Source organism: Pristiophorus japonicus, chromosome 3, assembly GCF_044704955.1.
Source record: "Pristiophorus japonicus isolate sPriJap1 chromosome 3, sPriJap1.hap1, whole genome shotgun sequence".
Taxonomy (NCBI): domain Eukaryota; kingdom Metazoa; phylum Chordata; class Chondrichthyes; family Pristiophoridae; genus Pristiophorus; species Pristiophorus japonicus.
The window spans coordinates 316,810,298-316,882,386 of NC_091979.1; the positions used below are offsets into that span (position 1 = coordinate 316,810,298).

Genomic DNA, 72,089 nt, shown 5'->3' on the forward strand with positions numbered 1-72,089 from the left:
GATCTGGCCATGGACTCAGCTCCACTTACCCGCCCGCTCCCCATAACCATTAATTCCCTTATTGGTTAAAAATCTATCTATCTGTGATTTGAATACATTCAATAAGGTTCACTAGGCTGAGTCCTAAGATTCCAGAGATGAGGGGGTTACGATTCACTCGGCTGATTCCGGAGATGAGGGGGTTACCTTATGATGATAGATTGAGTAGACTGGGTCTTTACTCGTTGGAGTTCAGAAGGAAGAGGGGTGATCTTATAGAAACATTTAAAATAATGAAAGGGATAGACAAGATAGAGGCAGAGAGGTTGTTTCCACTGGTTGGGGAGACTAGAACTAGGGGGCACAGCCTCAAAATACGGGGGAGCCAATGTAAAACCGAGTTGAGAAGGAATTTCTTCTCCCAGAGGGTTGTGAATCTGTGGCATTCTCTGCCCAGGGAAGCAGTTGAGGCTAGCTCATTGAATGTATTCAAATCACAGATGGATAGATTTTTAACCAATAAGGGAATTAAGGGTTACGGGGAGTGGGCGGATAAGTGGAGCTGAGTCCACGGCCAGATCAGCCATGGGCTTGTTGAATGGCGGAGCAGGCTCGAGGGGCTAGATGGCCTACTCCTGTTCCTAATTCTTATGTTCTTATGATCTTATAAGTGTTATTGGGTTGTCTCTTTGAGATTTATGTTGTGGTGGCATAGGCATTGTTTTGGGAATATTTTTCTGGATTGTGTGTGGGTTTTTTTTCTCCCCAGGTGTCTCTCAGAGCGCTCACGGCCCGACTCTTTAGCTCAGGATTTGTGGAACATTTATGGAAAAGGGCAAGGTACAATCAGCGTAAAAATACTTAATTGTAGGAAGGATAACTTCAGTGAGTTGTAAAGGGATCTGGCCCAGGTGGATTGGAATCAAGAATTGGTAGACAAGACAGTAATTGAACAATCAGAGATCTTAAAGAGGATGGATCAGGTACAGAGTCGACACATCCCTGAGGGAGAAAGGAAGGGCTTCAGCAGGTAGAACTCCCTGGATAACTAAAGAATATTGGGGCGGATGTTCGGGTCCTTTGCACGCGGTTTTTTGCCCTGGAGTGGCAGCAATGAGGTCTTCTGGGCGGATGGTCAGCCTGCAGCGCCTTGTAGGGGTTTTTGGGTCCGGTTTTGTACCGGCGCAGAGCAGCATTGCCCTGAACAGCTGCGCCAGTGTGCAACGCCCCTGGTTGTGACACTAGCGGGAGGTTTGACTCCCGCCTGACCCATACGCTCCTCAGCACGCCCCGCAGTGAACGCCTGGGAAATTGGGCAGTCCAACTATACCGACCGCAGAGAGGTTAGTAATGTCATCCCAAGGCAAGTGGCATTGGGTTATTTTGCGATTTATGTTGTGGTGGCATAGGCAAATGTTTTGAGAATGTTCTTTTTAGGTTTTTTTTCTCCCCGGGCATTTCTCAGTGTGCTCCCGGCCCCGCTCTGTAGCTCGGATTTTTCCAATGCTAGCGCCTCTCTTAGCGCTGTGCCCCACACTCAGAGCCCAACAGCCCAATATTGCTGACTAAGGCGCAAACTGTTCCCGGGCGCTAACGTTACCGCCCCGAAATGAGCAAAGCCGAAAATCCAGCCCATGGAAATTAAAATGAGACAGAAAATGGAGGTTTATGATAATTGTAAGGTCCATAATACAGTAGAAAACCAAACTGGATATAGAAAGTTCAGAGGAGATCTAAATAAGGGAGTAAGAGGGGAAGAGAGTATAAGAATAGATTAGCGGCCAACATAAAAGAGAACATAAAAGTCTTTTATAAAGTATATATAAGAACATAAGAATTAGGAACAGGAGTAGGCCATCTAGCCCCTCGAGCCTGCTCCGCCATTTAACAAGATCATGGCTGATCTGGCCGTGGACTCAGCTCCACTTACCCGCCCGCTCCTCATAACCCTTAATTCCCTTATTGGTTAAAAATCTATCTATCTGTGATTTGAATACATTCAATGAGCTAGCCTCAACTGCTTCCTTGAGCAGAGAATTCCACAGATTCACAACCCTCTGGGAGAAGAAATTCCTTCTCAACTCAGTTTTAAATTGGCTCCCCCGTATTTTGAGGCTGTGCCCCCTAGTTCTAGTCTCCCCGACCAGTGGAAACAACCTCTCTGCCTCTATCTTGTCTATCCCTTTCATTATTTTAAATGTTTCTATAAGATCACCCCTTATCCTTCTGAACTCCAACGAGTAAAGACCCAGTCTACTCAATCTATCTTCATAAGGTACTAAATCATAGGCTTGTTAGCAAAATTAAAGGGACAGTCGCAGCAGGGATACAAAATTGGTCAAGGGACAGAAAGCAGAGAGCATTGGTGATCAATTGTTGTTTGAATTGGAGGGACGTATACAGGGGTGTTCCCCAGGGTATTGGGACCACTGCTGATTGATATATATTAATGACCTGGACTTGGGTGTACAGGGCATCATTTCAAAGTTTTCAGATGGTACGAAACTCGGAAATGTACTAAACAATGAGAAGGATAGAAGCAAACTTCAGAAGGACATAGACAGACTGGTAAAATGGGTAGACAGACCTGACAGATGAAATTTAAAGCAGAGAAGTGTGAAGTAGTAGGATGAATGATGAGACAAAATAGGAACTATATGGTACAATTTTAAAGGGGTGCAGGAACAGAGACACCTGGAGTGTACGTATACAAATCTTTGAAGGTGGCAGAACAAGTTTAGAAGACTGTTAAAAAAGCATACAGGATCCTTGGCTTTATCAATAACAAAATCTTGTATTTATATAGCACCTTTAACATAGCAAAACATCCCAAGGTGCTTCACCGGAATATTATATGACAAAAAATGGACACAGAGCCACATAAGGAGAAATTAGGGCAGGCGACCAAAAGCTTGGACAAAGAGGTAGGTTTTAAGGAGCGTAGTGAGGCAGCGAGGTTTAGGCAGGGAATTCCAGAGCTTGCGGCCTAACACAGAAAGCACAGCCACCAATGGTTGAGCGATTACAATCAGGGATGCTCAAGAGAGTAGAATTAAGAGTGCAGATATCTTAGCGGGGGTATGGGGCTGAAGGAGATTACAGAAATAGGGAGGGGCAAGGCCATGGAGGGATTTGAAAACAAGGATGAGAATTTTGAAATTGAGGCGTTGCTTAACTGGGAGCCAATGTATGTCAGCGACCACACGGGTGATGGGTGAGCGGAACTTGGTGCGAGTTAGGATATGCACAGTTGAGTTTTGGATTACCTCAATTTTACATAGGGTAGACTGTGGAAGGCCAGTCAGGAGTGCATTGGAATAGTCAAGACTAGAGCTAACAAAGGCACAGATGAGGGTTTCAGCAGTGAATGAGCTGAGGCAAGGGTGGAGACACGCGATGTTATGAAAGTGGAAATAGGTGGTCTTAGTTATGCTTCGAATATGTGGTCTGAAGCTCATTTCAGGGTTAAATATGACACCAAGGTTGCGACCGGTGTGGTTCAGCCTCAGACAGAAGTTAGGGAGAGGGATGGAGTCAGCGGCTAGGGAATTACGTTTGTGGCAGAGGAAGAGAGTGCAAAAGCAAGGAAGTTATGCTAACCCATTATAAATAAAGTTATATAGCACCTCTCATGACCACCGGACGTCTCAAAGCGCTTAACAGCCAATGAAGTACTTTTGGACTGTAGTCACTGTTGTAATGTGGGAACCACTGGTTACGCATCAGCTGGAGTAATGTTTCCAATTCAGGGCACCACACATCAGGAAAGATGTCAAGGCCTTAGAGAGGTGCAGAAGAGATCTGCTAGAATGGTACCAGGGATGAGGGACTGCAGTTATGTGGAGAGACTGGAGAAGCTGGGGTTGTTCTCCTTAGAGCAGAGAAGGTTATAAGGAGATTTGATGGAGGTGTTCAAAATCATGAACGATATTGATAGAGTAAATAAGGTGAACCTGTTTCCAATGGCACGAGGGTCAGCAAGCAGAGGACATAGATTTAAGGTTATTGGCAAAAGACCCAGAGGCGAGGGGAGTGACATTTGTTTTTAAACGCAGTGTGATGCTATGACCTGGAATGCACAACCTGAAAGTGTGGTGAAAGCAGATTCAATTGTAACATTCAGAAAAGAATTGGATAAATACTTGAAGGGAAAGAAATTACAGGGCTGTGGGGAAAGAGCAGAATAGTAGAATTAATTGGATAACTCTCCCAAAGAGACGGCACAGATACGATGGGCTGAATGGCCTCCTTCGGTGCTGTATGACCCGAGGATTCTGATGCCTTGTTTAACTCCATCATTACAAAAGGTCAAACTGGAAGTGAAATTCTCAAGATTCAAAGCTACTCGTAGAAATTGCAAAAGGCAGCATTGAGATCTGTTCTTTTAAATCCTCCTGTCATTATTACAGGAAGTGCAGTGATAACCTTCGATATCCTTAACATAAAGGACCAATCTCATTCCTTCCTTTTTCGTGCTTGTATGATTCCTATCTTAGCCTCAAGCGTCTGCACATGACATTTTTCTTACATTAAATGTAACAAGATACAGTGCTGACAAAAACAAATCATAATAAACAATTTAATAACCAAACACAAAAGAAGTTAATAGCAAGTCAATCCACGGAAAACTTCAACCGAGGAACAGGAGGAGGCCATTCAGCCCCTCGAGCCTGTTCTGCCATTCAATGAGATCACGGCTGATCTGTACCTCAACTCCAATTACCCGCCTTTGTTCCATATCCCTTGATACCCTTGCCGAACAAAAATCTATTTATCTCAGTCTGGAAATTTTCAAGTGACCCAGCTTCAACATGAGGTATGAACATTAAAACCGACACTGGCAGATAAATCTGGTACATTTATAGGAGTCACATGTCCACACATGGGCCTTTTTTAAAAAAAAAAGGAGGACCTCTGGAAATGCAGTTAGCAAGTCAATAGGAATGTGTGGAATGTATGAAGGAGATCAGAAAATTAAAACAAAAACTATTATATATATATATAAAAAATACTTTGGCATTGAAAGAATTAACAAAATATTTACCGATATCTACTCAAGTACAAATATTGCCTACTCTAAATTGTTTCCATGTTTTGATGTCTTTTCTACGTGCCAGCAATTTGTGGCTTGTGTGTTTTTTTAATGTAACTGTTGTATGAACTCTTATTTTTATATCTGATCAGGTGATGCAGTCTGAAAAGTTATAGTGGTAGGATCTGACTCTATGACGGTGGTTTGAACGGCAGCTGAATTTCTGCAGCTCCTCATCTGATTGACAGTAATCATCAACACGGAGCTGAATATCATGGACAACCCACTGACCAGGAAGGCTGCGGTATAATTTCCTGTTGTATCCACCAACCAACCTATAAAGAGAAAGAGGATTTTTAAAAAAAAATCAGTGTTGAACTACAGATGCGCTATTGCAAACACTTAAAAAAAAACATACATCCCACAATCACACCTTGTGGGTAAGGCACATCCCTATAAAGTGTTGAGGCAGCAATAATAACACTTAAGCACATTACTGGTACAAACTGAGGCAGAAGCTCATTTGGATGTCCAAGTGGATAGCAACAATAACCTATAATGTACAATACGATTCCCCCTAGTAGTAAAACCAGTAAGTTGGGTCACTCACAAGTCAGTCAGCTGTTAAATCAATTCGCAGCCAACCATGGCTTTTGAGAAGTTCCGGGGGAAGTACACTGAATGACAATATTTAAGGTGCTTCACAGGAGCATTATCAAACAAAATTTGACATTGAGCCACATACCGAGATATTAGGGCAGTGGTCAAAGAGCTAGGTTTTAAGGAGGAAAGAGAAGTAAAGAGGCGGAGAGATTTCGTGAGGGGATTCTCGAACTCAGGGAATTGGCAGATGAAAGCAGGGCTGCCCATGGTGGAGTTTAAAATTGGGCTGCTCGAGGCCAGAATTGGAGAAGCGTAGATATCTCAGACGGTTGTAGGGCTTTACAGAGAGATTACAGATATAAGGAGGGGCGAGGTGGTGGAGGGATTTGAAAACGAGAGAATTTTGAATCGAGGCATTGCTTAACCTGGAGCCAAAGTAGGTCAGCGATGTAGCTCAATCTCCCTCAATCATTTCAGAACAACTGCCATTGTGACAAGATAACTGTGCAGCCAATCATGTCACTACTTGTGTAACCATTAGAAAGGGATAGATAGGTTTAGACAAGACTCAATGGGTAAATGTACTAATTTTGTGCTCTCAGAAAATAGTGCTGCGTAGCGGAAGCACACGGAATGACTGGAACGCCTATCATATATTAGGGCAGATAATAGCAAATGAGCTAATAGCAACATTATCCTTATTTTTTTGGTGACCCCTGAAAACAAATAGGTTCATAGCACAAATAGGGCCATTCGACCCTTCGAGCCTGCACCACCATTCAATACCCCTTTCCCGCTTTCTCTCCATACCCCTTGATCCCTTTAGCTTGGATTGCAAGAGTATAAACATTACAGTTTGATTGACACTAGCTGAAACTTATTAAAATAGTAAAACAAAATAAATCAGTGAACAATTCAAAATCCATTTACAATAAAAACAACTGTAGTAGATTATGTAACACATTACTGACCTGCGATTGGTGGGCCAATAAGATAGGGTATCCCATGAATAAAGTAAACTATTCCCAGAGCAGAGGACAGGAAAGCATTTCCTGCTATATCTGATGTTATTACTGGGATAAGAGCAACATAAGCCCCATCAAAGTATCCATAAAGAACTGCATAGGGAACAAGGAGTGGAAAAGATCTCAGAATGGGAATGAACAGAGAGCAGAGACCATCCAGCCCAATGGTTAAAATGTAACAGTATTTGCGATACTTCTTCAACCACCTGCAGATTTAAAGAGAGAAGGTTGCCATAATAAAAATATTATTCAGTTTGGATAAACTGCCCAATAAATTAAATCCTAATGGCTTGGTCTGTTTTTATTGCACTCGATATGAAGAATTGCAGCAATTTTAATGGCCATCCTTTCCTACTTACAAATGATTACCATTGATCTCAAACTAGTGTCCTGAACTTATATAAAGGTCATTACAAAGATGTGAAGGCAGAGTTGGTTAAAGTGGACTGGGAAAATATAAAGTATCAGACTGTAGAAATGCAGTGGCAAACATTCAAGGAGATTTTTCATAACTCTCAGCAAAGATTTATTCCAGTGAGAAATAAAGATGCTAAGAGAAGGAAGAACCAGCCCTGGCTAACTAAGGGGGGAAAAGGATGGTATCAATTTGAAAACAAAGGCATACAATGTTGCGAAGGACAGTGGGCGGTCAGAGGATTGGGAAATTTTTAGAAACCAGCAAAAGGACAACTAAAAAAATGATAAAGACAGAAATGATAGCATATGAGAGCAAACTAATGAAATATAAAAACAGTCAGTAAAAGCTTCTACAGGTATATAAAAAGGAAATTAGTAGCTAAAGTAAACATTGGTCCCTTAGAGGATGAGACTGGGGAATTAATAATGGGAAACAGGGAAATGTCAGAGACTTAAAACAAATATTTTGTATCAGTCTTCATGGTAGAGGACACTAAAAACATCCCAATAATAGATAATTAAGGAGCTATTGCATGGGGAGAACTTAGAACAATCACTATCACTAGAGATAAAGTAACAGGCAAACTAATGGGACTAAACGTGGACAAGTCCCCTGGACCTGATGGCTTGCATCTGAAGGTCTTAAAAGAAGTGGCTGCAGAGATGGTGGATGCATTGGTTGTAATCTAGCAAAATTCCCTGGATTCTGGAGCGGTCCCAGCGGACTGGAAAACCGCAAATGTAACACCCCTATTTAAGAAAGGGAGACAGAAAGCAGGAAACTATGGGCACAAGTTTCGAGCCGCGTCTAGAACGGCACAGTCCCGACCTGGACGCCCATTTTTCGCGCCACAAAGTGCGCCTAAAAAAACCCTCCAGATTCTCCAGCTCCCTGCAGGTCCTCTGGCCCTCGGCGCAGCGCAGCAGGAGCTGTAGGGGGCGGAGCCAGGTCCCTGTGCTGAAAACAGTGCCGGGACCTCTGCACATGCGCGCAACAGTGGGCGCGCATGTGCAGTAGCTCCAGGCGCCCAAAACTGTGTGGGAGGGGCCCGAAGCACGTAACCCCTAGCCCTGGCCGAATGGCCTCACTGGGGCTGCGTGAATAAGGCTCCTCCCACAGCCAGCTCCTGCTTCCTCCCGACCCGACTTGACTCCCGCTTCCCGCCCCCCGCCTCCAGACTGAACCCGAAACCAACACCGACCCGACTCCCGCTTCCCCCCGCCCCCGGACCCGACCCTCCGGACTGGACCCGACCCGACTCCCGCTCCCCCCCCGCCCCCAGACTGGATCCGACCTGACCTCCCTCCTCCCGACCTGACCTCCCTCTCCCTCCCTCCCCCCGACCCGAACCGAACCAACCTCCCTCCTCCCACCCCCCCGACCCGACCCAATGCCACCTACCTGTAAATCTGATGCTGGGGACGGAGCCTGCCCGAAGTCTCGGGCCCGGCCCATTCAGCCTCCCTCCCCCTTCTCTTTTCCCCCCACCCCCGCCAATCTCCTTCCCCCCCCCATCTCCTTCCCCCCCGCCATCTCCTTCCCCCCCCGGCCATCTCCTTCCCCCCCCGCCATCTCCTTTCCCCCCCGCCATCTCCTCCTTCTCCCCCCTCCTCCTTCTCCCTCCCTCCCCCTTCTCCCCCATCCCTCCCACATCCCTCCCTCTGCTCCCCCCCTCTCTCCCTCTACCCTCCTCCCCTCGCTGTCAGAAACACAGACACTGACAGACAGAGAATGAGAGACACACAGAGACAGACAGAGAGATAGAGACACTGACAGAGACACACTGAGGGGGGCATCCCAGCACGCTGTTGGAGGGCTTCCGGTGCTGCAGTCGGTAAGTAGAAAATGTTTTATTTATTGATTTAAAAAAATAATTATTATTTCTTACTAATTTTTTTTGATTGATTTATTGGTTGATTTATTGATGTATTTATCATTTATTATTGATGATGGCTCTTTATTTGTAAAACTGAAGTGTTTAATGTTTGTAAACTTCCCTTTAAACCCCCCCACCCCACCATTCCCTACGCCTGATTTGTACTCTACGCCTGATTTTCTAAAGTGTAGACAAGGTTTTTTCGAGCATACAAAAATCTTCACTTACTCCATTCTAAGTTAGTTTGGAGTAAGTTTTCACTGACGAAACTTTGAAAACAGGTGTAAGTGGCCGGACACGCCCCCTTTTGAAAAAAAAATTCTGTTCCAAAGTGAAACTGTTCTAACTGACTAAAACTGGAGCAAACTAAATGACGAGAATTCCGATTTCTAAGATACTCCGTTCTACACCAGTTGCTCCTAAAAATCAGGAGCAAATCAAGTGGAAACTTGGGGCCTATAGACCAGTTAGCCTAACATCTGTCATTGGGAAATGCTGGAGTCAATCATTAAGGAAGTTTTTTGAGGATGTAACAAGCAGAGTGGATTGATGTCATGTATTTGGATTTCCAGAAAGCATTCGCTAAGGTACCACACAAAAGGTTACTGAACAAGATAAGAGCTCACGGGGTTGGGGGTAATATATTAGCATGGATAGCGGATTGGCTAACTAACAGAAAGCAGAGAGTCGGGATAAATGGGTCATTTTCAGGTTGGCAAACTGTAAGTAGTGGGGTGCCGCAGGGATCAGTGTTGGGGCCTCAACTATTTACAATTTATATTAATGACTTGGATGAAAAGATCGAGTGTAACGTAGCCAAATTTGCTGATGATATAAAGATAGGTGGGAAAGCAAGTTGTGAGGAAGATGCAAATAATCTACAAAGGGATATAGATAGGCTAAGTGAGTGGGCAAACATTTGGCAGATGGACTATAATGTGGGAAAATGTGAGGTTATCCACTTCGGTAGGAAAAATAGAAAAGCAAAAATTATTATTTAAATAGGGAGCGATTACAAAATGCTGTAGTACAGAGGGATCTGGGGATTTTGTATATGAAATGCAAAAAGTTAGCATGCAGGTACAGCAAGTAATCAGGAAGGCAAATAGAATGCTGGCCTTTATTGCAAGAGGGGATGGAGTATAAAAGTAGGGAAGTCCTGCTCCAACTGTTGGTAAGACCACACCTGGAGTACTGCATACAGTTTTGGTCTCCGTATTTAAGGAAAGATATATTTGCATTGCAGGCAGTTCAGAGAAGGTTCATGAGATTGTTCCTGAGATGAAGGGGTTGACCTATGAAGAAAGGTTGAGCAGGTTGGGCCAATTCTCATTGAAGTTTAGAAGAATGAGAGGTGATCTTATTGAAACATAAGATTCTGAGGGGGCTTGACAGGGTAGTTGCAGAGAGGATGTTTCCCCTCATGGGGGAATCTAGAACTAGGGGGCATCGTTTCAGAATAAGGGGTTGCCCTGCTCCTATTTCTTATGTTCTTATAGAATCTAGATACAATGAACTTGGCTAATACAAATCTCCAAATAACAGCAAACATTTGCCTTCAAATGAACTAAAACACCATTCAAGTGGAGATGACTGAACCACGATAAGTAGAATTATTTTATAATAATCAGGTTCAACTACGCTGATCTCATTCTTGTCTACAGACTCGAGGCTTAAAAAACGTTTACATAAAAACAGAAAATGCTGGAAATACTCAGCTGGTCAGGCATCTGTGGAGTTAATTTTAAGGTTGATGACCTTTCATCAGAACTGGAATAAGTTAGAGATGTGACGGGTTTTAAGAAAGTACAAAGGCAGGGACGGGGGGGTGGGGGAAGAGAACAAAATGGAAGGTCTGCGACCGGGTGGATGGCAGGAGGAATTAAATGACAGAAGGAATCATGGTGCAAGGCAAAAGGGGGTGGTAATGGGACAAAAAAAAATGGGTCTGGAGGAGCTGTAAATGGGAACAACAGAATCATTAGCAACAACTGCCGTCCGAAAACATAGAAGCGGTGGTTATGAATTGAAATTGTTGAACTCAATATGTTGAGTCCGGACAGCTGTAAAATGCCTAATCGAAAGTTGAGGGGCTATTCCTCGAGTTTCGTTAGAACAGTGTAGGAGGCCAAGGACAGAGAGATCCAAATGGAAGTGCGATGGAGAATTAAAACGACAAGCGACCGGAAGCTCAAGGTCATGCTTACGGACTGTGTGGAGGTGTTCCGTAAAGCGATCACCCAATCTACACTTGGTCTCCCCAATGTAGAGGAGACCGCATCGTGAGCAGCGAATACAGTATACTAAAGTACAAGTAAATCGCTATTTCACCTGGAAGGAGTCTTTGGGGCCCTGGATGGTGGGAGGGGAGGAGGTGAAAGGGCAGGTGTTGCATACCGTGGGATCGGGAAGGGGTGTTGGGAGTGATTGGGAAATGGGCCAGAATGTCGCAGAGGGAACAGTCCCTTCGGAATGCTGAAAGGTGAGGGGAAAGGCGTGTTTGGTGGTGTCATCACTCTGAAGGTGGGGGAAATGGCGGAGGATGTTCATTTGAATGTGGAGCTGGTGCGGTGGAAGGCGAGGACAAGGGGAACCCTATCGTGGTTCTGGGATGGAGGGGAAAGGATGAGAACAGAACTGTGGGAAATGGAACAGACAAGGTCGAGAGCCCCGTCAACCATGATGAAGGGGAATCCTCGGTGGAGGAAAAAGGAAAGCACTGGTATGGAAGGTGGCAGCTTTAGAACGGATGCGAAGGAGACAGAGAATCTGGGTAAATGGAATAGAGTCCTTGCAGGAAGCGGGGTATGAGGTAGTGTAATCATGGTAGCTGTGGGAGTCAGTGCGTTATAATAGATATTGGTGGCCAGCCTATCCCCAGAAATGCAGATAGAGACGTCAAGGAAGGGAAGGGGTTGGAGATGGATCATGTGAAGGGGAGGGAGGGGTGGAAGCCAAGTGCCGCACTGCCAGATCACGGCATGGACCCCACCTTCAAAGCGACAATTAAGTTGGCACATTTTATATTGACCCACCCGCCACTTCCCCTTTAATTTGCGCCCCGCGAGCCTCCTGTTCGTTCGTGTCCCCCGAAGCTATCGCTGTCATCGCCCCCGCACAGCTTCAGGAGGGGCGGGCCAATTTTTGTTCTGGTGCGAAAAATCGGCAGCGGAGCGGGGCGCTACCAGTTTACCGCTGCCATTAAACTCCTGGGAAATGTAAATGATCCCAATTTCTCCCCCAAATACTGCCTGACCTGCTGAGCGTTTCCAGCATTTTCTGTTTTTAATTTTAACTTTACTCATAGTTAAACACTACAGCCCCGTCCAGCATTAACAGGTTCATCAATTTTCAATCATCACCCCTCTTCAATCATTTTTATAGGGGGTTCACAAACCATTTTGGACCTCTTTGGGTTGGATAGGTTTAACTGACGGGCTAATGGTGTTGGTGTGAATTCAGAAAGCTGGCAGCCAATACGTTATCCATCTGGACCCATTATTATTGATTTTCGTTGCATTTCCTGGCATCCTTCATCTTTTTAAACTGAGAGGGGCATAAGTATGCCTCATTAAAAACACAAACAAGGCCAAATGGGGACATGTGATTGAAGGAGTGGATGGGTTGGCGATGGATACCATGTTGTGAATCCAGCCAGTTGTGGGTGGGAACTGACAAACCAATTCCTCGATTGTTTAGTTTCTCCATTTCTCAGATGGACTGGGGTCAACAAATCAGATGCTTTTCCTGTTCCCTCCCCATAGCCCAACCTCTTTCTCTTCTCCCAATGCTGATGTTTCTGATTAACTTCTGAGCTCCAAGTGAAAGACATCTTGTACTGAGGAATGGAAGTCTTTTAATCCTGGCATCCAATTACATCACTTGGCATTCCCAGGTGCACAATAAAACCCTCTCTGCTGCAAAAATATGCATCAATTCCTCTAGTGCATTGCACATACTCTCTCGGCCTGGTGCGGTGAATAGTGCCAACATCTGTTAATGTGACCATATCAATCTCTATACCAGCCACTTTTGATGAGCGAGGAAAAATGGCCTTCAGAGATGCTTTTAAGTTTATAAAAACCCAGGCTTTAAAAAGTTCACATCCAGAAAATAAACAGTGGAAACCATAAAGAATGATGAAAGTTTACTAGTAAAAGGTGTTAATTAGTAAAGCAAGGTATCGAAAAGTTAGACTAAGCAGAAAATAAAATTATTAATGGGAAAAAAAAGGCAAAATGGAGGAATGTGGGACAATGGGATAAGCTGAATTATTAAAGTATTTAAAGCACTCTATTAAAGTTTTTACTACATTAGTGGTTCAGTGTTAGTGGTTCAAGATGCGAGCTGAAAATGTACAAAACCTTCAAATTGTATCCTTCCTAGGGAGACAGAAACTCCTCTGGACGGCACAAGTGGTGGGAACTGCATCAGATGACTTCCAATGGAAAATTCTGCAAGTGGCAGGGAGCCAGAAGACAATTTCTACCCAGTCCACTGAAAAGTTACGCTGCCAATTCAGTAATTCGCGCAGGAAATCCTGCCCAGGGTCATTAGTTTCTGGGGCTAAGTGCCCTGGTTCTATGGAGCACTGACAATGATCTCGGAGTTACCAATGCTGCAATTCATCCTTTAGGCTATGGGGCTGAAATTGTCCTCCGACTGGCAGGGGGCGCACTCACCGATATTGAAGATTTTTCTCGGAGAGTAGAGCGAAATTCAGCACTTTGTATATTTTTTTTGTTCCGGGCGGTGAAATTGAGTTGCGGTGGGGCAGAAGTGCATGGGGAGCGGGGCGGACATCGGTACGTGTGATCAGCGCTGCGCTGATGGCGTCAGAGCAACACAGACATCCCGCTGACGCGTAGCAACATCCCTTCAGTTAAAAGAGGGCGGCTGTGAACTCTGCAGCCACATTAGTGACACCCACTGGGCCACCGGGGAAGGTTTCGGCCGGGCCAAGGGGTGCCGGGCTGAACCCGGGGGGGCACCGTTGCCGGGCCGACCTCGGAATCGGCCGACCATTAAAATAAAATGGCAGCCGCGGCAGTGCACCCTCCCCTTTAGGGGCGGACGCGCCACCCAGCCACAGGCAGCTTTCCGCAGGGGAAAGCGGTCGGGGGCACCGAGCGGCAGCCAATCCGTTCCCGCGGGGTAACTTCCCATGGGGCAATTTCCCACGCAGGGCGCAAACGGGGTCGCCACTGGTCAGTAAAGGGTCGACGGGGCAGGAACATCCACTGCCCCCCCCCAAAAAATTAGGGCAACCGAGCGATGAGTGCTTTCCGCACAGTCACTGCCTCTTTTTTAACGGCTCTTTAAAAAAGAGGAAATTTCAGCCCCTATGAGTTTCATCATTCTAGTACAGAATAAAATCAAAAACTTGTGTGTTTTATCCTTACCTTCTGTCCGCTAGCCAGCCAAATGAAATATTCCCAACAATGTCTATGATGCCTAGTATTGACATTAAAAAGGCCGCTTGTTGCTGGCTGACCCCAGAGCTTACCGCGTATGGTACAAGATGCACAAAAGGAGTGTTGCAGCCATAGGCCAAGAACAGCAACGATACACCAAATACAAGGAAGTCTGGCGTCAGGAGGAAGGCGTATTCTTTATACGACGGACAACAGCCACAGGGCTGCTTGTTACCACAGCCTTTTCCGATGAAGTTTGAATCTGCAGAAGGGCAAGGCAGTTGAGGGTCTTCACGTTGTGTTTTATAGCTGCATTCCTCAGAAGGCTTTCTGCTCGCCATACTGCTTACGGTGGAATTGGACAGATCCTCTACAAGAGTGAGGGGCCGGAGCAGGGCACCACAGACGCAAATATTAGCTACAAGGCCTCCAAGGATGAGTAACGCCCCACGCCAAGAGTACTGTTCAATCAGCAGCTGAACCACTGGGGCTAAAACAAAAGTCCCAATTCCACTTCCTGACATGGCCAACCCATAAGCCATAGCTTTTCTTTTACAGAAGTACTTCCCCACAATAGCTATGGCTGGAGAATAAGCTAGAGCATATCCACAACCTGCAACAGAGAACACAATTTTTAAAAATTACGATGTGTACTATTTCATCCAGTTGCTTTCATTTTCAGCTTTCTACTGACAGTAGTCGACAGCACAACTGCTTTTAGTTAGGAATGCAGGCAAATGCACACTCACACACACGCTTCAAAACTACTGCCTCTATCTAAGACGCACCCAACAACTCGAGAAACTTGACGTGTCAATTGCAATAATCTGATGAATAAGCCCAATAGCTTTTGTCCATATTGGGTGGAAATTTCAACTTCAGGAGAGGCGTAAAAAAAATGGTAGCAGATTTTACCTTTGTTACTCAGATAGGTTTAATGAGCTGGGTCTATTTCCTTTACAGCAGCGTAGAATTAGAGGCAATCTGACAGAGGTATATAAAATGATGATGCGTGTAATTCATAGATTATTTCAGTTTCAGATTAAGGACAACCGGGGACACGAGCTTAAACTATGCACAAGTAGGACTAGCCTAGATGTTAGTTGGGTTCTTTTCCCAAAGAGAAGTGAGCCTCTGATTGTGATACCGGCTGGTGTGCTGGGTGCTGACTCTCCATGCCTACAAGAGGGAGCTCGACCAATTCTTTGCAGGGGCAGAGCTTGCATCATATAGACAGTAAGTGGATGTACCAGTTAATGTACACATGGTCAATGTGATCTTCTGTATTGGATTGGATTGTCTGAGATCCTTATTGGCCCTGGGTTTTTTTCCCGATTTCTTTTGCCTCTCCCATGAAAATTCATGGCCGTGTTTGGCGGGGGCAGGGGGGCGTGATGCAGATGGTAGGAAGTGTTGCTTCAGGCATCATGAGTGTGGAGCAGGTTTGATGGACCAGCTGGTCTTTTCCTGCCTGTTATTTTTCTAGGTTAGTATAATGTATGCACCGGTGAGTCTGCTCACAGTTTGTAGAGTGCTGTTGCATTGTGAGTGGCTTAGCCAGTTGATCTCCTGGAGAGGTCTCTTCCATCTATTGGAAGGGAAGGGAATCTCCCTGCATGCTGTGAGACCCTCCAGAAGCATATGGAGGGAGTCATGGGAGAGCCTGGGTTCAGCCGGGCACCTCTGTGCAGTGTTTGTCAGTGATTGCAGCACCTCAAGGCTGTAGAACACTGACAGCACAACTGTCAAAATTAATTTGGGCATGGCCCCTTTAAGGAAACCGGCTGATGACAAGTCATCAAAAGACATCACCAGACCCACTTCCTTCAATTGGCCGGGAAATGCCACCGATGTCGCCCACCAGCAGCGAGGCCGGGTCCCACCGAGGTTGGTAAAATCCAGCCTCTCGTCTCTGATCTTCTGAAAGCTGGTGGACAAAAAAAAAACTCACTTCAGGACACTGCAAAACTTATTTTACTCTTTCTGCCTTGATGCCACAAGTAGTGTCTCAAATCACTGCTCCTGCCCATTGTGCTGGGCCAGGAGGATCTTTCAGCCCTTCAGTACAATGGCATTGTGACAGCATTACTAAATTCAGAGCGAATACAAGGACAAAACTTCCTCAAGATGGTTTCTGCAAGATAGAAAAACAAAACGAGATTTTGCCAAAATTAAAAACCTTAATATGAGACAGGTATATAAAGCTAACTCATGTAATCTTTCCCCATTCCATGTTTCTAAACAGTGCAGACAGCAAAATCACTGGGGGTTGTCACAGTGGCTATTTATGCTACTTAAATTTCTGGACCAGGAAGGACTCAAGTGTCTGGCTAATAATTTCACTTCAACAATTTATCACAAGGGCATATTGCCACTAAATTAACATTATGTGTAACCAGCCAAGTGCATTCATACAAACCTGCTTAAAATACTAATGGGACCGCACGCTATGTACACTCGTGTATTAGATTGGGTAGTTAGGCTCCTATTTGGTGGTCCTTTACACAAGGAACTGTTTTCGGTGGAGGGTTCAGTGCTGTACTTTGCCACAGCCTTGCAATGTGCAGTATGCAGCTACTGTATTCACCTGGAGCGGAACAAAGAGTCCCAGACACAACAACACAAGTAAAGTTGGCAATTTTCCACTTTTATGTTTGCTTTGGAAATGCCCCTTTATTTTACTGGTTCACAAACAAAAAGCTCAAGAGACTTTTAACATTCACTTGGCAGAAATACAACAGTAGAAGGCAATTATCAGATTAAGCTTGTCACAACAGTACATCACCCTGCTGTACCAATACACTGAGCCAAGGAGGGGCGAGGCACATACTTGCCATTCGTGACAGTCTCTCATTGACCAATCTTCCTCTGTACCTCCCTCTCTAATATACTGGCATGTTGCAAATATTATCCAAAAAACTTTGCATCACTATCTTAATTTTACAAAAAAATTGGTAGGATTTCCACCGTAAAGATAAATTAAAATAATTTATTCTCTCACACCAGTGCTACCAATTCCTCACCCAGTTTTCTGCCTCCCCACTCTCAAATTGTACCAGGACCCACAGCTGCACCACATTGAACAGTCAGTTAATAATTGGGCCATTTTTTACACTTACCATCGCGGAACGTGCTCTCGACTGGCCGAGAGCTAAATTTAATTATTATAATTAATGCTAATGAACCAGTAATGAGCGCCAGCAGAATTCCCCAATTTCTTTGCGGGTGATGCTACGATACAGACTCAGCTCATTCATATAAAATGGCTGATGAGGATCAGGCACATTGTCAGCTTTTGACTTCTTAAAAGGTAGATTTGCTGGACTGTGCACAGGAGCATTTTTGGTTAATTTAACTTTTGAGAACTAGATTAGTGACCTTTTTTTGCTGCATTTTTGTTGGTTGTATTTGTTTGACTAACTTTTCACCTAGCAAGATTTTTGATTGCTACAACTCAATCTAGATGATGGAAATTCCTTTGGAGTATCTTTAAAGGTGGCAGGATATATTGAGAAGGCTGTTAAGAAGCAGATGGGTTCATTGGCTCTATAAATAGAGGCATAAAGTACAACAGCAGGAAAGTTATGCTAAATCTTTATTAAATCACTGGTTAGGCCTCAGCTGGGGCCTACTCTGGGCACCACACTTTAGGAAGAATGTCAAGGCCTGGGAGAGGGTGCAGAGGAAATTTACTCAAATAATGATGGACTTTAGTTATGTGGAGCGACTCGGGATTGTTCTCCTTAGATCAGAGAAGGCTAAGGGGGAGATTTAATAGCGGCATTCAAAATTATGAAGAGTTTTGATAAAGTAGATAAGCAGAAACTGTTTCCACTGGTGGGAGAGTCATCAACCAGAGAAATCTGTCCCCAGCAGAGTGGAGACGGAGAACATTTTTAAAGTTGTTATGATCTGGATTGCATTGCCTGAAAGGCTGGTGGAAGCAGATTTAATAGTAATTTTCAAAAGGGAATTAGATACATACTTCAAAAGGAAAAATTTGCAAGGTAATGGTAAAAGAGCAAGGGAGTACGACTAATTGGATAGCTCTTTCAAGGAGCCAGCACAGGCACGATGGGCCGAATGGCCTCCTTCTGTGCTATATGATTCTATGGGCTAGACTTTCGGCAACATTCTGCCCATTTAGTGCTTTGGAAGCCATTACTGCCCATTAATTGCTTCAAGTGGAAACTAGCGCCCACTCACTCCCTTTATACTGCCTGCTGTAATTTCGGCAGCCTATTACCGCCGGCGGTAATTTGGGTGATTTTCCATGCACTTCAATGTGCATTGCCCAAATACCGGCCATATTACCGCCGGGCACCAAATTCGGCAATTCGCACAAATTACCGCCAGCATAATGTACCGCCCTGAAAAAGCTGCACTTACCTGACCTTAACCCGGCGGTATGGATGCCATGTTTTAAAACGGATGAACTTGAAAAATATGCTACTTTAAGTTGGAGGGAGCATTAAAATCATTTATGAGTGGATTTTAAGCGTGTTTGAAATCAATGCTCATAATCTGAGGGTAAAGTAGTCTATCTAGATAAATTTTTTGGTTGTTTAAGGAAAATTTAATAATTTTTGATAGTTTAGAAGACTTTTAAAAGAATGGGGCCTGCAATTTCTCAGCCAATATTGCTAACTATTCACATGCTGCAGAACAGAGCTGGAAGAAGAGCATTATGTGCCCAAAGAGGTGGCAGACTGCTGAGGAGGAGGAGACCTTACACCCAACGCATTTACAGAGATAAGCGATCATACCTGGACCTGTCCAATGAAATGTGCGTTAGAAGGCTGCGCTTCCGAAAGTAGATATGCCAGCTAATTAAGGGAGACCTACAGCCTACCAGCACCATCAGGACCGCACTGCCCGTTGAGGTTAAGGTGACTGTGGCACTTTCATTCTATGCATCAGGCTCCTTTCAGGCCTCAGCTGGCGACATTTGCAGCATCTCTCAGCACGCCACACATTGCTGCATTAGACAGGTGACAGAAGCGCTTTACGCACGCAGGATGGACTTTATAAACTTCCCAATGAGCAGGGAGGCACAGAGTGAGAGTGCTTTGGGGCTCTGGAGAATACCAAACTTCCCCAAGCTCCAGGGTGCAATAGACTGTACGCACATCAACCTGCGAGCACCTTTAGAGGATGCAGAGGTGTTTCGAAACCAAAAGGTATTCCACTCCCTGAACGTGCAGCTCCGTCAACCACAAGCAAATAATCATGGTGGTAAACGCGAATTTTCCAGGAAGCATTCATGATGCGCACATCTTGCATGAGAGCACTGACTCTGACCTCTATAAAAGTCAGCCACAAGGTCAATACTGGATGCTTGGTGCCAATGGATACGGCCTCACCACCTGGCTCTTGACGCCCCTCTGTAAGCCTCAGACAGATCCAGTAACAGCCACATGCAATATTGTCGAAAAGACAATTGGAAGTAGCGCTTTCGATGCCTGGACCACTCTGGAGGCAGCCTACAGTATCATCCTGAGCACGTCGCGGAGCTCATTGTGGTGTGCTGCATGGTGCGCAACTTGGCGATCAGAAAGAGACAGGAATTGCCACAGGGGACTGCAGGACCACCTCAGGACAGAGGGGATGAGGCAGAGGACAAAGCGGAAGAGGAGGAGGTTGAGGAGGAGTCTGCCGATGAGCCCATGACACCTTCCACCCCTGCACCGCAGGAGAAGCCCCGTGGTAGTTACGCAGCAGCAAAACTGTTACGTCAGGAGCTCATAAATGAACGCTTTGCTTGAACGTTGAGAGTTAAGTTTAAACCTTGCCCAGCCATTGTTTGCAACCCTTTTATTGATTGTTAACCTCTCATTTTGTGAAAGTGAGCGAGGCACTGCACAATAATTGTTAAGTTCAATAAAATGCTATCAGTTATGAAAAATGTTTTTTGTGAAATAAATTAATAAATAAATCTTTTTAAAGTAAATTTGTAACAAAATGTAAACAAAGCATCAAGATCGAAAAAATTAAACATTAAACGTTAAACATTAAACCCACAACGCCCCTCCAAACAGTAAACAATGTTTCATTAAAAGTTAACATTTTTTGAACAAACAATGTCTGCCCCACAACCTGCCAATAAATCTACCTGTGACCACCATTCCCACCACCTCTCTCCCCGCACTCCCTCCCCCACTCCATCGCACCCTCAACTGTTTTCTGGCATCACCCCTACCTCTGCCCCTGCCCGAGTTGGGACCTGTGCGTTGTGCAGCAGGGTGCCTCGAGCGATGCTGCTGTGGGCCGGGGGGGGGTGACGGTGGTAGTGCCACGTGTGGGGAATCTGGAGAAGAGGGAGGCTCAGACGTATTGCCATGCTCCTGACGCCCATGTGCTGTCGGCAGTGGTGGAACGACACCGTGGGATTCAGTGTCGTGGACCGATTGCAGCGTCTGCCGCATAGCATCAACAGGATCGGCAGTTCGCCGTATCACCGCAATCAGCACCAGCGTGTCCTCCAATTGGCACGTTGATTACACTGCGACGTTTCCGGCTAGTCCAACAATTGCCTGGAGGAGCTCTCGACCAATGTTAACGCTCCACCTCGACAACACAACCATGCCTTCGAGCGCACCTCTCCCTGCCCAAATCAGCCTCCGCGGATTCGGCACGGGGGCTCAACACTCGGTGTGCATACCGCTTGGTCTGGCCACTTCCTCGGAGCCCAATCCATGACATGTGGGTTCGGCTGAGGAAGAGGTGGCTGCAGGTATTACGGACCCTTCAGTTTTTGCACCCCCTTCTTCTACATCCAACGGTACCATCCTGGGGTGGGGGGGGTCAGAAAGCCGGAGGGTTTCATCATCATCATCATCCTTCTCCTCTCAGGTGTCCTCTCTGGTCAATTCGGCACTGCCTGCTGATGCTCCAGGTCAGCTAGAAAACATAACAGAAGAGGTAAGCTGAAGGGGAAGGGAGGAAGGGACAAGCTGACATTTTAACGCTCACATTGCGCAGACATATGTAGAGGAGCAACATTACTGCATTATATATCACCGAGCGATGCCACATGCAATGAACATGAACAGAATTTACAGAGACTGCATTGCATTGCACTAAGAGTTCATGATGGTCCCAGCATTACATTACATCACTTGGCATCATTTATACAATTATGGTCACATGATTATATTACATGAACACTGCACGGCCCGGAGATTGTGTGTGACTTACGTGGTACCAACACCTTATCTGCACCTACACGCGTGGCCGAGCGATCATGTGCCCGTGAGGGCTGAGGCCCGCTCTTCCAGATCTGTGAGCTCTCCCAGCTCTGGAGGACCTCCTCCGGTGCGCCGATGCTCACCTCTATTGAAAGCGATTTTTTTTCTGAAAAGATGACAATAGCATGGCATAAGGTTCGATAAAGACAAAGACCTCTGGGGAGGCGTGATTGGCAGAGGAGGAGGGTAGGGAAAACCTGCTTTATTCAGAATTGTCCATATCGTGTATGTTCTTCTTTAAATTTCTTGTCCCAGTTTCCTTTAAAATAAATGACGTTCACAAGGACAAGCTTTGTGAGACCGTCAACAGTTCCTTCAGCCAGTAAGTTCTTGATCTTGCCTTCAATCTGTGCTTCTGGTCAGGAGTTGATCCGTTGCCGGGCTTCTGTTGTCCAGCGATACCCTACTCCTGACAAAATGCCCAGAACACGACCTCGTCATCACCAACACCTTGTTCCGCCAGAGGGACAAGTACAAGGCATCGTGGCAACATCCTCGCTCCAAACACTGGCACCTGCTCGACTAAGTCATCGTCCGAGTGCCATGACAGGGGCAAACGACTGCTGGACGAACCACCCTAATCCGTTCCATCATCAACATTAATATGGCCCCAAAGCGACGACGGCAACAGAAGCAATGCCACAGAAAAATCAACACCGGGGCACTCAAAGACCAGCTAAGAGAGCCCTATACAGCCAGCGCCTCACGGACAACTTGGCGAACCTTGATGACCCCGAGACGCAGAGTGCCCACAGGGCTTGGTCTGCCCTCCAGGCCTCCATAACCCCTGCCTGTGAAGAGACGCTCGGTCACTCAACCAGGAAACACCAGGACTGGTATGATGAGAATGACCAGGAGATCCAGAAGCTAATAAAGCCCAAGGACATGGCATTTCTGAACCTAAAGCAACAACCCAACTCGGGAGCAGCAAAGCAGCTTTACAGATGGCTGAAGGCCGAGGTCCACCAAAAAACCCATGACCTAAAGAATAGATGGTGGGTGGAGAATGCACAGGAGATTAGGCAGCTGGCCGACAGCCATGACGTGCGAGGATTCTTCACCGCAGTCAAGTCCACCTACGGCCCAAGCACCCAAGGCCCCACCCCACTGCTGGCCAAGAACGGGGAGACATTTAGCAAGGACACCGAGGCAGTCAGGGCCTGCTGGAAGGAGCACTTCGAAGATCTCCTTAATCGAGACTCTACCTTTGACACGAGTGTCCTCGACTCCATCCCACAGCATGCTACCCGCCACCATCTCAGCAAAAACCCAGCCCTGCACGAGGTAGAAAAGGCCATCCGTCAGCTCAAGAACAACAAGGCAACGGGAGCGGATGGAATCCTCACTGAGGCACTAAAGTATGGCGGAGAGGCACTATTGGCTCGAATGCATGACCTTATCTCTCTCATCTGGAAGGAGAAGTGCATGCATGGAGATCTCAGAGATGCCGTAATCGTGACCATCTTTAAAAAGGGGACAAGTCTGACTGCAGTAACTACAGAGGAATTTCCGTGTTTTTGGTCACTGGGAAAGTCATTGCTGGAATCCTCCTCAACCGTCTTCTCCCTGTGTCTGAGGAAGTCCTCACGGAGACACAGCGCGAATTCCGTCCGCTCCGGGGTTCAACGGTCATGATCTTCACGGTGCAAGAGAAATGCAGGGAACAGCACTAATCCTTACACAAGGCCTTCTTTGATCTCACAAAGGTATTTGACACTGTTAACCGCGAGGGACAATGGAGTGTCCTCCTATTTCGGCTGTCCCCAAAAGTTCGTCACCATCCTCCGCCTGCTCCACAACGACATGCAAGCCATGATCCTGACCAACGGATCCACCACAGACCGAATCCATGTCTGGACCGGGATCAAGCAGGGCTGTGTCATCGCGCCAACCCTCTTCTCGATCTTCCTCGCTGCAATGCTCCATCTCACGCTCAACAAGCTCTCCACTGGAGTGGAACTAAACTATAGAACCAGTGGGAACCTGATCAACCTTCGTCACCTCCAGGCTAGATCCAAGACCGGCCCATCCTCTGTCGTCGAGCTACATTACGTGGACGACATTTGCGTCTGTGCACATTCAGAGGCTGAACTCAAAGCCATCGTCAACATCTTCACTGAGGCTTACGAAAGCATAGGCCTTGCACTAAACATCCATAAGACAAAGATCCTCCACCAACCTGACCCCGCCACACTGCACTGCCCCCCGTCATCAAAATCCACGGCACGGCCCTGGACAACGTGGATCACTTTCCATATCTCAGGAGCCTACTATCAGCAAGGGCAGATATCGACAACGAGGTCCAACACTGCCTCCAGTGCGCCAGCGCAGCCTTCGGTCGCCTGAGGAAGAGTGTGTTCGAGGATCAGGCCCTCAAATCTGGCACCAAGCTTAAGGTCTACAGGGCTGTAGTGATACCTGCCCTCCTGTATGGCTCAGAGATGTGGACCATGTACAGTAGACACCTCAAGTTACTGAAGAAATACCACCAATGATGTCTCCGCATGATCGTGCAAATCCCCTGGGAGGACAGACGCACCAACGTTAGCGTTCTCGACCAGGTCAACATCCCCAGCATCGAAGCACTGACCACACTCAACCAGCTCCGTTGGGCGGGCCACATTGTCCGCATGCCCGACACAAGACTCCCAAAGCAAGCACTCTACTTGGAACTCCTACAAGGCAAGCGAGTCCCAAGTGGGCAGAGGAAAACTTTCAAGGACACCCTCAAAGCCTCCTTGATAAAGTGCAACATCCCCACCGACATCTGGGAATCCCTGGCCAAAGACCGCTCTAAGTGGAGGAAGAGCATCCGGGAGGGTGCTGAGCACCTCGAGTCTCGTCGCCGAGAGCGTGCAGAAAACAAGCGCAGACAGAGGAAGGAGCGTGCGGCAAAGCAGCCTCCCCACCCACCCTTTCCTTCAACCACTGTCTGTCCCACCTGTGACAGAGACTGTAATTCCTGTATCGGACTGTATAGTCACCTGAGAACTCACTTTTAGAGTGGAAGCAAGTCTTCCTCGATTTCACTGGACTGGCTAGGATGATAAGATAATTGCCGATGTACTAGGTCCCATCCTCAATGCCTTTCAACATTGTCCGGTTAATGCACCGTTAGCATGCAAGTGATGCATGATGAGCACATCTTATTAATTACAGGAGAACAATATAACATCATTGATAGTAATGACGTGTAACAGCAAGTTTACCAAGAATAACAAAATCACAATGTGGCAGTTTTACATTTTAAGTAATGAGTCAGTGCATGATTAAAGTTATGAAAGTTATTTAATTTATGAATTACTCTTGCGGCAGAAACAAGGTCGTTTCAGCCCTTGCGGCGCCGGACTGTCCTGCGACGGACCTGGGCAACCGATGACACCGCCTTGGCAGTCTCTGCCCATATTTGCTGATATACGGGCAGGCTGGGTTTTCCACAACCACCCCGGCTCAATTGGTGACAACGTGGCTCCACTTCATGCACCAAGGCAGCTTGGGCATCCAAGGTAAATCCCTTTGCCCTATTCCTCCCTCCTGCCTTTGCCTCGACCATCAACTGATCTTCGATGTCCATTTTTAAAAATTTATTAATATTTTTTAGGACTTTTAATGCATGTTTTCTAACCAATCATTACATTAATTTAACAATGAAAGATTAGCAAATGTATTTAATTTGACAGCACTTGACACCAGAAAGGCCCAACAACAATATTTTAATCTGTACTCTAGTTGGGACTGAAGAATTCCACTCACAATTTCACCTCATGGAGCAAGGCAGGAAGCTATCTCTTTAGCTCATCAACTTTATAAGTATTTTTCTCCCTGTCTCTCTTTGATTTCCCCACCTTCTCCAATCTAAGCTTTATGGCAGTTAACCTGATTTATAGAGTAGTTATAATTCTTACCAGTCAGGACTCCCAGTGATAGATACAGGTACTCCAGGCAAGTAGCAAATGAGCTGAGAATGAGGCCAGCAGAAGCTAACACTCCTCCAACAATCACTGCCACTCTAGTGGAATACCGATTGCTAATAATACTTCCAACAGGTGCTAAAGAGAATGAAAAGACAAACATAATGAAAATGATGCACTTTGGCTGTAGCCCTAGCCTGCTTTTGCACTCTGTATAAATGTAAAAACATTAATAAAACACAGCATAAATCTCTATGCATCATGGGACAAATGCTAAGGCACTTTATTGCGATTAGTGCGATCACACCTTAGGATCCTCACACCAGTGTGACCAAATCCTCACCCAGTGGTACCTAACCCCATCCAAAGCCCTTTCAGCTAGGGCATATCCTACAGCTTTACTCGTTTCTCCAGACCTCAAGGGACAATATGCCCCCATTGCTGACAGATACCATCTTGACGAATCTTCTGGAATTTTTTGAGGATGTAACTAGCAGAGTGGACAAGGGAGAACCAGTGGATGTGGTGTATTTGGACTTTCAAAAGGCTTTTGACTAGGTCCCACACAAGAGATTGGTGTGCAAAATCAAAGTGCATGGTATTGGGGGTAATGTACTGACGTGGATAGAGAACTGGTTGCCAGACAGGAAGCAGAGAGTCGGGATAAACGGGTCCTTTTCAGAATGGCAGGCAGTGACTAGTGGGGTGCCGCAGGGCCACTTCCTTAAGTACTCTGGGATGCAGACTATCAGGCCCTGGTGATTTATCGGCCTTCAGTCCCATCAGTTTCCCAAAGACCATTTCCTGACTAATGAGGATTTCCCTCAGTTCCTCCTTCTCACTAGACCCTCAGTCCCATAGTATTTTCGGGAGGTTATTCGTGTTTTCCTTAGTGAAGACAGAACCAAATCATTTGTTCAATTGGTCTGCCATTTCCTGTTCCCCATTATGAATTCACCTGATTCTGACTGCAAGGAACCTACATTAGTCTTCACTAATCTTTTTCTCTTCACATACCTATTGAAGCTTTTGCAGTCAGTTTTTATGTTCCCTGCAAGCTTACTCTCATACTCTATTTTCCCCCCGCCTAATTAAACCCTTAGTCCTCCTCTGCTGAATTCTAAATTTCTCCCAGTCCTCAGGTTTGCTGCTTTTTCTGGCCAATTTATATGCCTCTTCCTTAGATTCAACACTATCCCTAATTTCCCTTGTTAGCCACGGTTGAGCCACCTTTCCTGTTTTATTTTTACGCCAGACAGGGATGTACAATTGTTGTCATTCATACATGTGATCTTTAAATGTCTGCCATTGCCTATCCACCGTCAGCCCTTTAAGTATCATTCGCCAGTCTATCCTAGCCAATTCATGTCTCATACCATCGAAGTTACCTTTCCTTAAGTTCAGGACCCTAGTCTCTGAATTAACTGTGTCACTCTCCATCTTAATGAAGAATTCTACCTTATTATGGTCACTCTTCCCCAAAGGGCCACGCATGACCAGATTGATAATTAATCCTCTCCCGTTACACAAGACCCAGTCTAGGATGGCCTGCTCTCTACCCATGGATTTTCAGGAATTAAATTCCACAACTTTGGAGTTTTCCCTGAAAACTGTAAACTTTGAGGGAGAGGTCTGGGAGAATTGGAGGGAGTTAGTGGTGCATCACAAATGGGGAAGGGTGGGTGGGGGGGCTTGGGATTTGGTGGCACTAGGGTAGAGATTCCAAAAGCAAGAAAGATTTGCATTAATATAGCACCTTTCACAACCACCGGACGTCTCAAATTGTTTTACAGCCAATGAAGTACTTTTGGAGTGTAGTCACTGTTGTAATGTGGGAAACACAGCAGCCAATCTGCGCACAGCAAGCTCCCACAAACAGCAATAAGATAATGACCAGGTAATGTTTCTGTTATGTTGATTGAAGGATAAATATTGGCCAGGACATCGGGGCTAACTCCCCTGCTCTTCTTCGAAATAGTACCATGGGATCTTTTACGCCCACCTGAGAGTGCAGACGGTGTTTCGAGTTAACATCTCATTTGAAAGACGGCACCTCTGACAGTGCCGTACCCCGTCAGGACTGCAATGGAGTGTCAGCCTAGATTTGTGCTGGAGTGGGACTTAAACCCTCAACCTTCTGACTCAGAGGCGAGTGTGCCACCCACTGAGCCACAGCTGACACTATCCCAGGGTGTAATAACACGGAGGCAGGAAGTGACTGCACTGAGGGCGGGGGGGGTCTCAGGGTCTGATCAAATCTGTGGAGCAGTTGTCTTGGAGCCTTCCAAAGTCTGGAAACAGCTGGAATATACAGTTTGAGTGCAATTGACATTGAAAAACATCTTTAAGCTGGCAGTGGGCCGTAAGGGGCCAGGAACAGGTTGGCATGACAGGACTCGGTTGGATTATGGGCTGGAGGCAGGTCTGAGAAATAAGGTATATGGTTCGTGGTGGGCTGAAGCAGAACAGTGTACTGGAAGTGATGCACCGCAGTTTGTGGAGGGGCAGACACTTGAGCCCTATGCCCCAAGAAAGGTTAAGCCTCGGGGGAAAAAAAACATAACTCTATTGCCAATAAAAGCTGGGCAATTTTATAGGTCTGTCTGTTGTGTTCTACCCTAGGGCAGCTCTTCACTCAAGTCTCACACACAAGATTCTTGGGCCAGTAGAGTAGCTGAGGTGGCTTCCTGTTGCCTTCCTCACAGTTTTTATCTTCAAAGTACCTTTTCCTAGGTGGGCTAAAGAGCCCCACTTGCCATTTACAATGGAGGGGGCTACCCACACCAATCAGACACAAGTACCCCTGCTAAACATCAATACAGGTGCTCTCGTCTGCTCGCTGGGACTGTCTGTAGTGGGGCTGAACCCAACCCTTCTGACTCAGAGGTGCGAATACTACCTCTGAGCCAGTGCTCACTCCATCCAGACGAGCGTCACCTGCTGGATGTCAATCCAGTATTGAGGCCATATTCCAGCCTCCACTCGCCAGGGCTGTCTGGAGTGGGGCTCAAACCCTTTGTAGAAAACTTTAACATGTACCGGTAATGAGTCCTCTTGACCCATGTGCTCGGTCTGCACTAAAAACTTAGCAGGTGATAATAAATGTGAAACTGTATCTGAAAATACATTTTAAAGTTTATTCTGCAGGTTTTCCAAACCATTTGGGAAAACTCAAATCCTCTTACAACATGATAAGCATCTCCTCCTTTTACACTGAGCCACCGTGATACTCAGGCTGTGCCATTCCATTGGCTGTAGTATCCGGGTTAGTTGGCAAGTCCTTTTGACTGACAGAGCAATAGGAAGAATATGAATCCAGAACCAAGGCTCTGGGCAGAGCCACAAACAAAGTGTTGAACCAGTACAATTTCTAGCAAATGAAGAAAAGCCTCTTTTTAAAAAAAAAGGTAGAATTTGCGAGGTGCCACGCCACCAATTTTGGCTGAGATTTCCTTGTAGCTGCTCCCCCTCCACCAGCAATAACTTTGCTGGAAGTGCAGCAGTCTCTGGCGAGCTTCTCGTGTAGTTACGGTGATCGAGCAAGGGGTGGTGGGTGAGCCTGAGGAAAGTCCCAGCCTTCAAATTTTTGTTGACCATAGAGAGAGTGCGCTCATAGGATGTTACTGTAGCAAGAGTAAAACCTGTGTCAATTAGTACAGCACTTGAAACTACTGGCCAGTTTCACAACCAGACTTCATTGACCGAGGCATTCTCCCCACTGTCCTGGCCAATATTTATCCCTCAATCAACATAACAAAAACAGATTAGCTGGTCATTATCACATTGCTGTTTGTGGGAGCTTGCTGTGCACAAAAGTACTTTATTGACTGTAAAGCGCTTTGAGACGTCCGGTGGTCATGAAAGGCTCCATATAAATTATTTTTTGTCCCCCGCCTGCCCCCCCATTGCTTTCGTCAATCAGTTGCGGTGAACCAGATTCTTCCATTTATAATTCTTGCGCAAGTGCTGGTGTATCCTGGTCTTTCAGCTCTGCAGCCAAGAGCCACCTGTTGTTGCCATCAGTGAACACTCTCATTTGCTTTCTCCTGCCATCCCAGAGTTGCACTTGCTTTGGTGCTGGATTCCATTTCTTCGCGCACATTTGAAACAGTGATGACCTCCTTTAAAAAACCATGGCACAATCTGGAATTTTCCTCATGGTCTTCCTCGCCCTCATTATATCACGTTGCAGAATCAAAGAGAGCATCTAATCTTGGGGTTGAAGTTCTTGGTAGTTCAAGTCAAGAGGGTGAAAATGACAAATGCATGGAGGGTAGCCAAGTGATTAAACCCTCCGAACCGCTCACTCGCAATCGGTATGATCGTGTTGTGCATTGGGAATTATTTTGGATTTCAAGCAATTTTCAAACTAAATATTGACAGCACAGATTTTTTAAATTGGCAGATACATTTTTGTGAATGGACCAGTCAGGCTTTAGTCAGATGGAAGGCCTTCCTTCTCAGCTTCTTAGCATCCTCCCTTGAAGCAAAATAGGGCTGGAAGGAAGGGGGCTAGTCCACTATTCACTCATTCAGTGCTGAATAACATCACTTGCTGCCAACTTTTCTGTCTCCACAAGAAACAGATGGGCCAAAATTACCCTGTTCTGCGCCTCCGGGGGCACGAGCAGGGCACAAAGGGGGGTGGGGGGGGTGGGGTGAAGGCATTACAGGCTCCCATGAAATTGTGCGGGAGTTAGCGGAGGCGTGAACACAGTAGTGTCGCCGCCCCCCTCTCCCCCACCCCTCCAGGCTGCCGCGCCTTCGCCGATGATGACATTGCCGTGCGCGGCGGCCCTTTTGCTGCCCCACGCCGGAAATTGCCTAGTTCCCGTGAGACTGTCGTGGGCAATGCCCACGCCAGGTCGCGGGTCACCACCCAGGCTGACCTTCGCTCCTGCGATGGAAGTTAAAGGTGAGGTACGCTGCGCCGAACGCCACCATTTGTTTTCTTCGGCTAACTCCCCGGTTGGCCTGTGCTCCAGCAATGTCGCATGGTCCAGGCCACGATCGTGCAGCCTGGCACTCTCGTTTGGATGCCGGGCTGCGGCCACAGCACCACACAGCCCCGGTGGCCCAGTGGAGGCCATCAATGTTTGCAGCGGCCCTCCCCTTTAACGGAGGGGTGTTGAAGCGCGTGAGCACTATGCGGAGAAGCCACATAGTGCTGCTGATCCCGCTCCGCGTAGCGCCTCAACAGGAAGTGGAGCATGCGGCATTGCACTCCACTTCCTGTGACAGGCAGTTACCCAAATTTCGCGGCCGGGGCAGGACGTCCTGCAGGAAGTCCCGCCCAATTCGGTTACCATCCCCAAATGGGGTGTAACCCAATTTGCCCCCAGAGTCTGCTTTCTGTGCGGAAAATAGAATGGGGAGGTAATTGGTGCAAATTGAAAAAGTGCTGAAATAAAAACCACAAATAAAACAATGTTCATATAAACTCGTACTGAGATTGTACCTCATTAAATAAAGGAACTGGTCAGTCACCAGAACTCCATATCAATGGTCAGTATTGGAAATAACTTTTGGGCATTAAAAGCGTATCAGATACCAGCAATAGATTGTAGGCAATTTCTTTCCCATGACTGAAAAGAAAAGCTCTTTCGCTCATCATAATACATGTTGTAATTTAATAGTTTTTTAGCATCAATTTTGGGAGCTATTGAAATATCACATGCACACACTTCTGGGAACAAATGATAAGAATCTGATAACAGATGCTTAGTGGGTGGAGATTGGCATTATTGATAAGCTCGGGTGCCAGATCTTGCTGGTTTTAACTTTAGAAAAGAGTTTGGCACTTCAATCTCTGAAGTGTCCACGCAGTGGAATTAAAACTCATCAAGGAGCAGAACAAAGGGAGTTCCCTTTCTTTACAAAAACAAAGACTCGCCTCCCCGCCTTCCCCCCCACCCCACTTCTTTATTTTCTGTTTGTTTCCCTCTGTTTTCCGCGGCAGCTAGTAATCATTCTGCCATTCACACCCTAATTAGACTCACCGTTTGTTTCCTAACCTGTGCTATTGAATTGTAAAACAGGCTCATCATTCCCTTTGTCTCTCAAATTTCTTTTGCCTTCCATCCTAACACAGATATTCCCTTCTGTTCTTCCCCCCCCCCCCCCCACTCTCCCGTTCAGGGCCCCAGCACTTCCTTAAGAATCTGTTACATTTCAAACTTTCGCCAGTTCTGACGAAGGGTCACTGACCCGAAACATTAACTCTGTTTCTCTCCACAGATGCTGCCTGACCCGCTGAGATTTCCAGCATTTTCTGTTTTTATATTATATAAAAGGGAGATCTATGACAGGAATTAAAAGATTTCAGAATTGAAGCCTGACCTGTCACAGGAACAGGAGTAGGCCATTGAGCCCCTCGAGCCTGTTCCACAATTCAATTAGATCAAGGCTGAACCTTGACTGAACCCCATATACCCGCCTTTGGCCCATATCCCTCAACATCTTTGGTTAACAAAAAATTATCAATCTCCAATTAACAACTGATCTAGCATCAATTGTCGGTTGTGGAAGAGAGTTCCAAACTTTTATCACCCTTTGTGTGTAGAAGATTTTCCTAATTTCACTCCTGAAAGGACTGGCTCGAATTTTCAGACTATGCCCCCTTGTCCTCGACTCCCCAACCAGCAGAAATAGTTTCTCTCGATCTACCCTATCTGTTCCCCTTAATATCCTGAAAACTTCGATCTGATCACCCCTTAATCTTCTAAATTCTGGGGAATACAACGATAATTTGTGTAATCTCTCCTCATAACTTAACCCTTGAAATCCAGGCATAATTCTGGTAAACCTATGCTGCACTTCCCCCAAGACTAATGGGGCAGAAATCCCCACCTCCCCGGGTCCGTCCGGAGTGTGTACAGACCGGGGAAGGCATCGCAAAAGCCAGTTTTCAGCGCAAAATGCGCATGCGCTGAAAACGGGCTTTTCCGATCTGTCCAGCTGGAGCTCGACAGGCCCTCTGTATCTCATTCGCACGGGTGAGATTGCGATATTTACCCAAATCTTGCCCAGTGGATGTCCTGAAAACTCTAGCTCCTGGTAAAAGCAGGCGCATAGCCCTCTGTTACAGGCGTAAGAGTTTTAAAATACACAAAAACATTTTAAAATAAAATTATAAAAACACATTTTATTGTTAAAAACCCTCCCCACTACGGTAAGTTTTTTTTTAAATCGGAAAAAGATTTTTTTTTATATAATATATAAATAACTAATTTAAATTAATAAAAATATGTGGTGTATTTTTTTTAATTCGTGTTTTGGGTGTTTGGGGAGGGTTTCTCATTCATAATAATGGGAACTCCAACTTATGGAGTTATGAATGAGAACATACTTTACCTGATTGGCTGCCCAGAGCCATGTGACTCCAGCTCCAGCCCTGCGCACGTCCTGACGTGCACGCGCTGCGACGCGCAGTCAGTGCTGGCCTCAGGACCCAGAACTCGCGTGGGCGCAGTAGCTTCAGGGAAGTGCGCATCTTTTCCCCTCGATCGCCCGCGGGAAGCAGCCGACCGGGATTTCTGGGTCAATATATCCTTCCTAAGGTGTGGTGCCTAAGAACTGCTCACAGTCCTCCAGGTGTGGTCTAACCAGGGATTTGTACAGCTGCAGCATAACTTCTACCCATTTGTATTCTAGCCCTCTAGATATAAAAGCCAGCGTACCATTAACCTTTTTGATTATTTTCTGTACCTGTTCATGACATTTTAATGATCTATGTACCTGAACTCCCAAGTCTCTTTGGACCTCCACTGTTTTTAAGCTTTTCACCATTTAGAAAGTGCCCTGTTTGAGACATGTTCAAAATGATGTGGAACAAAGACAGAGCTAACTGCCTTTTTCCAGGACCAAATCCGTGACTTCCCATCTAACGGTTTTCTCTCTCCTTCTCTCCTGTTCCCTTCAAGATCCCAACCTCCTGCTCTTGAAACCAACTTAGGCCCTTGGAAAATGCTACTAGTCTCCAAGCAATCACAGATCAAGTCATTTCCTGAAAGAAAGGGTTTGCTGCTGGCTGCTCTGCATGGTTACTCTCATGTATCCTACATGCTTACTGCTTGTACTATCACAAGGGGTGCCACCAGAGGGCACCGCAGTGGGAGACTTGTAGGTTACCTGTACAGGTGTGCCTGGCCTAGTATAAAAGGCAGGCCACCAGGTATGATCCTCCCTCTGGAGCTACATTAAATGGACTAAGGTCACTACAGTTCAAGCACAACACATTGTCTCATGGAGTCATTATCAGAGCATCCAAAGACATAACAATTGGCGACGAGATTTCAGACCTCCACGCGAAACTGGCTAACCTTGCTACGTTGCAGCAGTTCGCCGATGGTGATGATTGGGACGCCTTTGTGGAGAGGCTCCACCATTTCTTCACAGCAAACGACCTGGCAGATAACAATACGGCCACACTGGCTGATAAGCGCAGAGCTATCCTGCTAACCAGTTGTGGGCCCACTGTCTATGGCCTCGTCAGGGACTTGCTGGCACCAGCGAAGACAACGACCAAGACATACGAGGAGCTTGTAACGCTGATCCAAGAACAACTCAAGCCCAAAGAGAGCATCCTCACAGCCAGACACTGGTTTTATACCCACCGATGGCCCGAGGGCCAGGAGATCACAAAATATGCTGCAGACCTCAGGAGGCTGGTGGCACCGTGTGATTTCGGCGACCACCTCACCGAAGCGCTGCGGGACATCTTTGTCATCGGAATCGGCCATGTGGGCCTTCTGCATAAACTACTATCTGTGGATACCACAGTCACACTGCAGAATGTCATCTCCGTGAGCTAAGCATTCATGACCTCGACCTGCAGCTCTAGGAGGATGACTCATCCTCAGGGCTCAACCCAGCAAGTACTGTGCACAGAGTGGCGCCTTTTAAAGGCTGGACTGTAGAACGTGAACCTTCTCAGGGATGAGAGAACAGGCCCCCGAGTCCCTTAACTCAGAGTCCGCCGAGGGGGGCTAATCGAGTAGCTCCATGCTGGCGTTGCGGAGGGAATCACAGGGCTCACCCGTGCCGTGTGTAAAGGCTGCAGCACAAAGGACCACCTCCAGCGAATGTGTAACAGAAATATGACTCACTGTGTCGATGAAGATTCTGCAGGTGGCCATGAATCCAGCGCGGATTATGAAGCGATACTGAGAGAGGCAGCTCAGCCCCACGATGAGGTATATAGCATGTTTACCTGCACCACCAATTGTTCCCCATTGAGGATGGAAGTCGAGGTAAATGGCGTTCCAGTCTTCATGGAAGTGGACACGGGGGCGAGCCAGTCAGTAATGAATCAAGAAGCCTTTGAGAGGCTATGGGACAATCAGGCTGAACGACCCAAGTTGGTCCCAGTTCAGGCAAAGTTGCGCACCTACACCTATGAACTTATCCCAGTTGTTGGTAGTGCGGATGTAAAGATACTTCATGATGGCGCGGTGCACAAGTTACCCCTGTGGATTGTTGCAGGTGATGGACCAACGCTACTCGCAAGAAGGTTCATGGAGAAGATCTATTGGAGCTGGGAAGATTTCATCCCGCCAGCGATCGACGTCCCCCGCACTCAGAGGCAAAGCAAGCCCCCACCTGAGGTTGGATCCGGCACCAGAGAGCAGACCAGCACAGCACCCGAGGCACAGACCGCTCAGCACGACTGCGTGGAGATGATCCAGCTGGGACGACCCGAGCGCACTATCCAGGCTCAAGTGGCAGGACTCTGGAGGAAGAAAATCGGATCCAAAGGCGATTTCCCAGCCTCTGTGACAGAACCCAGGGAGAAGAGGATCACAGCAGTCGACATCGTGGATGGAAGAAAGATGGCGCCCAAACCACGAGATGAGGCGCTGAAGAAAAAGATGGCGGTGGCCAGACCACGAGGTGCAGCACTGATGGAGCAACACATGGCACCAAGCGAAGAAGAGGATTGGGGTAAAGATAGCAAGGCTCTCTTAAAGGAGGCCTGCAACTCAACACACTTAAAGGGACAGTTCCACACACTCAATCAATGTAATAGCAACTGTGAGTTAGATGTAAAATGTGTAATTGATGATCAGAGTTGTGTACATGCAATAAGCAAGGAAAAGTCGTGCAATTGCGATCGGAGCTACAGGTTATTCACAATAAGTAATGAAACGTTGTGCGATGTAGGATTTCAACTGCATACAGCCAGTGCAGTGGGCAAACACCCATCGGGAGCACACAGGCATAGCAAGCTACCTAACGCTGTAGCCTGCATCTCTGGGACCAGAGCGATGCAAACAGTGATGTGACCACAAACAGCTAATACATACAAGCTGCAGAGCAAGTGATCTCAGGAAGGCAACGGCACTGGTATCGACACCATGCCCCTGATCGGCTCCACCTCTCAGGCACCCGATGGCACCAACTGCCACGAGCCTGAAAGAGCAAACTGCGTTAAGGCGCAGCCCCCAGACCCTATCGCCACCAAGGCTACACCTGGGAACGAAGGGCCACCCACAACGGTTCTCCCAAATGGGACTGGGACCAGCCAGGATCCCAAACTAAACAACGCCCAGGTAAGTGAGTCAGCAGTTCCCTGTGCACTGCCAGACGACTGCCCCTCAGGGAGCAGCAGCGACTCAGGGCACAAGGAGAGGACAGGGAGGTCACAGGCATCTGTGAACCTGCCCGACACTAGGAGCAATGGCAAAAGCCCCGAGAGCAGGCAACTTGAGCCAACCGGGTTCCCACTGCCAGCACTGGGCACCATGCCACCACCAGACTACCTGGACACCATCCTGGCACTAGTCTGTCCTCACGCACTGGTGCTGACACCAGCACTGACTCCAAGTATATACCTCACCATTCAACTGTACTTACCTCACCATGGTAGCATGAATGCAACACGGTAAATGCAAATGTTTTTTGGACTTGAATGTATATGAAGGTAATGAGCCAACGGCACAATCTATCTGTGGGGGTCGGGGGGGGGGAACTGAGAATGGAGTGGTCATGCACACACAAACAGAAACCACCAGCACCTCTACTGCCAACGAAATGCCACCTACTCACCCAAGATGGAAACGACCCTCCAAGGGTCAACCAGATAGAGCTAAGCCCAGAGCACAGTCAATGCAGAGGCGATTTGCACTAAGGGCTGGGGGGAGAGTGATGTCATGAATCCTACATGGTTACTGCTTGTACTATTACAAGGTGGGCCACCTGAGGGCACTGCAGTGGGAGACTTGTAGGTTACCTGTACAGGTGTGCCAGGCCTAGTATAAAAGGCAGGCCACCAGGTGTGATCCTCACTCTGGAGTTACATTAAATGGACTAAGGTCACTACAGTTCAAGCACAACACAATGTCTCATGGAGTCATTATTAGAGCATCTGAAGGCATAATAGTCACAAGTTCAGCTTGGCATCCAAATAGCAACCTCATTGCTGATTAGAAGGATAAGGGCAGTGCCATCTGATCACAAATCTGGGTTACCATTGTTTAAAGTTTGTGGAGAATCTTAAAACGGCAAGATGAAAATGTGCGCTTTGTTTTGCTGCCTCATCCACTCCAACTGTAATGCAGCTTTGTGCTAAAACACAGCTGATAATTTCCAGATCCTTTCCAACCATATCGTGCCCACCCCCCCACCCCACTTCTCCCGGCCCACCTGCAGAGACCAGGTGGGAAGAAGCTGTCAAAATGTAGCAGGGGCCTTACCCACCCGTTTCCTGCCCTGATCTGGCCGTCTGTAATTTTAAATTGAAGGCAGCAAGGACACTGCTACAAGCCGACAGGGTCCTCTTTTAAATATACAGGTCTGCTATTTTAACCTGAGGCTCAAGCAGGGGAGCAGTAATGGACTCCCCATCAGCCCAAACCTGCCGGCAACAGTAGACAGGGCCAGAGGAGGCACAACAACGTAAATTTAAATATCTTAATTTGTCCCTTATGGGCAAGGAGGAGTAAGAGCACTGCTCTGAGCCCCATAAAGCAGCCCTGGGTCTTCTCCGTCCTGGGCTTGTCCCTCTCTCCCCAGGACTGCCATGCCCCTGCTGAGCCTCACTGATCTACTTACCTGGTGCCAGGGACCATTCCCTCGGTCCCCGGCAATGGCCTCCTACCACCCAATTTTAACTTCCCGGCCACTTCGGTTAAGAGGTTGGCAAGTTAAATCAGCTAAGCATCCTTACTGCCACAGCACTTACCTTGCCTCATTCCCTGCCCGCCCGCCCCTCTGCCCCCACCCCCCAGGAGGTCAAATCGAAGCCAGGGTGTCTGTGGGTCTAGGTTTCCTTTGCTTGCAGTGATACACAGAGTCCCTGCAGTTCGTGCAAGTTCAGCTATCGTCAAAAGGTTACCACCCATTTTTCTCCCCACTCCCGAGACCCCCAGGCAGGAAAAAGGAAAATCTGTAAATTCTTCTGATGATTACAGCAGTGCAATGGGTGGTCAGGAGACTGACGTCAAATTTGGGAGGTTTCTCGAGTCTATGGAAGGATTTGTCGGTCTAATTCAGAATCAAAACTGCCTGCAATTTCTCAGCCCTTTGCACCGACCGGCTCGATTGGTAACTAGAAAGAACTGCCAAGGAAACGTCCCAAGATTACTTGGAATTAATGTTACATTTATACCCAGGCTTTATTCAAAGTACAGTCACTTTACTCCCATCCTGTTACTGAGTGACTCTGGCGAGGAATAATTAACAGACAGCAAGTGTGCCTACAGATCACTAGAATATAATATTTCATTACAAATTCCAAACAGCATTTTAATTTGTATCACAATTACTCACATCAGCACATTTGTGAATGGTTAAACGGCAAGTAAGTCAGCTAATTAATTACAAGCCTCTGATCCGATGGCGACGTTGCCATGGCAGCAGAGCATAGAACCTGGCACTTCCCACCGACTTAGTGAGCAAGTCAAATTTGTTTGGTTTTGTTCTGTTGCGAGGGTTGGCACAACTCTTCCTGCGGCATTACTTATCTGCGATAGTCCAGCATCATTATCATAGGTCACCATTATAGAAACATAGAAACATAGAAAATAGGTGCAGGAGTAGGCCATTCGGCCCTTCTAACCTGCACCGCCATTCAATGAGTTCATGGCTGAACATGCAACTTCAGTACCCCATTCCTGCTTTCTCACCATACCCCTTGATTCCCCGAGTAGTAAGGACTTCATCTAACTATGGAGCTCTCATTGCAATAAAGATGTTTCAATGGTTTCAGCAGAAGCTCTATTCTAGCCAACATACTACATAGGCACAGCAACAGACCATTCGCCCGACCAATCCACGCCTGCTTTTATGTTCCTCCCCCTAAATGCATCGATATTATTTGCTTCAACCACTCCCTGTGGTGGCGAGTTCCACATTCTCAGCACTCTTTGGGTAAAGAGGTTTCTTTTGAATTCCCTATTGGATTTCTTGGTGACTATGTGATATTGATGGCCTCTAGTTATTCTCTCTGTATCCACTCTATAAAAATCTTTCATAATTTTAAAGATCTCTATTAGGTCACCCCTCAGCCTTCTTTTTTCAAGAGAAACGAGACCCTGCCTGTTCATCCTTTCCTGATATGTATACTCTCACCCTTGTAAATCTTCTCTGCACCCTCTCCAGTGCCTCTATATCCCTTTTATAATATCGCGACCAGAACTGCATGTAGTGCTCTAAGTGTAGTCTAACCAACGTTCAATACAGCTTTAGCGTAACTTTCCTATTTTTGATTTCTATCCCTCCAGAAATAAACCCTAGTGCTTGTTTTTTTTTTATGGCCTTGCTAACCTGTGTCGCAACTTTTAGTGATTGGTCTATTTGTACTCCGAGATCCCTTTGTTCCTCTACCCCACCTAGACTCACACCTTCCAAGTAATAAGTGGCCTCTCTATTCTTCCTACCAAAATAGAATACCTCACATTTATCTGTGTTCAACTTCATTTGCCATTCTACAAATGTATTAATGAAGAGCGGAAAGCTCAAAAGTAGGAACTAATTGATCAGTTCCCAATAAAAGGAGCTTTTTATTATCTCCTTTCCTCTGAGCTATGCTTTGTTCTTCTGTTTCCCAAAATCCTGGTTGCCCCTAACACCGCTCCAAGTCAAACGTGAGCAGAATGTTAGAGAAAAGAAATCATTGCTGTTATATACACACAAACACAAAAAACATCACGATGTACAGAATGTTATCAGGAAGCAGGGAGACGGGAGACATTATTTATCGATATTGGCAAGTGATGAGCTCGAGCAGAAGGCTTAAGAACAAATAAGTTGAGACATTTTCTTGTCATAGAATCATAAAGCCTATGCACAATTCTAACAGTAATCATGTTGCCGATGATTATGATCGAAGCTCATGACTTCAGTGAGACAGAACAAATAGCTGCAATTAAGCCACTGCCGCTCGGAACACGTGTTTGAACCGAAGGGCTATGTGCAGCAAAATGTGCCTTAACTCCATGTGACGCAGACTTTCCTAGTTGTACTCCAAACACTCACCGAACACCATTGTAGTGCAGTCGACAGTGGAGTGTATCCATGCCGTCATTGCGTAATCCTGAGCAAAATAATTCTGGAACTCCACAAAAAATATGGAGAAGCACCTAGAAATCCAAAACAACGTTACGTTAGCAGCTATGTGAACTAAAACCAGAAATTGGTCAAAATATACAACAAGTGCATCAACATCTGGAAAATGGAAAGATAAATGAATACCTTGGGTAAGACAGTAACGGGTTTCCCTAGGCCTACGTCTGCATGTATTGGATGCTCTTGCATAGAATTTAAGGTATAGAAACAAGCCACTTGGCCGAACTGGTCCAAGCTCCGCACGCGTCTCCTCCCACCATTCAGCACATCTTTCCATTCCTTTCTCCTTCATGTACTTATCTAGCTTCCCCTTAAATGCATCTATGCTGGTTGCCTCAACTATTCCTTGTGGTAGCGAGTTCAACATTATAACCCCTCTCTGGGTAAGGAAGTTTCTACCAAATTCCCTATTGGATTTGTTGGTGACTATCTTATATTTATGGCCCCTAGTTTTAGACTCCCCCACAAGACCTCTATTAGGTCACTCCTCAGCCTTCTCTTTTAATCTGTTCATCCCTTCCTCATCCTTGTTAAAAAATGGTTTGCACCTTCTCCAGAGCCTCCATATCTTTTTTGTAACATGAAGACAAGAACTGGGCACACATTCCAAGTGTGGTTTAACCAAAGTTCTAATGAAGTTTAACCTAACTTCACCTTTTCAGTTTTATTTCTCTAAGAATTGAACCCCAGTGATTTGTTTGCATTTGTATGGCCTTGTTAACCTGCAGAGCTACTTTTGGTGAGTTATGACTCTGTACCCCCAGATCCCATTGCTCCTCTACCCCATTTCGACACTTATTATCCAAGGGGTATATGGCCTCCTTATTCCTTGGGGCCGAGATTCAGGATCTGTATAAAGCCCGTTACCGCCATTTAGCGGCGGCCATGCGGTGGAATGGAGTGGCTGCCACGTTCCAGTCCATTGGTCCAAATTCAGCTCGGGGATTTTTTTGGCTGTCCCCATTTCCACCCCGCTGCTGCCGACTGCCACAAGAGCGTCATCCCGCACCTCCATTTCAATCAGCCCCAAATTTGCTGAAAAAAATCCACGAGCCACTGAACGGTGCCCCCCCCCCGCTTCAGATCCGAGCCTTTACCCTCTTTATACTTCTTTCTCCCGTTTTTCTCTCTTTCCGATGGTCAATATCCAACGTGTTGTAAAATTGCTGTGATGTGGCTTGGGACATTTTACTACATTACAGGCGCTATATAAATAAAAGTTATTATTAAAATTACACCCAGATTCGGGAACTGGGAAATCCTCACCCACCCCCACCCAGGTCAGAACTGGAAAAGGAACCCTGATGGTTGTTGTCTTCGTCAGCCACATGAACAGGAGCCACACAGCGTGTGTGATGTTGGGAGGAGGTTCGAAACTGCGTTCCCACCCTTCACCATTTTTACATGCCTGAATTCAGGCACGGGAAGGCCACCCGTCCCAGAGGAACGGGGCCTAATGTAAATGGCAGTGTCATATCCTGATCCAGGCCACAGGAGGCCCATGCACGTGGTCTTTTTCAAAAATGTTAAAGGTTCCTTGTAGGCCAAGATGGCAGAACTACTCATCCTGATACCACAAGGATATCAGGGACATTCCCTACACCCGGCATCACCCTTTCCCCTGATCGTGGACTTGAGATTTAGAACCGAGATGAAGAGAGACTTCTTCACCCAGAGAGTTGTGAACCTGTGGAATTTTCTGCCACAGAAAGTTGTTGAGGCCAATTCACTAACTATATTCAAAAAGGAGTTAGATGTAGTCCTTACCACTCGAGGGATCAAGGGGTATGGTGAGAAAGCAGGAATGGGGTACTGGAGTTGCATGTTCAGCCATGAACTCATTGAATGGCGGTGCAGGCTCGAAGGGCCGAATGGCGTATTCCTGCACCTATTTTCGATGTTTCTATGTCCCCCACTCAATCTGTACTTACTTTGCCGATGCCCGTTTCTGTGGCCTGACCCCACACCAATTCTGTCTCCCACCCGCTGGAGATTGAGTCATTCCTGTCATCTTCAGACGTGATTCAGAGCCGGGGCATGCAAATGAGGCCAGGGGAATTAAAATTTACTGGGCCTCATGTTGCGGGAGAGGTGGCTGATGGTTCATGAACCACTTCGGACCCCACACCTCCAAAATCCTACCCAGATTTAAATTTGGCCTTTTTGTCTTACTAATAATGTTTCACAACCTGAATGAGTTGATCTTTGTCGATCAACTAGCATTTTTCACCCTTTACGGGTTTTATGAACCCCTAAAAATAATGGCTATTAAACTTATTAAGTGCCTCTTTATAAACTTATTTAGTAAATGTGGCTCCCGCCCACGGCCTGTTTTTGATCCTCTCAGTTTTGTTCAATCCTATAGAGAAACTGAATGAATGAGTCCGCACATCTGACACGAGACTCCCAAAGCAAGCGCTCTACTCGGAACTCCTACATGGCAAGCGAGCCCCGGGTGGGCAGAGGAAACGTTTCAAGGACACGCTCAAAATCCTTGATAAAGTGCAACATTCCCACCGACACTTAGGCCAGGAATTCCCAAATGGAGGAAGAGCATCTGGGAGGGCGCTGAGCACCTCGAGTCTTGGCGTCGAGTGCATGCAGAAAACAAGCGCAGGCAGCGGAAGGAGCGTGCGGCAAACCAGACTCCCCACCCACCCTTTCCTCCACTGATTGTCTGTCCCACCTGTGACACAGACCGTAATTCCCATATTGGGCTGGACAGTCACCTGAGAACTCACTTTAGAGTGGAAGCAAGTCATCCTCGATTCTGAGCCTATAATGATGTTGAGAGACTCTCTCATTTTCAGTTTTCTGGTTCTGCCAAAGGTTCCCCAGCCAGAAAGTCTGCCCATCTTTTCTCCTCACAAATGCCGATTATTTCCAGCATTCTTTTCGTTTCAGATTTCACAGCATTCAATTTTTTTTTAATTTCACAATTCACATGTTGCTGCTTTTAACAGAAGTTGCAAGATTTGCTCTTTTGAGTTTCATAGAAACATAGAAAATAGGTGCAGGAGTGGGCCATTCGGCCCTTCGAGCCTGCACCACCATTCAATGAGTTCATGGCTGAACATGCAACTTCAGTACCCCATTCTGCTTCCTCGCCATACCCCTTGATCCCCAGAGTAGTAAGGGCTGCATCAAACTCCTTTTTGAATATATTTAGTGAATTGGCCTCAACAACTTTCTGTGGTAGAGAATTCCACAGGTTCACCACTCTCTGGGTGAAGAAGTTTCTCCTCATGGGAAATTAATTGAGCTGAATAATAATGACGGAGAAAAGAAATTAATTTTTAAAAGGTGCAGAAGCATAAATCAATGCTGAAACTGACTGATGGCTGTGTGGGCGGGGGAGGGGCAGGGTGTACATAAACATGTTGGTTTGCTTCTTTGCAGGTCTTTTAAGGACATTTTCAACTTGCAGCTGTGAAATTTGTCTAGCAACACCCACGCAAATTGTACAAGAAAAGGAAAATAGGCCAACTATAATTCGCTGGGCCAGAACTTGCTGGAATGGGGCATCTCGTGACGTGTATCAGCAGTTATACTTTTTCTTGCACCCTTCAGCTAGAAAAGGTATTGCATCATAAGTTGTTGGAAGTGCGAGCTAAAAGGGCAACAGGGCATCTGGGACCTCGGTTAATGGCGGGATCACCAGTGTATCAGCCTTCAGCTGCCTGGGCCCTAAAAGCTCTGGAACTCCCTCCCTAAACCTCTCCACCTCTCTATCTCTCCTTGAGGACGCTCGTTAAAACCTACCTCTTTAAACAAGCTTTTGATCATCTGCTTTCATTTCTTCCGTGGCTCAGTGTCAAATTTATCTGTTTGTCTGTAACACTGTTGTGAAGCGCCTTGGGACGTGTTACTACGTTAAAGGCATTATATATATATATAAAAACATTAACCACCAATTAAACAGGCATTTTTATAATCTCCAAAAACAATTCACTACATGCAGGAATGGGACAACACGGTTTAAATTGTGCAATTTATGAGCCAGATATATCCGCTCCACAAAGAACGCCTACTTCCACCTCCGCCATTGCCTCACCTGGAAACCTGATCCATGTTTTTGTTGTCTCTAGACTTAACTATTCCATCATCATCATAGGCAGTCCCTCGGAATCGAGGAAGACTTGCTTCCACTCCTAAAGTGAGTTCTTTGGTGGCTGAACAGTCCAACACGAGAGCCACAGACCCTGTCGCTATTCCAATGCTCTCTTAGCCAACCGCCCATCTTCCACCCTCTAAAGTTGAGCTCATCCAAAACTCTGCTGCCCTTATCCTAACTCGCACCAAGTCCCGTTCACCCATCAACCCCTGTGCTCACAATCTTATTAAATGGCGAAGCAGGCTCGAGGGGCCGGATGGCCTACTCCTGCTCCTATTTCTTATGTTCTTATGTTCACTGACCTACGTTGGATCCCTATCTGGCACCGCTTCAATTTGAAAAATGTCATCTTAGTTTTCAAATGATTCCATGGCCTCATCCCTCCCTATCTCTGTAGCCTCCTCCAGCCCTACAACCTTCCAAGATCTCTGCGCTCCTCTAATTCTAGCCTCTTGTGCGTCCCTGATTTGAGTGCTTCAACATTGGTAACCATGTCTTCAGCTGCCTCGGCCCTAAGCTCTGGAATTTCCTCCCTAAACATCTCTACCGCTCCTTCTTTAAGATGCTCCACAGATTTACAATCCTCTTGAGGGACGAAATTCCTCCTCATCTCAGTTTTAAATGGGTGGTCTCTTATTCTAAGATTATGCCCTCTAGTTCTAGTCTCCTCGATCAGTGGAAACATCCTCTCTGCATCCACTTTGTCAAGCCCCCTCATAATCTTATACGTTTCGATAAGATCACCTCTCATCCTTCTAAATTCCAATGAGTAGAGGCCCAACCTCCTCAACGTTTCCACATAAGTCAACCCTCTCATCTCCGGAATCAACCTAGTGAACCTTCTCTCTGAACTGTCTCCAAAGCAAGTATATCCTTTCGTAAATATGGAAACCAAAACAGTACGCAGTATTCCAGGTGCGGCCTCACCGATGCTACAATTATACAGTGTAAGACTTCCCTGCTTTTATACTCCATCCACTTTGCAATAAAGGCCAAGATTCCATTGGCCTTTCTGATCACTTGCTGTACCTAAATACTAACTTCTGTGTTTCATGCACAAGTACCCCCAGATCCTGCTGAAATGCAAAACTTTGCAATTTTCTCCATTTAAATAACAACTTGCTCTTTGATTTTTTTCTGCCAAAGTGCATGACCTCACACTTTCCAACATTATACTCCATCTGCCAATTTTTTGCCCACTCACTTAACCTGTCTATGTCTTTTTGCATAATTTTTTCTGTCCTCCTCACACATTCCCTTTCCTCCCATCTTTGTATTGTCAGCAAACTTGACTACGTTACACTCGTTCCTTTCTTCCAAGTCGTTAATATAGATTGTAAATAGTTGGGGTCCCAGCACTGATCCCTGTGGCAGCCCACTGGTTATTGATTGCCAACCCAAGAATGAACTATTTATCCCAATTCTCTCTTTTCTATTAGTTAGCCAATCCTCCATCCATGCTAATATATTACCCCCAATCCCGTGAACTTTTATCTTGTGCAGTAACCTTTTATGTGGCACCTTGTCAAATGCCTTCTGGAAGTCCAAATACACCACATTCACTGGATCCTCTTTATCCACCCTGTTCATTAGATTCTCAAAGAATTCCAGCAAATTTGTCAACATGACTTCCCGTTCATAAATCCATGCTGACTCTGCCTGACCGAATTATGTTTTTCTAAATGTCCTGCTACTGCTTCTTTAATAATGGACTCCAACATTTTCCCAACTACAGATGTGAGGCTAACTGGTCTACAGTTTCCTGCTTTTTGTCTGCCTCCTTTTTTAAATAGGGGCATTGCATTTGCAGTTTTCCAATCTGCTGGGACCTCTCCAGAATCCAGGGAATTTTGGTAAATTACAACCAATATCCCTGCCGCTTCTTCTCTTAAGACCCTAGGATGCAAGCCATCAGGTCCAGGGGATTTATTCGCCTTTAGTCCCATTATCTTACTGAGTACCACCTTCTTAGTGATTGTGATTGTGTTAAGTTCCTCCCCCCTATAGCCCTTGACTATTCACTGTTGGGATATTTTTCGTGTCCTCTACCGTAAAGACTGATACAAAATATTTGTTCAGAGTTTCTGCCATCTCCATGTTCCCCATTACTAATTCCCCCGTCTCGTCCTCTAAGGGACCAACATTTACTTTGGCCACTCTTTTCCTTTTTATATATCTATAGAAACTCTTGCTATCTGTTTTTATATTTCGTGCTCGTTTACTTTCATAGTCTATCTTCCCTTTCTTAATCATTTTTTGTCATTCTTTGCTGGCTTTTAAAAGCTTCCCAATCTTCTGTCCTCCCACTAGTTTTGGCCACATTGTGGCCCCAAGTTTCCACATGATTTGCTCCTGATTTTTAGGAGCAACTGGTGGAGAACGGAGTATCTTAGAAATCAGAATTCTCCACATTTAAGTTTTCTGCAGTTCTAGTCAGGTAGAACAGTTTCACTTTTGAACAGAATTTTTTTTTCAAAAGGGGGCGTGTCTGGCCACTGACGCCTGATTTGAAAGTTTCCACAGTAAAAACGTACTCCAAAGTAACTTAGAATGGAGCAAGTGAAGATTTTAGTACGCTTGAAGAAACCTTGTCTACACATTAAAAAATCAGGCGCAGGTTACAAATTAGGCGTCGGGAACGAGGTGGGGGGGGGGGGGGGAGAAGGGAAGTCATTACATTCTACAATCAATCCTTAGTTATACTTATACAAATATTATACAAATAATTCCAACATAAATAAAAATTTACAAGCAAAGAAAAGATTAAATAAACCATGTTCCTACCTGTGTGAAAGTGCTTCAGGCAGGCCTTTCAGGCAGGGAGAAGGCTGCAGGAAGCCTCACAAGTTGAGGCAGCCGTTCCCGACGGCAGGCGGGGGGAGGCAGTGAGGGCCCGACCGACGGCAGGCGGGGGGGAGGCAGTGAGGGGGGAGGCAGTGAGGGGGAGGCAGGGAGAAGGCTGCAGGAAGCCTCAGTGCTGATCATGGAAGGGCAATGTGGTTTTATTAAAAAATGTTAAAAATTGAACAGCTACAAAGAACTACAAAAATGGCCGAGTGCCAATGTTTCCTTCACACTGCGAGTGCGCGAACGCTCCAACGCGCACGCGCAGGGTTGCCGGCACAAAAAAAACTCATTTAAATGGTACCCGCCCCCTCCGACTTACAAAATCGGCGCGAGTGGTAGGCTCCGCCCCCTGGGCACCGCGCCAAGCCAACATCGAGCTGCAAAGTGCTCGAGAATAGCGCGTTTTTTTCAGGCGCCATTTTCAGCGCGTAAAACGGGCGCCCAGCTCGGAGGGGCGCCTCTTTTGCTGCGTGCGGAAACTTGGGGCCCACGTGTGGTGGCCCGGTATCGACTCTGACTTAGAGTCCTGTGTACGGCAATGCAGTGTGTGTGCTCAGTTGAGCAACACGCCCAGAGAGGCACCACTAAGTTTGTTGTTCTGGCCCTCCAGACCATGGTCAAGAATCCATCTCGACTATGCGGGCCTGTTTCTCAGTAAAATGTTCCTGGTAGTGGTGGATGCTTTTTCAAAATAGATTGAATGTGAAATAATGTCAAGAAGCACCGCCACCGCCACCATTGAAAGCCTGAGGGCCATGTTTGCCACTCACAGCCTGCCTGACATACTGGTCAGTGACAACTGGCCATGTTTCACCAGAGCCGCATTTAAAGAATTCATGACCCACAATGGGATCAAACATGTCACTTCGGCCCCGGTTAATCCAGCCTCCAATGGGCAGGCAGAGCGGGCAGTACAAACCATCAAACAGAGTCTTAAACGAGTCACAGAAGGCTCACTCCAAACCCGCCTGTCCCGAGTACTGCTCAGCTACCGCACGAGACTGAGCTACTCATGAAAAGGACACTTAAAGCCAGACTCTCGCTGGTTCACCCCAACCTGCATGATCAGGTAGAGAGCAGGCGGCAGCAACAAAATGTAACCGATGGTCGCGCCACTGTGTCACGGGAAATTGATCTGAATGACCCAGTTTATGTGCTAAACTATAGACATGGTCCCAAGTGGATCGCGGGCATGGTGATAGCTAAAGAAGGGAGTAGGGTGTTTGTAGTCAAACTAGACAATGGACAAATTTGCAGAAAGCACCTGGACCAAACGAGGCTGCGGTTCACAGACTGCCCTGAACAACCCACAGCAGACACCACCTCTTTCGAGCCCAAAACTCACATCCAAAGGATCAACGACACCACGCTGGACCAGGAAATCGAACCCATCACGCCCAACAGCCCAGCAAGGCCAGGCTCACCCAGTAGCCCTGCAGGGCCAACAACACACCAGCCCAGCGGGGGCACAGCCAACACACCAGAACAGACATTTGTACCGAGGCGGTCCACCAGGGAAATAAAGGTTCCTGACCGCCTCACCTTGTAAATAGTTTTCACTTTGACTTTGGGGGGGAGTGATGTTGTGTATCTGTAAAGCATTCACTCCCATGTTCCGCCACCAGTGAGTGCATCCCCTGAAGTCCCAAGGGATCCCAGCATCGCTTGGGAGCACTGTATATAAGCCGATCCCTAAGGCCTGTTCCTCACTCTGGAGTGTCTTAATAAAGATTGAGGTCACTGTTACTTTAACCTCCCTGTGTGCAGCCTCATCTGTGTTTGGAACACAATAAAAGAGGTATGAGTAAGTATGAGGCCGAAGACCTGTGACTGCATATGGGAGTTAAAAGGCCTTGCTGGTGTCCTCAGGCTGAGTCGGGAGCTAAAAGGTGAGAGACGCTTGGATGGGCAGGGTATATCTGGGAAGGCTATAGAGAGCTTTGAGGGTCTCTGCAGCAATGAGGAGCATGACCTGGCACACATAGAGAAGGTATGGGCAGTGTGAAACAGTGAGGCTCACATCAAGGCATTGCAAAGATAATGTAACGGCTACTCACCCTGACGACCCTAGTCAGGTCATTGAATTTTTGCGACATTGAATCGCATTCCTCAGCACCATGTCACGGGCAGGAAAGTGCAAAGTGATACACTTTAGTACAAGGAGAGGCAATATAAACTAAAGGGTACAATTCTAAAGGGGGTGCCTGAACAGAGAGACCTGGGGGTATGTGTCCACAAATCGTTGAAGGTAGCAGGGCAGGTTGAGAAAGCGATTAAAAAAGCATACGTGATCCTGGGCTTCATAAATAGAGGCTTGGGCTCAATTTTCCCCAAAGCTGTTTTTTGGCGTACTTGAAGAGTTATGCCCCTTTTTTTGGGGCTCAAATATGCCAAAACAAAAATCATCCAACTTTCCCTGTCCGAATTGTTCAGTTTGGCGCTGCCTAGCCTGTCCTTGAGCTTTGGGGGTGGAGTCTATCTGTGCCAAAAAGCTGGTGTTGCCAGGGTAACGAGGGACACACTGCGGGCTGAGGCTGGAAAATGAAACGTACAACACATTCTGGCCGCTCACAGCAACCTGCACAAGCACCTCGCACGTTGCCGCAGTATTCCAGCATTAAATTATTAAAGTGTTTATGGCAAATGTCTATCAACCCTCCCCCGCTACCTCTCCCGGTACCCGGTGCCACTCCTAACCCTGGCCGAAGGGACTCCCTCCTCCCGGTGCCGGTTACCGCTGTTAGCCCTGGCCGTAGGACCTCCCCCTCCCGGTGCCGGTTACCGCTGTTAGCCCTGGCCGTAGGACCTCCTCCTCCCGGTGTCGGTTACCGCTGTTAGCCCTGGCCGAAGGGACTCCTCCTCCCGGTGCCGGTTACCGCTGTTAGCCCTGGCCGTAAGACCTCCCCCTCCCGGTGTCGGTTACCGCTGTTAGCCCTGGCCGTAAGACCTCCCCCTCCCGGTGCCGGTTACCGCTGTTAGCCCTGGCCGTAAGGACTCCCTCCTCCCGGTGTCGGTTACCGCTGTTAGCCCTGGCCGTAGGACCTTCCCCTCCCGGTGCCGGTTACCGCTGTTAGCCCTGGCCGTAGGACCTCCCCCTCCCGGTGCCGGTTACCGCTGTTAGCCCTGGCCGTAAGGACTCCCTCCTCCCGGTGTCGGTTACCGCTGTTAGCCCTGGCCGTAGGACCTTCCCCTCCCGGTGCTGGTTACCGCTGTTAGCCCTGGCCGTAGGACCTCCCCCTCCCGGTGCCGGTTACCGCTGTTAGCCCTGGCCGTAGGGCCTCGCCCTCCCGGTGCCGGTTACCGCTGTTAGCCCTGGCCGTAGGACCTTCCCCTCCCGGTGTCGGTTACCGCTGTTAGCCCTGGCCGTAGGACCTCCCCCTCCCGGTGCCGGTTTCCGCTGTTAGCCCTGGCCGTAGGACCTCCCCCTCCCGGTGCCGGTTACCGCTGTTAGCCCTGGCCGTAGGACCTCCCCCTCCCGGTGCTGGTTACCGCTGTTAGCCCTGGCCGTAGGACCTCCCCCTCCCGGTGCCGGTTACTGCTGTTAGCCCTGGCCGTAGGGCCTCGCCCTCCCGGTGCCGGTTACCGCTGTTAGCCCTGGCCGTAGGACCTCCCCCTCCCGGTGCCGGTTACCGCTGTTAGCCCTGGCCGTAGGACCTCCTCCTCCCGGTGCCGGTTACCGCTGTTAGCCCTGGCCGTAGGACCTCCCCCTCCCGGTGCCGGTTACCGCTGTTAACCCTGGCCGTAGGACCTCCCCCTCCCGGTGCCGGTTACCGCTGTTAGCCCTGGCCGTAGGACCTCCCCCTCCCGGTGCCGGTTACCGCTGTTAGCCCTGGCCGTAGGGCCTTCCCCTCCCGGTGCCGGTTACCGCTGTTAGCCCTGGCCGTAGGACCTCCCCCTCCCGGTGCCGGTTACCGCTGTTAGCCCTGGCCGTAGGGACTCCTCCTCCCGGTGCCGGTTACCGCTGTTAGCCCTGGCCGTAGGGCCTTCCCCTCCCGGTGCCGGTTACCGCTCCTAACTCTGGCCAGAAGGCCTCCCTCCCCTGCCGATACCAGTTGCTGCCCCTAACCATACCGAAAGGCCTCCCCTCTCCCCTCACTCCTCTCTCCCTCTCTGCTGCTGCTGTCCGGGCCGTGGAACTATATCTACACCACTGATTCTCTCACCTGCACCAATTTTGTTAACTGCCCAGAGGTTTTTCCAGAGTGGTCACATACGCCGTCCTCAGAAAAATTGGAGTAAATCGGAGCTAGCCAAACTTTCTGAAACGGCCAGAATTGCTGTGGGTGGCAGGTTACATCACCAATGAGGTAAAAAAAATCGTAGCCTAAAAATATCCTACCTCAGTGAATTCCGCTCATGCAGAAACTTTGGGAAAATTTGGAGATTTTAATTTGCTCCAAAAAAAAGATGTAGGCCAAAAAAATGGCGCAGATAATTGGGGAAAATTGAGCCCATAGAGCATAAAAGCAAGGAAGCTATGATGAACCTTTATAAAACACTGGTTGGCCTCAACTGGAGTATTGTCCAATTCTGGGCACCACACTTTAGGAAGGATGTGAAGGCTTTAGAGAGGGTGCAGAAAAGATTTACAAGAATGATTCCAGGGATGAATGACTTCAGTTACGTGGATTGACTGGAGATGCTGGGGCTATTCTCCTAAGAGCAGAGAAGGTTGAGAGAAGATTTGATCGAGGTGTTCAAAATCATGAGGGATCGAGACAGAGTAGATCGAGAGAAACTGTTCCCATTGGCAGAAGGGTCTGGAACTAGAAGTCACAGATTTAAGGCGATTGGCAGAAGGCCCAAAGGCGACATGAGGAAAAACTGAGTGGCTATGATCTGGAACGCTCGGCCTGAAAGGGTGCTGGGGGTGGATTCAATCGTAGCTCTCAAAAGGGAATTGGATAGGTTCCTGAAGTAAAACAATTGCAGTGCTACGGGGAAAGGGCGGGGAAGTGGGACTAGCTGAAGTGCTCTTGCAGAGAGCCGGCACGGGCTCAATGGGCCGAATGGCCTCCTCTTGTGCTGTAACCATTCTATGCTTCTATGATTTTATGCTTTTAAGGCCCCCCTCCCGTGTTATTAAAATTCCACGGACTCTCTGTAACACAACAGCAGTATTTTTTCTGTATAAAAAAGTTCTACAATTAAACATATATTATTATTATTTCTTTCTATTAACTTAATGTGAAACTTTTGCTGGTGCTGATCAACGATTCTGTCAAGAAGTGAAGGTATCTTCGACAAACATAACCATATCCAATCCTCAATGTTCATCCTGGCTCAGTACATACTCGGCGAGAGGAGGAGGCAGTTTTGGCGGGCCCGGTGATTGTCCTTCTTCTCTTACCCGCTGGTGCAGGGCCCAGTTGCTCAAGGTGACATGCGGCTGTTAGTCCATCAGCTGTGTGCCAGAGTGAGGCGGGGGTGAGGGGAACGGGCAACGGATCGAGGCTCGGGTAGGTGTGAGGGCACCGGATCGAGGCTCGGGTAGGTGTGAGGGCCCCGGATCGAGGCTCGGGTAGGTGTGAGGGCCCCGGATCGAGGCTCGGGTAGGTGTGAGGGCCCCGGATCGAGGCTCGGGTAGGTGTGAGGGCACCGGATCGAGGCTTGGGTAGGTGTGAGGGCACCGGATCGAGGCTTGGGTAGGTGTGAGGGCCCCGGATCGAGGCTCGGGTAGGTGTGAGGGCCCCGGATCGAGGCTCGGGTAGGTGTGAGGGCCCCGGATCGAGGCTCGGGTAGGTGTGAGGGCCCCGGATCGAGGCTCGGGTAGGTGTGAGGGCCCCGGATCGAGGCTCGGGTAGGTGTGAGGGCCCCGGATCGAGGCTCGGGTAGGTGTGAGGGCCCCGGATCGAGGCTCGGGTAGGTGTGAGGGCCCCGGATCGAGGCTCGGGTAGGTGTGAGGGCCCCGGATCGAGGCTCGGGTAGGTGTGAGGGCCCCGGATCGAGGCTCGGGTAGGTGTGAGGGCCCCGGATCGAGGCTCGGGTAGGTGTGAGGGCCCCGGATCGATTGGTGTGAGGGCCCCGGTTCGAGGCTCGGGTAGGTGTGAGGGCCCCGGATCGAGGCTCGGGTAGGTGTGAGGGCCCCGGATCGAGGCTTGGGTAGGTGTGAGGGCCCCGGATCGAGGCTCGGGTAGGTGTGAGGGCCCCGGTTCGAGGCTGGGATGAGGGGCGTGGGCACCGTATCGAGGCTGGGGCGAGGGTTGTGAGCACACCGTATCGAGGTTGGGGTGAGGGACGTGGGCCCCGGATCGAGGTTGGGATGAGGGGCGTGGGCACCATATCTAGGAGGGGTGAGGGATGTGAGCACCAGGTCGAGGCTGGGATGAGGGGCTTGGGCCCCGGATCAAGTTTGGGATGAGGGGCGTGGGCCCTGTATCGAGGTTGGGGTGAGGGTGTAGTGCCGGGTTACAGCTGCGAACCCCCTTGTGTCTGTGTGAGCGACGATGCTGAGTTACTGGCCTTTGGCCAAATCGAATGGCCGTGGATTTAAAAGTTAATTAGAGAGAGAGAGACGCGTAGGTGGATTGCACAAGGCCCACATTTTACACATTCTCGGGTTTGTCCACTTGAAAGCTTCTCATGGACCCCTAGTGGGCCACGGACTCCTGGTTGAGAACCCCTGATCTAGATTACATAACAACTTCCTGGGGGTGATTTTAAACCCTCCCACTTGGTGGAAACTGGGTAAGTAAAGAACATAGGAACATGGGGCTAGAAATCTGTGTCCTGAGCACTACTCCGTAGTGACATTAAATGGCACTAAAACGCCAGTGGCCAATATTTCGCCAGCTGCTGGCAGGGTCCGTGACGGTGGCTGTTTTGGTCCTGACCTTTGCGCTGCCGGTTACTGGCAGAGCCATGCCGGACAAAATGGCAGCGTTGTGATGTCAATCGACGTACAACGCCAACTTAACGTCACAACCGTGAAAATCACCCCGAGCACTGAATTCAGCAAGCAGGCTGACAGTGGTGATGTCGGCACCTCTTAAAGGGACACACACATCTTTCAGGTAAGTTTGTATTTAAACTTTTGGACTGGGAATTTTTGGATTTTATTGAAGCCCTTGCCTGTCTTACTGATGTCATGCAGTGCTACCCCAGTGGCTGCAGCATGGCTGGTGGAAGGCTGCTGACTTTCAGTGGGGGACACTGCAAATGGCCTTGCTGGTCGACCTTGAGGAGCTGGTGGCTGGGTGTGTCAAATCAATCTTCTTGCTTTTCGTCACTCTCCTCTCCCTCGTCTTGGTCAACCACTGGATGGAAAGGTGCATTTCTTGGGTGTGTGAAATGAGGAAAGCACAAGGGTGGAGTTGTGGGGACGGGAGGGCAGGAAAGCAAGAGGTGCATGCCAGAAGGAGGATTCTGTATGAGGATACCAGCATCTTGTATCCCTTCAGCCCCACCGCTGGCCAAGAGCTCAGCCATGCCCCTGCCAAGAATGGTCTGCACCAGCTCCTCCAAGGGGATGAGGGACGGCTAGGAATGGGAGATGTGCCTCGTGATTGGTACAAATTACTGGTAGGTGAGTGATTGGGGGTCGTGCATTGAGCAGTGTGTGAGGTGAGTGGTGCAGTTGGTAGGGGAGGGCTTTTGAAGATACATTCATTGATCTTGACCAGCGGTCTGAGGCCATGAAGCTTCTTTGAGCACCGGAGTCAGATGGTGGGGGTGACACTGCTGGCAGTGATGGCTTCGGTGATGTTCTCCCACATCATTCTTTCTGGAGGGCCTCCTGGCCCCTGTGGGTAGAGGACCTCTCTTGCAGTGTTGACCCCCATGCACAAAGCTGGAGTGCTGCGTACTGACCCTGAGTGCCCCTTCCCTGGCTTACTGAGCCACTTGTGTTAGTGCTGAAGCACTTTTACCATTTTTTGACGTTAGGAAGGGCATTCAGCTTTAAGAGCTGAATATTCACATTTTAGACTTCTTATTAATGTTAATTTTTTTTTGAAAGGAAGATAGGGCTGAAAACAGTATTGTTTCATTGGATTTTAATTTGTATTACTTCTGAGTGCAAGGCCCCTTTAATTCACGGGCCTTTTCATTGCCCACAGTTCCATCCCGAGCTCCACAGCGTTGCTTCCAGATGCTGTGTGAAGCTCGAATGCCGTACCTGGACAGGAACTTCGGGTTGGATGCCTCCACTAACCTCACCAGGGTGGCGTTGCATGGAAGGTAAGTGCTGCACCACCAATCTCCAGCTTCCCAGACGAATTTTGTCCTGTTAGCGTTGCGGCCATTTTCAACGGTCGTTAACTGCAGTTGCCGGTGACACCAATAACTTTCCTGGCGAACACGAATTTCTCCCCCAAAGGATCATAGGAACAGGAGTCAGCCATTATCTGTAGAAACGGTTGAGTTTCCCATTCCCCTCGCCACTCACCCACCCAAAATCCATCTGGAGTTAAAATTGGGGCCAATGTAATGTGTACTATTGTTTTAAAAATGGTCCCTGTAATTCATAAACAACTATGATGTCTCTGTCTCAGTGGTTCAATTAACTCTAATTCCCTAAAACCCACATTATTTTATTTATTTCCACATATAGCAAAGGTCTAAGGATATGGAAACAAATCCTATTTGGTTAGTGCACCAGTGGTGTTAATATTCTTGAATGAAGCACAGGAACTTAGAATAATTACAAGAAGATTATTGTTTGAAAATTATACACACTTGAGTAAATTGCTACTTTGAAAGAAAGTGCCCGCAGGATATAATATGTGAAGCGAGTACCCTACCAAATCTGCTCATAGATCTGAGAGTATTAATGCATCCTTCAAATGTTTTAGCTAGGAAATAGTCAGCGTTGCCAAGATAGAAAGGCGTAATTCAGAGAGAGCACTTAGATATTCTTCATTGCCACAATCAAACTCCAAGGCCTTTTCAAAGCACTCAATAGCTTTGTACTTCTCCCCATCCAACTGGTGCAGTAACCCAAGAACACCAAAGGCCTTGCTGTCTCTGGGATTCCTATGAAGTCGTCTTTCTGCTATCTTCTCCAAGTTTTTATAACACCTTGTCTGTTGTATTGAGTCGTATCTGACTTTCACTCCTTCCAGAAAACGGCTGATGGCATTTGATTCAGATCTTTTCTGGTACAGTTCAAATAAACCAGCCTCTAAACATATTGCCTGTTTATTTTCCGGACGAGTATCTTCCAATTTCATTAGATTGCTGTAGATCAACTCTGCTTTGAGATATTCTTCATTTAATGAACAGATTCCTGCAAAATCCAGTTGTAGTTGAATAGATGTTACTGGGCGGGACTGAAATGCCTTTTCAAAATGGTACTTGCATTTATTGATTAAGTCAGCTTTCTGTTGAAAAGCAGGATTGCGAGGGTCTTTGCTGCCTGGATATTTGATCAGTTGAAATATTCTATTTCTGTAACACTGACCTATTTGGTGGTGTAAGAAGATAGAGTTTGGGCTAATTTCTAAAGCTGTCTTCAACAGCTCCACAGCTTTTTCCACATCTCCATTAATTCTGTAAAGTTTTGCTGCATAACGAGTTACATATGGAAGATCAGGGGACTTCTGCAATGCTTGTTCAACTAATTTCAGTGCTTCCTCCTTTTGATTGAACTCTTGTAGTTTTAGAGCCAACAGCACCATGGCTACAGAGTCATCTGGATCAAGTTCCAGCACACGTCGCAACTGCTTCACTGATTGGCTGCGGTCACCACTCTCTGGGGTACCAGAAATCCCTTCCAGACGGAACAGAACAGTCGCATAGCCAACGTTCCATTCAGTGTCATCAGGATCATCCTCCAGAGCCTTCTCAAAACATTCCTTTGCCTCTTCATAGTATTGACTAGAAGTCAACAGTGACCAACCCTTCTCCCCGTATACTTCAGGTATCAGTGCTGTATACCGAGAGCCATCAGTAAATTGTTTACAGATCATCTCCAGCTTGTCGAGGTGGGACTGGGCCTCTGTCAGTTGGCCCATGTGATAATATACCCAGGCATAGTTTCCATAGGTGATGATGCATCTTCTTTCAAATTCATGTTCATGGTCCTCCCTCAGAATCTTTTCAGCTTCCTCTAAGTTTTGAATTGCCTCTTCACAGTTGCCTTGCAGACAGTATACAAAAGCGAGGTGGTTGTAAGACCTGGCCTGATATTTCACACCCGCCTGTATTGAATCTTGCAATCTATACTTCATGTCGTCCAAGTCAATGTTTTCTTTCTGTGGGCCCCACGTGAAGTGACATTGAAGCCAATCGAGACTCACTTTCAACAAATCCTTCTGTGTGTTGCTGCAAGAGAACAAAATAATAATCCATTTTATCTGCAACTCTAACTTATCCTTTTTGCATTTTGATGCTTGTGATTAATTCTACCATTCACCTTTGATTAGCACGAGATGACACAGCAGGGATAGTTAGCAATGGTACATTATTAATTATGGCATTTAATTTATATTCCAGTAGTGGATTGTGGTGCTGACTCTCAATACTGCAGTTACAGGTGAATTGCAATCAGTATCACTTGTGTAGTGTAACTTGTCCATATTATAGTTTCACAATGAATCTGAGAACTTCTGTCATTTGCATCATTCTTTCAAAGAGCTGGCACAGGCACAATGGGCCAAGCGTCCTCCGTCTGTGCTGTATCCTTCCATGGTTCTATGATTTTGTGAATGAGCCAGCGACTGAGATTGAAAATTCTGAACTGTGGGAATGAGTTCTTTTTAAAATCACTGCTGAAGAGGCCAGAAAATCCACTGAAAATGGGATGCACAAGAATCAATCATGAGAGCGAGTGGCACTGAAATTCTGGTCCGAGGTTTCTTTCGAACGAACGTCTCCGACCGGAGAGTTTTTACAAAATTACCTGGGGGTCCCGGAGACGCCTCGGATTCCGGTGGGGAGGCCTTCTCTTCCCGCGCTGCGAAGCGCGCTCCCGTCCTCCAGGTTCCCACGCAGAAGATGCAGTCATGTGTGACTGCACAGCCAATCAGGTACCGTATTCCACAGCATTCTCATTAATAGCAATGGGAGCTCCGTATCTACCAGTTCTCATCGCTATTAATGAGAAAAAAAAAACAAACACACTAAACACCACATTAAAAAATAAAAAACACACCTCACATAAATAAAATTAATTGAAATCAAAGTTAATAAATGTTTTAGAAAAAAAAATATTTTTCCGATTATTTAAAAAGTTTTGTAATTAGGTTTAAAAATAAACTTACCTTAGTGGGCAGGGTTTTTCACATAAAAATTTGTTTTTAAATTTGATTTTGATACGTTTTTATTTTGTTTTAAAACTCTTACGCTGGTAAAAGTAGGCTATGCACCTGCTTTTACCAGGCACAAGAGCTTTCAGGACATTAGCTGGGCAAGATATGGGTAAATACTGCAATTTTGCCGATGCGAATGTCCTGGCTGTGGGGATATGGATAATCTGTCAAGCCAGAGCTTGACAGATCGGAAAAGCCGGTTTTCGCTGCATGTGCGCTGCGCGACGAAAACCGGCTTTTGCGATGCCTTCCTGGGTCAGTAGAGACTCCACACGGAGCCGGGGAGGCCGGAATTTGTGCCCCAATGTGAGGGCACTTGGACAAGTGTAAGCTGATCAAAAAGAGTCAGCAGGATTTGTGAAGGATAGTTCATGTCTGACTAAGCTAGCCTAATATTTTGAGGAGGTCTCTAGCATGGTGGAGCGTTTATGTATGCTGTCTATATGGACTTCCAGAAGGCATTTGATAAGGTTCCACACAAGAGATTATTAGCAAAAATGAGAGCACATGGAATTGGTCGTACCGTTATGACATGGGTTGGTAATTGGTTGGGAGTTAGGAAACCGATAGTAGGGAGAAAGTGAATCATCTCTGATTGGTGGGATGTGACAAGTGGTGTTCTCCAGACATCTGCTCAGGGACCTCACCATATACATCAGTGACTTGGATGAAGGAATAGTGAGTTGTATATCCAGATTTGAAGATGCCATAAGTTAGGAGACACAGTAAGTTGGGTGAGAGGAGCAGGAGTTTATAAAGGGGCATAGAGAGATAAGATAATGATCATTCCCAAGGTGCTTGGAGCATTATAAAACTAAACTTGACAGAGCCGCATAATGAGATGATAGAACGTGTGACCAAAATGTTGGTCAAAGAGCTAGTCTCTAAGGGGCATCTCAAAGGAGGAAAAGGAGGTTGAGAATCAGAGAGGTTGAGGGAGGGAATTCCAGAACTTAAAGCCCAGGCAGCTGAAGGAACAGCCGGCAATGGTGAGGCGAATGAAATGAGAGATACACATGAGGCCAGAGATGGAGGAAATTATCATTAACGTAGAAAACAATTTCCTGTTATCCAAACAAGAAGGATAACAGCCTAAAGAGGGCTAGAAAAATGACCAAGAGATAGGTGTATTGCCGAAATAAGAAGGAATACAACCTAAAAGGGGGAGGCAGTGGTGGTACCCAGGATGTTTAGGAAAACTGGCCAGTGAGATAAAATGAAGATCAAGGGGGCTCTCTGGGATATGGGGCAAAAGGGTCCCGTGTATAAATGCTAGCAGGATTGATGAAAAATAAAATCGACACTTCCAGTCGGAGTAACCAGATTAGAGAGGCAAGCAGTATTGTTACTACTGCTGGATGTTAGAGGGGTCCAATGGCTTGGAAACAGTATACGGAATCTGGTGGAGGGGTAAATGTACCCAGACAGAAAATGGCATGCATTAAGTTGCTGAAAATACATCGGATAAGCAGTATTTGGTGTGAATGTCTGTCTTTAAGTGGAAGAGTTCGCATGGAAGCTTTCTTGACTGTTGAATTCACGAAGGACAGCTTGTTTATCAAAAGATAAAAGATGCAACCTTGAAAGCTACAGCTGCTAAAGGAAACCATTGAACATCTAAATGGAAAAAAAGTGTTTGCAATTGTCTTATGTAGTTTAAATTAACAAATTCACGGAGACATAAACCCTCTGTGTAAAATGTTTGTTTTATATAAAAACTAATTTGAAGAAAGGAGATTTAAATGGAAAATGATGCAACTTACTGGATACTAGTTTATATTGGCTGTGAAAAAGATATTGGTTTAATTGGAGGGTAATTAACCAATGAAAGTCGAACTTTCATAATGGCCACAGTGAAATCTCGGCTTTGTTTCAAAGTGTGAATATGGGAAAAGAGATAAAAAGACACTCTGTGTTGATAATGATTTTAAATTATGAGAAAGTTTCACTGCAATAAAGGAGATTTAAATTTTGGGTTTGAAAACCTTTTCAAAATGGACGGTGCTTATTGAGGAAAAAGTCCCGAACAATCTAAACAAGCAAGAGAGGGTTTTGGAGATAACGAGGAGAAAAGATCTAAGCTATGCGATCTCAGCAAAGGAAGGAAAAAAACTGGGAATTAGAAAATATGTTGCTACAGATTTTTTTTAAAGATGGAACCAGCACGGAAGTTTGAGCTTTTGTGCCGAGAGAAATAAAACACAAGATTTGCTGAGTGAACGGGACCTTAAAAAACAAAATGCTGGAATGTATATAGCTTGTGTGAAAATGTAAAAAGTGTGGAAGTTTCCCTGATTGTTTGGACGATGATTTACAGAGCTAAGAAAAATAAACCACAGTTACCAGTACTTTATTTTAAATTGGATTTCAGTAAACAAAATAACTATTAAAAATGTCTGGTCTCGTTTTAAATCAATTAAAAAATCTTTGGTAAGTATTTGAATTGGAAGTTTAGAAACAATTGGAGTTTAATCTAAAATGCTGCCTTTTCTGATGAGAATGTTTTATTTAAAGCTAATGACAGCTTTACTAATGATTTCTGCTGTTTTAACGGATTCATAATTTCTAAGCAAGTTTTGAAGGCACAAAGACTTGGGGAAAACAATTCAGATATCGGTAAAGGTTTAAATGATTATCCGAAGTCACGTAATGACGTCAAGCCTTCTTACAAACCTGTAAAGGAGTTAACCCTTTCCATTGACAGCTGTTTTATACTGGACATTATTAAATTGGGTTTCTTAATAAAATAAATTAAAAAGCAAGGATGGCAGCCAGAAGACTCACCTGACAGACAGAGGAAATGATGGGATAGTCAGAATAAGAATAAAACGGAGAAAGCCTATGTAATAATACTCGCCTGCGACAGAGGGCCGATAAAAGAACTAGATTCTCAAACGAAACAAATTCCAGAGCTAGAAGCTGATAAATAAGCTGGAAGAGATAAAAGACAGGACCGGATGGATAGTGCAGTGCACAGCCATAGCAAAAAATGCAAAAATTCCTTCAGCACGTAATGTTTAAAGACGGACTAGGAGAAGCCCATCAAAAGATCATTAATTTGGGATTTAGAGTGCGGGATGAAATGTTGGAGTGAGCAGAACACGTAGAGGAGTTAAAGTCGGAACAAAGGGAGAAGATAGCAAAAATAGCAGCAGAGACGAAGGGGGAGGAGACACACCCCCGGGCAGCTCCCCTGATATGTTTTAGCTGCAATAAGGGAGGAGGCACAGGAAGGCGAGGCCTCCAACAGGCAAAGAAGGGAGCACCCTTTTGCAGTATGTGGATGATATCCTTATTGCCTCCAGCACAGAACAACAGCACGAACTAGCTTTAACTACAGTGCTAGGAGCTCGACAGAGTGCGGGATTAAAAATAAATCCTAGGAAGGTGCAGGTAGGAAGGAGCGAAGTAACAGATCTAGGATATATAATATCACAAGGGAAGAGACAGATGCCTGAGGACAGAAAGGAAACAATTCGATCAAGGCCCAGGCCAGGAACTGTGAAAGGGCTCAGGCAGGCACTAGGGCTATTCAACTACTGCAGAAAAAACAAATTCTCACAAGTGCTCCAGCCCTGGGATTAGCCGACCCGAATCGGAACTTTCACATCTATCTCACCACAGTAAAGATCATTACATGGGGGCAGGCATAGTTCAGTGCCATAGTAATATCGGGACAGGTACCCAGCATACCTTAGTACAATTGCTTAACACAGGAAGGCTAAAACCGGTATCCGACGCGCGAAGGGCTAGGTGGGAAGCAATGCTCTTACCCCCCCAACAGGACGGTAACAATAAAAGACAACTGTAAGAACCCTGCAGGGTGGATCATTACGCAGGGAGAGGAGCATCAGTGTAGCCCGACAGGAGAAGACAAGGGAAGTAGTCAGGCTTGAGGAGGTAGACATGGATCTATACGTAGATGGGTCTCGGCGCTATATCAACGGGACACTACTGACGGTAAGGGCAGTGGTAGATAGCAGCGGACAGGTTAGAAGGGAAGGACGGTTCGAAGTGGCTTATCAGCTCAAGTGGCTGAATTGGTGAATCTCACCAAGGCTCTGAGGCAGGCTAAGGGAAAAGGAGTAAACATCTATACAGACAGTCGGTGTGCTTTTGGAGTAGTGCATGATTATAAACACTCATCAACATCAACAGAGAAACGCATGGGCATACGAGGCAGCCAAGTGGGTGGCAGAGACAGGTACACTGGCCGGTGAAGCTCAGGTCACAGCATCGGGCCTGAGGAAGTAAACATGCTTTAGGTACAGGGAGAAGCCACTCCACAGGAAAAGGAGGGGTGGAAGCAGAGAGGGGCCCAACAAGGGACGGACAGGATATGGAGGAAAGATGGGAATGTAGTGGCCCCGGAATGCATCCAGGGGAGCCTATTAAATTGATACCACGGGTATGTCCATACAGGTAGAACCAACACGATAAGCTCGATGTCCAGATGCTGGTGGTGGAAGGGAATGGGTAGAGATATGGAGCACCACTGTAGAAGGTGCCTGACACATGCAAAATATAACTTGGGGGAAAAGTAAAGGTCAGAATGGGACATCAACCCCGACCGAAAGGACCCTGGGAAAACTTACAGATAGATTTTACTGGACCATTACCCAGCAACAAGGAGAAGACATACTGCCGAGTTATAATAGACCAGTTTACAAAGTGGTAAAGTGGGTAAGAGTATTGTTTCCCACCTAGCCCTTCGCGCGTCAGATACCGGTTTTAGCCTTCCTGTGTTACGTGTCCCGATATTACGATGCCAGTTTATTAATAGAAATAGACCAGTTTACAAAGCTTTTGCCACTAGAAATTGTTCAGCAGAAACCGTGGCCAGGATCCTAGCAGAAGAAATGCCACTTCAGCTGGACTCAGATCAAGGTACCCACTTCACAGGGAAGGTGATGAAACAGGCCTGCGCTTTACTAGGGATGAGGCAACGGTTCCATAGAACCTTAAAAGCAGCCCTAGTTAAAGCAATCGAGGAAACTGGAAAAGGTTGGGTAGAGATGTTACTAAAATACTGATGAAGCTCAGGGTAATCCCTAGTTGGATGACAGGACTGACACCCTTTGAACTAATGAGACTGCCAGAAGTCTTGGTTACAAGAAGCAAGGACGAAGGGCCTTATAAAGACAGGGGACAGAGGTTTGTGATGCAACTCTGTAAGCAGTTACATGACTTAAAAGCACAGGCTAGAGATCAGCAAGTAATCAAGGACTTTGAGAATGACTAAAGAACAGAAGGTCCAAATACCCCAAAGGGACCAATCAGGTGATGGTGAGGATGGTAAGGGACATGTGCGCCTGCGTAGTTATAAGGGGTATCGGCAAGTGGAAACACTGGACCCAGTTCAAAAAGCATGCTCACTAACTAACCAGTGACGACCGGGAAATACTGTGCAGCTTATCGAATGCTTTCTGGAAATCCAAATACACCACATCCACTGATTCTCCCTTATCTCCCCTGCTCGTTACATCCTCAAAGAAATCCAGCAAATTTGTCAAACATGATTTCTCTTTCATTAAACCATGCTGACTCTGCTTGTCTAAATTATGCTTTTCAAAATGTCCTGTTACTGCTTCCTTCATAATGGAATCGAGCATTTTCCCAATTACAGATTTTAGGCTAACTGGTCTGTAGTTTCCTGCTTTCTGTCTCCCTGCTTTTTTAAATAGGGGCATTATATTTGTGGTTTTCCAATCCACTGGACCTCCCCACAATCCAGGAAATTTTGGTAGGTCACAACCAATGTATCCACTATCTCTGCAGCTTCTTTTAAAACCCTGGGATGCAGGCTATCAGGTCCAGGGGACTTGTCCACCTTTAATCCCATTATTTTTCTGAGTACTTCTTCTTTAGTGACAGTGATTGTTTTAAGTTCCTCCCTCCCTATAGCCCCTTGATTATCTATTATTGGGATGTTTTTAGTGTCTTCTACTGTGAAGACTGACACAAAATATTTGTTCAAAGTCTCTGCCATTTCCTTGTTCCCCGTTATTAATTCTCATCCTCGAAAGGACCAACATTTACTTTAGCCACTCTCTTCATTTTTATACACCTGGAGAAACTCTTACTATTTGTTCTTATATTTCTTGTTAGTTTACTTTCATAATCTGTCTTCCCTCTCTTTATTATTGTTTTAGTCGTTCTTTGCTATGTAAATAAGCAATGGCAAACATTTAAAGATATAGTTCATAATTCTTAATGAACATGCATTCCCTTGAGGAATAAAAAGAACTCAGGAAAAATGATCTAACCATGTCTAACTTGAGAAATTAAGGATATTATTGGATTAAAAGAAGAAGCTTACACTGTTGCCAAAAAGCATAGTAATGCTGAGGATTGGGAGGGTTTTAGAAATCACCAAAGGGTGCTGAGAACATTGATAAAGAGGGAGAAATTAGAGAGTGCGAGTAAACTAGCAAGAAATGTACAAACAGATTGCAAGAGCTTCTACAAGTATGTAAAAAGGAAGAGATTAACAAAAGTAAACCTGGATCTCTTGGAGGCAGAGACAGGAGAAATAAGGAAATGGTGGGGAGGTTAAACAAATATTTTGTAGCTGTCTTCACAGTAGAGGTCACAAAAAAGATTCCGGAAATAGTGAGCAACCAAGAGTCCAATGTGATTGGGGAACTTAAAGTAATTAATATTAGTAAAGAGAATGTACTGGAGACATTAAGAGAACTAAAAGCCAACCAATCCCCTGGACCTGATGCCTGCACCCTAGGGTTGGAAAAGAGGTGGCTGCAGAGAGAGTGGATGAATTGGTTTTGATCTTCCAGGAGTTCCGAGATTCTAGAATGGCTTCTGTGGATTGCAAGGTAGGAAATATAACCCTGCTATTCAAGAAAGGAGGGAGAAAGCCTGACAAAATAGTAGGAAAATATTTGAAGCTATTATTCTGGATGTGGTAACAGGGCATTTAGAAACTCATAATATGATTAGGCAGAGTCAGTACGGTTTTATGAAAAGGAACTCGTGTTTGACAAATCTATCAGAGATTTTTGACGGTGTAACTAGCAGGGTAGATAAGGGGAAACCAGCGGATGCAGTATATTTGTATTTTAAGAAGGCATTCGATAAGGTGCCGCACAAGATGTTGTTACACCAGGTTAAGGCTCATAGGATTGGGGGCAATATATTAGCATGGATTGAGGATTGACTAACGGAGAGAAAACAGACAGTAGGACTAAACGGATCAATTGCGGCTTGGCAGGTTGTAACTAGAGGGTTGCCGCAAAGATCAGTACTTGGGCCTCAGCTATTTACAATCTATATCAATGACTGAGAAGAGGGGACCGAGTGTAAGGTATCCAAGTTTGCTGACAATATAAAGCTCGGTGGGAAAGTGAGCTGTAAGAAGGATTCAAAGAAACTGCAAAGGTTTATTGAGAGGTTTAGTGAATGGGCAGGAAGGTGGCAGATGGAGTATAATGTGGGGAAATGTGAGATTGTCCACTTTGGTAGGAAGAATAGCAAAGCAAAATATTTTTTAAATATTGAGAAGTTAGTAAATGTTGGTCTGCAGAGGGATTTGGGGGTCCTTGTACACGAATCACAAAGTTATTATGCAAGTACAGCAAGCAATTAGGAAAGCAAATGGTATGTTCGCCTTTATGGCAGACGGTTGGAGTGTAAGTAAGCCTTCCTACAATTAAATCGGGCTTTGGTGAGACCACACCTGGAGTACTGCGCACAGTATTGGTCTCCTCACCGAAGGGAGGATATAAAAGCAAAATACTGCAGATGCTGGAAATCTGAAATAAAAACAGAAAATGCTGGAAATACTCAGCAGGTCAGGCAGCACCTGTGGAGAGAGAAACAGAGTTAATGTTTCAGGTCAATGACCCTTCGTCAGAACTGGAAAAAGTTAAAGTTTAACAGGGTTTAAGCAAGTGCAGAGGCAGGGAAAGGGGGAGCGGAGGAAAGGCAAAGGTGATAGTCTAAAGGAGATGTAAATTGAAATAGCAGAATAATTAACTGTTTCTAACAACTGCTGTTGGAAAAAATGGGGGCAAAGGTTATGATGTGAACTTGTTAAACACAATGTTAAGTTCGGAAGGCTGTAATGTGCCTCAATGAAAGGTGAGCGGCTGGATTTTAGGCTTTTATGTCTTTGGGGCAATAATGTCGGCGGGGCGGGAATGTTAGTGACCGGGAATAGTTTGTGCCTCAGTCGGTAAGTTTAGGTAGCTGGGCCCTGCGTCAGTGGGTGCAGCTCTAAGGGAGATACTAGGATGGGAAACTCCCGAGCTAAAGAGCTCGCCTGAGAGCGCTACGAAAGACAACGGGTGGGGTGAAAAAAACCCGACAAAAACATTCCCAAAACATTGGCCACACCACCACAACACAAATCGCTGAAAAATGTAAATTTAAAACAACCACACTTACCTTAGGGGTCCATTACTCACCTCTTCGCCGACTAGATGTTTGGTCCGCCCTGATTTCCCAGGTGGTCATTGCGAGGCGCCCGTCCGGATGGACAGGTCGGGTTGGAGGTTAAACTTGCGCCAGTGTCGCAACCAGCGGCGTTACACACTGACGCAGCTCTTCCTCGTGGTGCTGCTCCACGCCACCACAAAACCACACCCGAGGATCGCTGCGGGACACTGGAGGCTGACCGCCTGCCCACAAGACCTCATCGCCACCATTGCCGTCGCTCTGGGGTGAAAAATGGAGCATAGAAGACCCGAAAATCCAGCCCTGAGTGCTGTTCCTCGAACTTCCGTTGAACTACATTGGAACAGTGCAGGAGGCCGAAGACAGAGAGGTCAGAGTGGGACGGGAATTAAACTGGCAAGCGACTGGAAGCTCAGGGTCACACTTGCAGACTGAATGGATGAATTCATGAAAGCAGTTTCCCAATCTGCGTTTGGTCTCCCCAATGTAAAGGAGACCACATCATGAGCTGTGAATACATTACACTAATTTGCAAGAAGTACAAGTGAATCACTGTTTCACCTGGAAGTTGTGCTGGATGGTGGGAAGAGAAGAGGTGAAAGGGCAGGTGTTACATCTCTTGCATTTGCATGGGAAGGTGCGGTGGGAAGGGGAACGGGTGTTGAGCTGATTGAAAAGTGGATCAAGGCCCCTTCAGAGGGCAAGGTGTGTTTGGTGGTGGAATCGCGCTGAATGTGGTGGGAATTGCACAGGATGATCTGTTGAATGTGGAGGCTGGTGGGGTGGAAGATGAAGTCACGGGACCACTCTATTGGTTCTGGTAGGGAGGGGAAGGAGTGAGAACAGAAGTGTGGGAAATGGTACAGTCGAGGGCCTTATCAACCATGCTGGAGGGGAATCATCGGCTGAGGAAAAGGGAAGACCTATCAGAAGCACTGGTGTGGAAAGTGACATCGTCAGAACAGATGTGACTCAGACAGAGAAACTGGGAGAATGGAATAGAGTCCTTACAGGAAGCGTGGTGGAGGACGTGTAATCAAGGTAAATATGGGAGTCAGCGGGCTGATAGTAGATATAAATCAAGCATGTTGTTTCTCCTAAAAAGGATGAATTATTCCCCTTGAATCTGCCTCTCATACAGCTTTTCACTGAGAGATTGAACCAGTTTCAAATGAATAGCTTCAGGTGGTCTCTTTTGGCCTTCAGCAAAAAAAACCAAGAAGCCGGAAATGAGTCTGAATGTTTTCATTGTACTAACATTGAACACACTTGAAACAATAAGGGTGCAGCAGTTATAATGGGTGACTTTAATATGCACAGAGATTGGGCTTACCAAACTGGAAGCAATACGGTGGAGGATGATTTCCTGGAGTACATAAGGGATGGTTTTCTAGACCAATATATCGAGGAACCAACTAGGGGGGAGGCCATCTTAGACTGGGTGTTGTGTAATGAGAGAGGATTAATTAGCAATCTCGTTGTGCGAGGCCCCTTGAGGAAGAGTGACCATAATATGGCGGAATTCTGCATTAGGATGGAGAATGAAACAGTTAATTCAGAGACCATGGTCCAGAACTTAAAGAAGGGTAACTTTGAAGGTATGAGGCGTGAATTCCTGTCTGTCGTAAAAATAAAAAAGGGAAGGTGGCTCAACCGTGGCTATCAAGGGAAATCAGGGATAGCATTAAAGCCAAGGAAGTGGCATACAAATTGGCCAGAAATAGCAGAGAACCCGGGGACTGGGAGAAATTTAGAACTCAGCAGAGGAGGACAAAGGGTTTGATTAGGGCAGGGAAAATGGAGTACGAGAAGAAGCTTGCAGGGAACATTAAGACGGATTGCAAAAGTTTCTACAGATATGTAAAGAGAAAAAGATTAGTAAAGACAAACGTAGGTCCCCTGCAGTCAGAATCAGGGGAAGTCATAACGGGGAACAAAGAAATGGCGGACCAATTGAACAAGTACTTTGGTTCGGTATTCACTGAGGAGGACACAAACAACCTTCCGGATATAAAAGGGGTCGGAGGGTCTAGTAAGGAGGAGGAACTGAGGGAAATCCTTATTAGTCGGGAAATTGTGTGGGGAAATTGATGGGATTGAAGGCCGATAAATCCCCAGGGCCTGATGGACTGCATCCCAGAGTACTTAAGGAGGTGGCCTTGGAAATAGTGGCTGCATTGACAGTCATTTTCCAACATTCCATTGACTCTGGATCAGTTCCTATCGAGTGGAGGGTAGCCAATGTAACCCCACTTTTTAAAAAAGGAGGGAGAGAGACAACAGGGAATTACAGACCGGTCAGCCTGACATCGGTAGTGGGTAAAATGATGGAATCAATTATTAAGGATGTCATCGCAGTGCATTTGGAAAGAGGTAATATGATAGGTCCAAGTCAGCATGGATTTGTGAAAGGGAAATCATGCTTGACAAATCTTCTGGAATTTTTTGAGGATGTTTCCAGGAGAGTGGACAAGGGAGAACCAGTTGATGTGGTATATTTGGACTTTCAGAAGGCTTTCGACAAGGTCCCACACAAGAGATTATTGTGCAAAGTTAAAGCACATGGGATTGGGGGTAGTGTGCTGACATGGATTGAGAACTGGTTGTCAGACAGGAAGCAAAGAGTAGGAGTAAATGGGGACTTTTCAGAATGGCAGGCAGTGACTAGTGGGGTACCGCAAGGTTCTGTGCTGAGGCCCCAGCTGTTTACACTGTACATTAACGATTTAGACGAGGGGATTAAATGTCGTATCTCCAAATTTGCGGATGACACTAAGTTGGGTGGCAGTGTGAGCTGCAAGGAGGATTCTATGAGGCTGCAGAGCGACTTGGATAGGTTAGGTGAGTGGGCAAATGCATGGCAGATGAAGTATAATGTGGATAAATGTGAGGTTATCCACTTTGGTGGTAAAAACAGAGAGACAGACTATTATCTGAATGGTGACAGATTAGGAAAAGGGCAGGTGCAAAGAGACCTGGGTGTCATGGTACATCAGTCATTGAAGGTTGGCATGCAGGTACAGCAGGCGGTTAAGAAAGCAAATGGCATGTTGGCCTTCATAGCGAGGGGATTTGAGTACAAGGGCAGGGAGGTGTTGCTACAATTGTACAGGGCCTTGGTGAGGCCACACCTGGAGTATTGTGTACAGTTTTGGTCTCCTAACCTGAGGAAGGACATTCTTGCTATTGAGGGAGTGCAGCGAAGGTTCACCAGACTGATTCCCGGGATGGCGGGACTGACCTATCAAGAAAGACTGGATCAACGGGCTTGTATTCACTGGAGTTCAGAAGAATGAGAGGGGACCTCATAGAAACATTTAAAATTCTGACGGGGTTAGACAGGTTAGATGCAGGAAGAATGTTCCCAATGTTGGGGAAGTCCAGAACCAGGGGACACAGTCTAAGGATAAGGGGGAAGCCATTTAGGACCGAGATGAGGAGGAATTTCTTCACCCAGAGAGTGGTGAACCTGTGGAATTCTCTACCACAGAAAGTTGTTGAGGCCAATTCACTAAATATATTCAAAAAGGAGTTAGATGAAGTCCTTACTACTAGGGGAATCAAGGGGTATGGTGAGAAAGCAGGAATGGGGTACTGAAGTTGCATGTTCAGCCATGAACTCATTGAATGGCGGTGCAGGCTAGAAGGGCCGAATGGCCTACTCCTGCACCTATTTTCTATGTTTCTATGTTTCTATGTTTCTATGTTTCTAATTGGCTAGGATAGATTGGCGACTGATACTTAAGGGGTTGACTGTGGATGGGCAATGGCAGACATTTAGAGACCGCATGGATGAACTGCAACAATTGTACAATCCTGTCTGACGTAAAAATCGAAAAGGGAAGGTGGCTCAACCGTGGCTATCAAGGGAAATCAGGGATAGTATTAAAGCCAAGGAAGTGGCATACAAATTGGCCAGAAATAGCAGCGAACCCAGAGACTGGGAGAAATTTAGAACTCAGCAGAGGAGGACAAAGGGTTTGATTCGGGCAGGGAAAATGGAGTACGAGAAGAAGCTTGCAGGGAACATTAAGACGGATTGCAAAGGTTTCGATAGATATGTAAAGAGAAAAAGGTTAGTAAAGACAAACGTAGGTCCCCTGCAGACAGAATCAGGGGAAGTCATAACGGGGAACAAAGAAATGGCGGAACAATTGAACAAGTACTTTGGTTCGGTATTCACGAAGGAGGACACCAACAACCTTCCGGATATAAAAGGGGTCGGAGGGTCTAGTAAGGAGGAGGAACTGAGGGAAATCCTTATTAGTTGGGAAATTGTGCTGGGGAAATTGATGGGATTGAAGGCCGATAAATCCCCAGGGCCTGATGGACTGCATCCCAGAGTACTTAAGGAGGTGGCCTTGGAAATAGTGGATGCATTGACAGTCATTTTCCAACATTCCATTGACTCTGGATCAGTTCCTATCGAGTGGAGGGTAGCCAATGTAACCCCACTTTTTAAAAAAGGAGGGAGAGAGAAAACTGGGAATTATAGACCGGTCAGCCTGACATCGGTCGTGGGTAAAATGATGGAATCAATTATTAAGGATGTCATAACAGCGCATTTGGAAAGAGGTGACATGATAGGTCCAAGTCAGCATGGATTTGTGAAAGGGAAATCATGCTTGACAAATCTTCTGGAATTTTTTGAGGATGTTTCCAGTAGAGTAGACAAGGGAGAACCAGTTGATGTGGTATATTTAGACTTTCAGAAGGCTTTCGACAAGGTCCCACACAAGAGATTAATGTGCAAAGTTAAAGCACATGGGATTGGGGGTAGTGTGCTGACATGGATTGAGAACTGGTTGTCAGACAGGAAGCAAAGAGTAGGAGTAAGTGGGGACTTTTCAGAATGGCAGGCAGTGATTAGTGGGGTACCGCAAGGTTCTGTGCTGGGGCCCCAGCTGTTTACACTGTACATTAATGATTTAGACGAGGGGATTAAATGTAGTATCTCCAAATTTGCGGATGACACTAAGTTGGGTGGCAGTGTGAGCTGCGAGGAGGATGCTATGAGGCTGCAGAGCGACTTGGATAGGTTAGGTGAGTGGACAAATGCATGGCAGATGGAGTATAATGTGGATAAATGTGAGGTTATCCACTTTGGTGGTAAAAACAGAGAGACAGACTATTATCTGAATGGTGACAGATTAGGAAAAGGGGAGGTGCAACGAGACCTGGGTGTCATGGTACATCAGTCATTGAAGGTTGGCATGCAGGTACAGCAGGCGGTTAAGAAAGCAAATGGCATGTTGGAGTTCATAGCGAGGGGATTTGAGTACAGGGGCAGGGAGGTGTTGCTACAGTTGTACAGGGCTTTGGTGAGGCCACACCTGGAGTGTTGTGCACAGTTTTGGTCTCCTAACCTGAGGAAGGACATTCTTGCTATTGAGGGAG

At 46.6% G+C, this 72,089-nt stretch overlaps 1 protein-coding gene and 1 pseudogene across 1 annotated transcript; both read right to left on the bottom strand.

Moving 5' to 3' along the window:
• Positions 1-5,085: 5,085 nt before the first annotated feature.
• LOC139256030 (monocarboxylate transporter 12-like) lies at positions 5,086-41,085 on the bottom strand. The gene is made up of 6 exons (XM_070874115.1): positions 40,938-41,085; positions 39,981-40,169; positions 25,500-25,643; positions 14,336-14,960; positions 6,586-6,845; positions 5,086-5,346 (listed from the first exon to the last, which is right to left on the bottom strand). The coding sequence occupies exons 1-6, from the start codon at positions 41,083-41,085 to the stop codon at positions 5,150-5,152; spliced, it is 1,563 nt and encodes a 520-aa protein (XP_070730216.1). The 3' UTR covers positions 5,086-5,149.
• Positions 41,086-55,044: 13,959 nt separating this feature from the next.
• On the bottom strand, positions 55,045-57,976 carry LOC139256043 (interferon-induced protein with tetratricopeptide repeats 5 pseudogene; annotated as a pseudogene).
• Positions 57,977-72,089: the final 14,113 nt, after the last annotated feature.

Bases quoted from the DNA above. Each gene is read 5' to 3' on its own strand.
- LOC139256030 (XM_070874115.1), bottom strand. From the start codon at position 41,085: ATGGAGGTGCGGGATGACGCTCTTGTGGCAGTCGGCAGCAGCGGGGTG. The intron at 40,170-40,937 runs GTAACGGGCTTT...TCCATTTTCCAG, and splicing joins ATGGCCGCCGCTAAATGGCG to ATGTTGATGCACTTGTTGTA. The intron at 5,347-6,585 runs GTCAGTAATGTG...TTCTCTTTATAG, and splicing joins TATTGGCCCACCAATCGCAG to GTTGGTTGGTGGATACAACA.